General features: G+C 36.1%; 7 protein-coding genes across 10 annotated transcripts in view; 3 read left to right on the top strand and 4 right to left on the bottom strand.

Annotated features, from left to right (window-relative positions):
- Nucleotides 1–8,511, top strand: part of LOC129792517 (large proline-rich protein bag6-B) — a gene marked incomplete in the record, with an annotated part of 13,908 nt that extends 5,397 nt beyond the window's left edge. The window contains 5 exon segments of the mRNA XM_055831616.1: nt 1,945–2,191; nt 2,584–2,766; nt 3,197–3,756; nt 6,899–7,555; nt 7,628–8,511. Coding sequence (XP_055687591.1) covers nt 1,945–2,191; nt 2,584–2,766; nt 3,197–3,756; nt 6,899–7,555; nt 7,628–7,942 — 1,962 coding nt within the window.
- Nucleotides 8,512–17,987: 9,476 nt separating this feature from the next.
- On the top strand, nt 17,988–34,631 carry LOC129792520 (leucine-rich repeats and immunoglobulin-like domains protein 2). Of its 3 annotated transcripts, none has more exons than XM_055831622.1 (6): nt 17,988–18,753; nt 18,831–18,904; nt 27,073–28,090; nt 28,244–28,442; nt 29,718–31,136; nt 31,350–34,631. In XM_055831622.1, exons 1-5 carry the CDS (start codon nt 18,523–18,525, stop codon nt 30,317–30,319), a joined length of 2,124 nt encoding a protein of 707 aa, XP_055687597.1. In that variant the 5' UTR covers nt 17,988–18,522; the 3' UTR covers nt 30,320–31,136; nt 31,350–34,631. The 3 variants fall into 3 exon arrangements, with proteins under 3 accessions (XP_055687597.1, XP_055687598.1, XP_055687596.1); XM_055831623.1 differs by having other exon boundaries at nt 18,053–18,753; nt 29,718–30,413; XM_055831621.1 differs by having other exon boundaries at nt 18,053–18,753; nt 29,718–30,413; nt 31,613–34,631.
- On the bottom strand, nt 31,580–44,050 carry LOC129792519 (protein zer-1 homolog). Of its 2 annotated transcripts, none has more exons than XM_055831620.1 (11): nt 43,894–44,050; nt 43,307–43,716; nt 42,820–43,197; nt 40,262–40,484; nt 39,954–40,175; nt 39,371–39,573; nt 39,115–39,286; nt 37,542–37,703; nt 37,297–37,458; nt 36,812–37,207; nt 31,580–35,099 (listed from the first exon to the last, which is right to left on the bottom strand). In XM_055831620.1, exons 2-11 carry the CDS (start codon nt 43,483–43,485, stop codon nt 34,938–34,940), a joined length of 2,259 nt encoding a protein of 752 aa, XP_055687595.1. In that variant the 5' UTR covers nt 43,486–43,716; nt 43,894–44,050; the 3' UTR covers nt 31,580–34,937. The 2 variants fall into 2 exon arrangements, with proteins under 2 accessions (XP_055687595.1, XP_055687594.1); XM_055831619.1 differs by having other exon boundaries at nt 43,307–43,720; nt 43,894–44,044.
- Nucleotides 44,051–45,622: 1,572 nt separating this feature from the next.
- On the bottom strand, nt 45,623–46,873 carry LOC129792525 (enoyl-CoA delta isomerase 2). The gene is made up of 2 exons (XM_055831631.1): nt 46,384–46,873; nt 45,623–46,239 (listed from the first exon to the last, which is right to left on the bottom strand). The coding sequence occupies exons 1-2, from the start codon at nt 46,750–46,752 to the stop codon at nt 45,844–45,846; spliced, it is 765 nt and encodes a 254-aa protein (XP_055687606.1). The 5' UTR covers nt 46,753–46,873; the 3' UTR covers nt 45,623–45,843.
- An 8,285-nt stretch (nt 46,874–55,158) lies between these two features.
- LOC129792527 (MIP18 family protein galla-2) lies at nt 55,159–55,864 on the top strand. The gene is made up of 2 exons (XM_055831635.1): nt 55,159–55,367; nt 55,436–55,864. Exons 1-2 carry the CDS (start codon nt 55,253–55,255, stop codon nt 55,777–55,779), a joined length of 459 nt encoding a protein of 152 aa, XP_055687610.1. The 5' UTR covers nt 55,159–55,252; the 3' UTR covers nt 55,780–55,864.
- LOC129792521 (mitochondrial inner membrane protein OXA1L) lies at nt 55,813–57,361 on the bottom strand. Its single transcript, XM_055831624.1, has 3 exons — nt 57,214–57,361; nt 56,089–57,136; nt 55,813–56,022 (listed from the first exon to the last, which is right to left on the bottom strand). Exons 1-3 carry the CDS (start codon nt 57,277–57,279, stop codon nt 55,865–55,867), a joined length of 1,272 nt encoding a protein of 423 aa, XP_055687599.1. The 5' UTR covers nt 57,280–57,361; the 3' UTR covers nt 55,813–55,864.
- A 4,422-nt stretch (nt 57,362–61,783) lies between these two features.
- The window catches only part of LOC129792516 (uncharacterized), a 119,258-nt gene continuing 110,449 nt past the window's right edge, over nt 61,784–70,592 (bottom strand). The window contains exons 4-9 of the mRNA XM_055831615.1: nt 69,771–70,045; nt 67,781–67,957; nt 65,482–67,514; nt 63,152–63,731; nt 62,929–63,064; nt 61,784–62,845 (exon numbers count right to left, since the gene is read on the bottom strand). Of these exons, the coding sequence (XP_055687590.1) occupies nt 62,472–62,845; nt 62,929–63,064; nt 63,152–63,731; nt 65,482–67,514; nt 67,781–67,957; nt 69,771–70,045 (3,575 nt within the window). The 3' untranslated portion in view covers nt 61,784–62,471. The remainder of the gene's footprint in view (nt 62,846–62,928; nt 63,065–63,151; nt 63,732–65,481; nt 67,515–67,780; nt 67,958–69,770; nt 70,046–70,592) is intronic.

Consider the following 70,592-nt stretch of genomic DNA (forward strand, 5'->3'; position numbering starts at 1 on the left):
AAAGAAAGAATTGTGTGTTTTTTGTCATGGTAGGAAAATTAATTTAGAATTTTCTTTTTAACTGTAGTGATTTTCTCCTTTTCTTGTTCCTTTAGTTGCTATTTGCCAGACTCACTGTATGTTCAGTTTAGTATATTGACGTTTTCCAAGAGAAACATTTGCAAATTGTAAGTTGGCTTTGTTCGACTTGAATTATTATTTTTGAAGCAAAACATTTTTGTAATTATTTTCTTAATAAAAACTCACAGCCACTGAAGATGATGCGATGAGCATCGAAAGCTCTGGACCTATTGCCTTTTAATGTCTTGGATTAATTGAGCAAAGTTTAACGACGCTTCCGGGTGAACGCAAGTTCAAAAATTTCAAAAATGAATCATTGAAGTTTAAAATTACCAATTGAAATTTAAAATGCGAAGACTAAAAATTAACGTTCATTTAGCCTCCTAATTCAAACACTATAATTTAAAAATTCAGGTAATTAAATTTAATCTTAAATCACTGCAATTATTCATTCAAAAAGAATTTTCTTCGAATTTCGGAATCCGAAATCAAAATTAAATTTTATACTTTTTCAATCAGGCACTAAAAATTGTCTTCATCAAATTAAAATTTCATGCTTAGCCATTGAAATATGTATTAAATTCAGATGCTAAAATTTAAAAATCATACATTAAACTAAAGGATTTTGAAATTGTTAATCAGTTGCTGAAATTTTACTTTAATCACTGACATTTTGTATTGGGAACTTAAAATTTTACATAAGAACTTTGAATTTCGTTAATTAGTTGCTGAAATTTTTCTGCAATCACTGAAATATTTTGAAAAATCCCTGAAATTTTTAATAAATTGAAATTTAAAATACTGTTACGAAAATTTCCCCTGGCGACCCGAACCGACAACGAGTAAGAACTCAAGTTTGTCCTCTTGTAGTGATTTATTGATTTCAATTTCTTTCCTCTACACGTTCCTCCTCGCGCTTCTTCGTCTTCTTTCCCCGCTTCGGGTTCCTGCTGCTTCCCAATGCTTCCGACTTACGCTCGGCTCGGCTCCGCCCGACAAGGGCTCTCGCTCGGCCTCCTAGCTCACGGGCTTTCGCTCGGCCTCCACTCGGCTCCGGCTCGGCTCCGCCCGACAAGGGCTTTCGCTCGGCCTCCGCTCGGTTCCGGCTCGGCTCCGCCCGGAAAAACTGGGGCTTTCGCCCTATTTGGGGTTTTATAATTGTGCCCACTCGGAGGGGCTCGGATTGTACGGCTCCGTGGGCCGGTCTAGCGTTGGGCGTGCTAGAGGGAATTGGTGCTTGGTTGCCTGGCTTACGCAGATGTGCTCTGCTGCAATGCTCACACCAGAATCGTCCCATCGCTGTAACACAGCGGTATTTATAGCCGCGGATGCCGGTTCGGCTGTCGCTCGGTACTCCTCGTGTCGCTCGCCGGCGACGTGAGCCGAAACATTCCCGAGCGCAACACCGCCGGTATTGTTCGCGTCACTATCGGCAATATTCGTGCCACCGGGCCGCGATGTATGCCGAAAGACTCCCGAATGCCGCGCTGGTGGGTAAATTCTCGTGCGTAACAATAAAGTTTCCCATGGGGCGTTGGTAAATAAATTCCTGAGCGTAACAATACACTCACTGAAATTTTGCACTACAGACTTGAAATATTGAATTAAGATCATGAAATTTTTATACTTTTACTGAAATATTGCTTTTAAATATTGAAATTTTACATTTAGTTCCCTCAATCTAGAATTCTGAGACCTAATACTGATTTCTGCGTAATTTTAAAATAAAACTTAATTAGAAAACTAAAATTTTAAGAATGAAATAATGAAAATTTGAGATTTTTCTAAAACAATTTTATTTATTCAATTGATTACATAAAAACAAATCACAAGAAAATGTAGTTCAAGAGCATTTTGCATAATCTTTTGTAGTTTCCCATACAGGCTAATTTGGCCAATGTTACACGTCCAAATGGCAATAACAACGAGACAGCAGCAGCTACTGGGGTTGCTGTTCCTCAGAATACCGGCCAAGGGGAGAATAATAACGCCTCCACTATGCAGCAGCAGCAGCAGGAAGGTGATCAGCAGCGAGGCAACAACGATGGCCCACAGGCTGCTGCTCCATTGAGACCAGGTGGTGCCCCACAGTCAGCAGAGGCAGCAACAGACGACGGTCGCATGCCCAGAGGTATACCCCGCAACATTTTCTCTTTATTCTTACCAATAGCCAATCGAACAGCATTTCGCGCCGAAAATGGTGTGCCAGGTTAGATTTAATTTCCTCTTATTTCTTTTCTTTTTTCTCTCTTTTATATTTTTCTTTAAATAATTTACTTGTTAATTGTATTTAAGGCAAATAATTCGGAATTAGTTGCTTAACATTCTGCCTATAATTTTGTTTTTATCCTACAAAAGGCTTTATTGTTGCGCTGTGGCTTCTTTTATGCTGACAAAAACCTGGCACTAAAATTTAAGAAAAAAAAAAAAGAAAGCGATAGATTTGGGATTTATTTTGACTTTTTTTAGGAATTAAAAAAAAGGAAATAAGTTTTATTTTTTATCTGTGTGTGCGGATTTCAGCATCAGGAAATCAAGAACTCCAAATTGCTCGAATCATCCAGGCGGTCGTTAATACGGCCCCCGTGGATGCTGACCTCCAAGTTGAGATAAATCCACCCCAAAGTTCAGCATCGACAAGCAATCAACCGAGTACAGCAACAACAACTGCAGCAACATCTTCCAATGCAACTCTAACGCCAAATGGTGAGTCTTTGTTCATTGAAAAATATTTCATTTCCTCGTTTTTTTTTTTATTTTTCTCCATTAAATTGAATGTTTTTGGCCTCGTCAAATATTTATAAATTTTTAAATGAATAAGAATTTATTTTGGAAATTCTATTTTTGGATTTTTGTGATAAGCCCAAAGAGCGATGCTTGTTGTTATTTTTGACTTTCTCTCATTTGAAGTGAGAAAATCATGAAAGAAAAAAAACTCACACGATTGATTTTTTTTGTGGTCAGTTGAACACTCTTCAGTTTTTTTTTTCATTATCTCCTCTCTCGACATAAGATTGATTTATTGGGCAATGTTATATTTTTTTTTGCCCTCATATGCCAAGGATCTCGTGTTGTTTTCTTTGAATGCATTAAGAGATGTAGAAAAAAAAAAGAAAGAAATTCATTTCTTTCACAGAATGGACCATAAATGTTCATTTGGGGGACATTGGGTTGGGGAATGTGATTGGTGGTGGATTGAATCAGGTGCCGCGTGTCACGACGGTCACATTGCCAACAACATCAACGCAAACACGCTCAACGGCACGCCAGCAGATGCACACGGCCAACATCCCGGCAGCACAGATGCGCAACTTCCGTCCGGCTTCGGGGAATTTATTCTCCGTCTTCGATCGCTTCCTGCCGTGCAATAGTCACCATATTTGGGATCGCAACGGTCCACAGGGTGCTGAACAGCGTGCCCGTGCTAATCAAGCTACGCAGGCACAGAATCAGGCAACACAGAGCGGTGGGATTGAAGTCACGCAGGCAGATGCGCCGCATGTCGGGCATATTGGTCAGACACTACCATCCGCTGCACTTCGTGCAATCCGGCAGATGGATTCAACCACATTCGCTGATTTACTTGATCCACCCCTAAATCCCGACATGATAAATGAAATTTATCCATATCTCCAGGCTTTTGTGCATGATACCTTCTTCAATGGGACAACTGTGTCGGAGGAGAGTACAGCACAGGTGAGTTGATTAAATTAACATTTATTTGAGAAACAAAATATGGATCCTTTGAATTTTCCTTAACCCTTTAAGGTCCACGCCTAAACTACTGGGCCGATTTTGGAAATTTTGCTATTTTCCAACTCTTTGGGCCTAATTATATGAATTTCAGTCGAAAAAAAATTTTTCAACACTCTGTGTCCGAGGCCGGTAATGTTACCCCCAAGACGCCTCGGAAGCACCCTGGGATGAACTACAATGAGATTCAGACCGACCAGAAGTGGTTTGGTCAGGATTTTCAGTTTCATCCCAGGTGAAGGTTCCTCTAATCACACACATTTCCCCGACCAATTAAAGGAAATCGACCAATTTTTCCCAAGTTTGATGCAAAAAATCGACTATAAAGGAATTAATTGGACGAATCAAAAAAATATGTCTTGAAAGATTGATCCTTTAGCTTTATACTGGCGAAGAAAGCATCCAAAAATATTAACTAGAAGTATCCTTAAAAAATCATTTCCGTTTTGGGTCAGGGTATGACCCAAAAAACGTTAAAGGGTTAAGACCCTTGAATTTTAAAATTAAAGCCATGAAACTTGCTCAAATTGAAGTTAACCCTTTGACGTTACAAAAATATCCTAAGTAGCGATCAATGGGTGAAATTGACTGTCTTAAGATCGCTTAGAGATATTATAAATTTTCTTAAAAAAAAACTTGTTATTTTTTTGGTTTCCTTAAGAATTTCTCAAGTTTTCCTAAGCAAAACCTAAGATTACTTGATTTTCCTTAAAAATTTATCAGGTTTCAAAAAAAAACTTTTTTTAAGGAATATATTAAATTTCTTAAAGTCTGGTTCAAATTCATATTTTTTCAAGATTTTTCCTGATAGTTTTCGAGCATTCTAATTTGAAAAAATCCTCGAAAAACATGCATTTTGCCCGATTAAACCTGACTTAAGGAATCTTAAGTTTCGCTTAAGGATACTTTGAAAATATTACTTTTTTATTTCTTTTGAAAAAAAATTGAAAAATCTTGAAAAAAAAGAAATTTCAGGATCCCAAAATCGAAAATTTTAGCGATTTTTGAAATCTGGTCAATCTGTTCCTGAGCTAATTTGGCTCGTTTTGACCCCCAAAAACCCCCTCCTCGCTTGCCTGACTTGAGTCATTCGTAGATCCAAATGTGAAACATTATAAGATTCTTCAAAATTTCAATAATTTATTTGAAAAAAAAACTCCTAATGAAATTGAAATAAATAAATAAAATCAATGAATTTAATTGTTTTTCCAAGTCATAAATGCATTAAATTCATGATGAAGAGGCCAAAGAAGACGTTTCAGAATAGAATAGAATACATTTCGAGATAAAAAAGCACATGTTTCATTCATTTCTATGTTTCACGCGGACGTGAAATGGTTGAAATACCGTTGAAAACGTCTTGACCTCAACTACTTATATATTTCAAAATTTAAAGAAATTGATGCTATGTTTTGAAATATTCAAGTTTAAAAGTTTCGGAACATTTGTTTGTGACATTAGTGCCTTTTGGGGTCATTTCTCATATTTTCAATGTTTTAAACATTTGTAGGTTTTCACAAAACCTTTAATCTGTATTTAATTTGATCAAAATCGGATTTGTAGAGCCTGAGATAAGACATGTCTACTTTGGAACGCCATGATCTTCAAAATGGCTCCCAAAACACTAGTTTGTACAGAAAAAAAATTTATTTGTTGATTGTTTATGGAAAATCAAGGGGTGTTTCGGAACTTCGGATTATTGGATTATTCGCCAAAAAGATCTCAAAACTCATTCATTTTCACTCTAAAACTAACAAAACAGAAATTTGATCGTCATAGATAAATTTTTAATCGTCACGGATAATATTTTAACGTCCGGATGCATTTTTAAACGCCACGGATAAATTTTTTAGCGTCACGGATACATTTTTTAGCGTCACGGATAAATTTTTAATCGTCACGGATAATATTTTAACGTCCGGATGCATTTTTAAACGCCACGGATAAATTTTTTAGCGTCACGGATACATTTTTTAGCGTCACGGATAAATTTTTAATCGTCACGGATAATATTTTAACGTCCGGATGCATTTTTAAACGCCACGGATAAATTTTTTGGCGTCACGGATACATTTTTTAGCGTCACGGACAAATTTTTAATCGTCACGGATAATATTTTAACGTCCGGATGCATTTTTAAACGCCACGGATAAATTTTTTGGCGTCACGGATACATTTTTTAGCGTCACGGACAAATTTTTAATCGTCACGGATAATATTTTAACGTCCGGATGCATTTTTTAACGCCACGGATAAATTTTTTGGCGTCACGGATACATTTTTTAGCGTCACGGATAAATTTTTAATCGTCACGGATAATATTTTAACGTCCGGATGCATTTTTAAACGCCACGGATAAATTTTTTAGCGTCACGGATACATTTTTTAGCGTCACGGACAAATTTTTAATCGTCACGGATAATATTTTAACGTCCGGATGCATTTTTTAACGCCACGGATAAATTTTTTAGCGTCACGGATACATTTTTTAGCGTCACGGATAAATTTTTAATCGTCACGGATAATATTTTAACGTCCGGATGCATTTTTAAACGCCACGGATAAATTTTTTGGCGTCACGGATACATTTTTAATCGTCACGGAAACATTTTTTATCGTCACGGATACATTTTTTGGCGTCACGGATACATTTGGAGTTTGACTCGAATTTTTTTTATTTATTGTAAAACACCTACAGGGTCGATTTTGGTGAAAATTGTTGTATAAATCTTCGTCAAAAAACAAAGAAAATTTACAAAATGATTTTATACAAAACCTACAAAACATATTAATTTTCTTTGAGTTAAAGAGCAAACTTGAAAAACTTGTGCAGCATTTTAACCGGTATTTGGTTCAAATTCCTCGGTTATCCCTCTACTTATATCGTCCTCTGTGGTTTTAGTCCGATTTGTTGATTTTATATTTCATTCGATATACACAAAAGCAATGTCTGAAAGAAACAAAACTATAACTAATAACCTATTCCTAAACTACTGCAATGTTATACCCACATAATTTATCCTGCAAGTACAAAATAATTTATTTAAACCAATTAAGTTATGAATTACTTCTTTCATTTTTCCAGGCTGTTGATGTCTTTTTGAGATTCGTAGAGTACATCCTGGATATTCTTCCGCGGTCAGATGACTCAGACTACGACGCTAGGGCGTCAATTGAGAATCTCCTGCGAAGTACACTTCCACGGGCATTTGAGATAATCCTTTCGGAATATTCTGCGGATTTTGGGGGTCGTTTTTTGAGATTTTTCCGACATTTCTGCGAAAATTTCTGCCGGATTCTCCTTTTGTGCTTTAGCCAAGCTCGATCCAGGCGATTTGTGGAAGAAATGAGATATTGGCCCCTGCCCAATGTGGAACGCATACAGGTGTTCCGTGATCAACTTTTTCGGGAGATTCAACGGATTATTGAGCAAATGCGTGATGTGGGGACGCATGATGAGCGTAGGGAGATGCGTGAGCAGGTTCAACCATATCTTGTGATACGTGGACGAGCACCCCCGGCTGAAAGGTCATGTGTGGGGCAACAGAGGGCACAAGAGCAACCACCAGAGGAACCAATGGAAACGGATGAGGTGATTATTGAGGAGCCGAGTCAAAGTCAATCTTCGATGAGTGTCGATGCTGAGCCTCCGGTGGAAATTGAACCACAACCATGGCATAGACATTTCCCATCTGATTGGATTCCCATTATAACGCAAGATGTGCAAAAGCAGCGAAGACAGGTTTGTTTCAAAGGTTTTTTTTCTCTTGTTTATTAAGTGAGTAGAAGTTAAAGAGATGTTTGTGTTAAACAGCCTGAACAGCAAGCCTTTTCCGATGCCTACCTAATGGGAATGTCGTCAAAGAGGCGTAAACTGATTGCCAGCGCAAAACCCCCAGCTGATGTTCAGGAGGTTCTGAGTGAGGGCGTAAGGCAGGCTATCAAAGCAACAGGCCTCACGTGCGCCAGCCAAACATCCGTTGATGATGTTTCGCGTGCAATTGCAACAGACTCAAATGTTCAATCATCGTATCAAGATGAAATGAAGCAGAGACTACAGAATCAGGCTGAAAAGCATCCGGACTACAAGAGAGATCGTTTCCCATATAGTTACAAATATTTCAAATAATCCCTTTTTGACGAAAAAAAAAAAGGATTTAAGCGGGGAAAGGGATTTGTTGGGCTATATACTAAAAAGAAATCCTTAAAATTGACTAAAAAAAAACACAAAAAGATATGACACGTGAGCATGACTGGATGAAGTTGAAAGAATGAATGAACATACAGTATAATCAATCATATTAAACTGTAATAACAATATTTTCTTGTTATGCTTTTTCCATGTATAAGTTTTCTTTAAAAAAAAACCTTTTTTTTATTATTTCCCATCTTGTCCTAAAGAATTTAATATTTGTTGCATTTCACCCCTTTTCCCCTACATATTGCTTATTAAAATATGATATTAAACAATTTTTTTTGTTTGTTTGGGTCATGAGAGATCGTTGATAGTGAGTTATAAAGAGAAAAGAAGACTTGTCCAAGTCAAAGAAAGTAAATAATTTTGCAAAACTAAATTATTTTGAGTTGAAAAATAATTAGGAATAATGATGGAGGTGTAAGAGGAAAGGAAATGTAGATGTGAGAGCAAAGATAAACATTTTAAATTTTATGAAATAAAATATTCTTTTAGCTCCCTCATTTTTTGTTTCATTTGTTTTGTTTCATCGTTGTTTCGAGAAAGAAGATAGGGGAAGATAGAAGATAGATTTTCTTTTATCAACCCACAGCCTCTAAAGATGATCCGAGATTTAGGTCGAAAGCTTTGAGGAATTAAAGAATCCGGAAGAAAAATCATAATTTGCAAAGGTTTCTTTTATCCATCGTTGTCGCAAGCTTCTAATACATTGATGGAATGTTTTTTTGTTTAATCGGCGTTTCAATTTCATTATTAACATTTTGAAGTTTTGACTGTTATGTTCGCCATATTGGACGCTCTGCTGAAACGTTTGAAATCTAACATTATTCTCTTTATTCAAACAACAAAACCAAATAAATCCGCCTAAACGTCTTATAGCTCCCGAATTTATAACTTTTCAGCTGAATTTTCTACGCAACATTGTTTTGGGGAGTAATAAAGAGCAGAAAATGCAAATTTGGAGTGAGTTTTGTGAGAGTGAAGAGAAGCAGAAAATGCCGGACAAAAGGAGGGTATGTATATAAAATTGTATTTTAATATTAATTGATTATCTCCTCCTCAAGAGAGTGTGTGACAATACATAAACCACTTTAGGCCTGAATAAACCGGCCTCTTGAAAATACCACAAAATTGAATTTTGGTATCGTCATCTCTTGGCAGAGTGTGAAGTATGTGAGGGGCAAAACACAGGGCGCCAAAGGTCGAAGTGTGGTGACGGAAGAGTGATAATGCGTGACCGGGGAGTGATACAAAAACACCCATGAAAATTACAATATGTTATGCTACAGCTCCAACGGCCACACACACAGCACTCTTGTTGGCACAAAAGGGTTGCTCTTGAACCCATCTCCGGGAGGGGTGCCACCGATGCTTGTGTTAAACCCATTTTGTTTACCCTCTCGACCCTCTTGAAATTCTTGAATTGGGATGTGGAGATGAAAAAACAATATACCTATCTCATAAATGCAATGTGTGAAGACATTGATAAGGAAATTGTGTTTTCTCAGCATTTCCTTGCTTATCGTGATTCCGATATTTTTAGATTTCATTGCGAGCCTTTGAAACTTACGGGCTGTGATTCTTCCTTCAGAGGTCAGTCAGTCAGTCAGTCAGTCAGAGTGGTGAAAATCTGGTAGAAAATTCACCACTGCACTGACTGACCTCTGAAGGAAGATTCCGAAGAATCACAGCCCGTAAGTCAAACTCACCAGTACATTTTTTGGAAGGTGTTTCTTCATTATTTTCATTTGTCGCTTTGTGATCCCGCTTACGGTTTTGAAACGCTTTCAGCTCTGATTCGCAATTTTGGTCCAGCTGAGTTTCGGTGCAACAGCATGAGGCGTTGGATTTTGGCAAAGCCGTTTTACGAAGAACGGATTTGCCGCCATGGCACAAAATATCCTTATCATAAAAGTGGTCTTGGCAGAAAATCACTTTTTTCGCATCTTGCTTAATTAGCTGTGTTTCTTTCAGACACAGCTTTTGTGTACCGAGCAAAATCGAAAGTCGTCAGATCGGGCTCAAACTTGGGATGAGCACGAATTAGGGTCCCCACATTCCAAAAAACGTATGCGCCAAAAAATTTTTTTTCCGGCCGGCCGTCCGGCCGTCCGGAATCAATCGCTAAATTGCGAGAGAACGGTGATAGATAGAGACTTGCGGTAAACGGCAAAGTTTAAATATCGACTGGAAGACATCCGATTATGATGTCAAATTTTACCCCCCACCACCCCGTCCGCCATTTTGAATAACCTCAAAATTTTGTTTTCGCTATATCTCAGCCCCTGTAATAGCTAAAAATCTGAAATTTTTATATGTTGTAGGGGCCATCAAGACCTTTCCAACGATACCTCATTTTCGAAAATCGGTCAAGCCGTTTAGTCAATATGGCCGCCACAATTTTTCATCGAAAATCGACCATAACTCGAAAACGGCTAGACCGATTTTGATCAACCCGGGGTCAAATGAAAGATCTCAACAAACCCTACAACTCTCTAGAACATCTGAAGTTTCAAAAGTGACCGCAAGAGGGCCAAAAATCAAAACCAAAATTTTCGATGAGTTTTCGATGAATATCTCGAAAACGCCATTATCGATTTGCTTCATTTTTTGATATGTTATAGCTGACCATATTATCTAGCTCCATGCCAAAAATCAAGAAAATCTATGTCGCCGTTCTCGAGATATAGCCTTCTAAAGTTGGCATGTCATATCTCGGGTTCTACCAGTCCGATTTCGATCAACTCAAGCGCAAATGAAAGGTTTCGTGAAGCCCTACAAATGTCTAGAACATTGCAAGTTCGAGAAATGACCGCGAGAGGCGCTAAAGTCAAAAACAAAGTTTTCGAAAATTTCGAACTCGAATATTTCGAAAATGCCATTATCGATTTACTTCATATTTTTATATATTATAGTTGAGGTTAAGACCTTTCCAACGATAGCTCAAACTCGAAAATCTATGGAGCCATTCCCGAGATATAGCCTTCTAAAGATTTCTTAGGGTATGACTTTTCAACTTTTCCCGACTTTGCGCGTATTTAAACAAATTCGCGTTCTAGTTTGCTCTCACAAAATTGGTACACTGAAAGAAACACAGCTCTCGTAAGCTTGGTCAGCTTACCAGTACATATTTTTGTTGCCCGAATGATGAATCCATAGCCCACGTCTTCTATTACTTGACAAACAAAAATTCTTTTTACAGAGGTGATCCAAGTGTGGTAACATTAAATTCAGGAATAAAAGGTTCTAAATTCAAACATAGAAAGTACTAAATTCAAGCCTTGAAAGTACTAAATTCATGACTAAAAGTTCTAAATTCAAGAGTAAAATTGTTTTCGCTTTAGCAAGAAAATTATCTGAACGAAATATTCGAATTATTTGCCAATATTCGGATAATTCGTCAAAAAAATCAAAATATTCGACAGATAAACACCCCTTAGCGTATTTTTACAAATAAAGTATTTCAGCATTATATAAATTCCAGGAATAACTTTTTACTTAAAACAACTTTTCGAGGATTTTTTTATTAAATAAAATATGGTGGCAAAAAAAAAACAAATAAGGAAGAAAGAGATTGGGAGAAGGAGTGAGAAAATCTTATGTGTGCCTCCATTATCATCTTCACAAGTTCATGCTCATCATTGGAAAATCGTGATCATTCTTTCGAATAATTTGCACTCCTCCATGTTAGAGCTTTTACTATGTACTTACATATTCTTTGAAACATTTTATAAAAGCTCAAATTAACTTTTGCTCAAATATTTAATTAAATCTTCTCAAAATAGAACGAATAATCATTTATTTAGTGTCCTAATCTCATTGCATTTCTCTCTATGAATATTTCAGAATTTCATTGCTAAATAAAGCATTTTGATTACATACTGATAGCAAAGAGATTTGATTTAATTTTTCAATATAAATTGAAACCTTCTCGTTCGTCGAGTCGGCAAATTAAGCGGCGCCAAGAGTTAGAAGAATATTTATATTGTCGTTGAAAATGTCAGCAAACACATTTCGCAAATGACTTCTCAATTGAGAAAATAAATCTCTCATTTTGCACAAATTGAGTTCAATGTTTCATTTGTTGGAAAATACACACAAAAAGGAAGAAAAAAAAGGGAATATTTTGCAATAAATCAATTTTGTTGGAAGCCGGAGAGAGTACCAACAGTGTGTCATCTTTTGTTGGCTTCCACCAATTTAGTAATGTTTGCCATGTTTTCTGCTTATTTCATTTGCTAAATTTTGATTTGTGGACCTCTTTTTGATAATTTTTTTTAACTTTATTTTGGTCATTTTATGTGAAATGACGTAACATAGTAAGAAAGAGTAAAGGATAAAGGGATCGATTGTAGCAAAAATTAGCTAAGATTTTATTTAGAAATGCAGACAATGACGTCACCAATGAAACATCAGCACGAATGTTTCACGATTTGAACGAAAAAAATAATGATGACGTTATTATATGAAATACTTATCCAAAATGCCTTCAACTAGAAGCAATCTAGATTTTAGATATGCGGCAAGACGATGGAAAAGATGACTTATCCCTTTCGCGTCCATCAAATCATACGTAGATACAAACGTGAAACATTTTATTTTCTCAAATTTCACTTAATTTAATTGTTTTCCAACTTATAAAAACGTCATTTTTATGTAAATTAGGCCAAAACTGATGTTCTGACTAAGAAATATTTTTTGAGAACATCCACAGATTAAATATCGTGAAAAAAGCAGCGCATGTTTCAATGTTTCTATGTTTCACGTAAACGCCAAAGGGTTAATGAAAATTTGTAATGAAAATCTCTAACAATTCTCTCTCAATGTTTTAAATTTTTTCCGATACAATAACCAATAAACATTTTCTAATTCACTCTGAAACATAGTTTAAAATTTAAGTTTCTGTTGGCAGTTTCAACAATGACGTCATTAGCTGCATTTTTGAGAAAATCTTTGCCGTCTTTTATCAAGTAATTCCAGAGGAAAACAGCAAGTTTCTTTAGCGATTTCTCATTCTTTTTTGAACCTTTAAAAAATAAAGTGAATCCCAATTAGTCCTTGAAGGAGAAATTTTTCCTTATATCAGTGACTAAACTCCTTTCGGCGTTTTTCATTAATTATTATTTATTCTACTTAACGATATTAGGTACAAAAAATAATATTTTTTTCGAATAAAATCGGTCATTTCACATACAAATGAAACAATCCAATAATTCTCGTAGAGGCGCCAGGAGTTTAACTTTTTTTTCGGGTGGATTTGTACCATAAATCAGCGTGAGAGAGTGATGTGCGTGAAGCACGACAAAAAAGCGCATTCTTCACATTGCACAAAATTTTCACTCATAAATAATTAAAATACCTCCACCATGGCATCATCTCATGTCGCGTGATCCGAGTGCCAAAATCCGTTTGTGTCCTCCCCGTGGAGACTGCTGGGCCCACGAAAAAAAGGCGAGAGAGTTAAAAGATTTATTGGGATTCTCAGAGATTGTCCCGTGACTTGGGTGCTATGGCGTGACACTGGCATTCCTCTACTGATGAGGCGCCAGGCGTCTCTTTTTTCAACATTTGCCCGTGGGACCTCCTTGTGGCATCAAAATGGAAATCCTCCTCCAATCCCAAATGCATCCAGCGAATTTTTTTTTGCAAGAAAAAAAATGAAATAATTCACTTTAAACTGCTTGAGGAATTTATCATGCGTCGTCAGAGGGAAATTTATGATTAATTTTGAGAGATTTTTGTTAATTCACTCTTCTGGCACCCCAGAAGGAAAGTCAGAAGTTTGTCTAAATAAAAGTTTAGCAAAAAAAAAAGAAAACTTTTTCATGTTAACCCCTTCGCGTCAAAGAAATATTAAAAGAAATGGTCTTATCTTGGGTAAAACGTCTTCTTTGGCCTCTTTTGTGTGAAATTAATGTATTTAAATCTTGGAAAACAATTAAAATCATGATTTGGGAAAATTATTCACTTTTGGGCCTTTGTATGACCCATACATCATGAAAGGGTTAAATCTCTACAAGTTCTCCCTCTTGGTTCAAAGGATTTTCCATGAAAAAAAAATTAGAAAATTCGCAAAAATCTCTCCTCGAGATAAATCTCAAAAATTTATTTACCAAAAAGTCGAAAAGGCAAATTAATTATTAATCTCAATTAGTCTTTCATTAAAATTTCTCCCTCTCACTGAGGAATGTGATTGATTATATAGTATGTGAATGGGGATTGATTGGAGAGAATTTATTGAGCGTGTGGCTGTTTAAAGTGTGTTGAAGTCAATTTGAGACGTCAATTGGAAAAGCCAAAACAATCCAATCGAATCACATGATATTCCACAGGGAAAGAATTCCCCCGCAACCCCCGCGCACTACAATCCACCCAAATTATCATTCCATCTTCCACTTTATCAGCCATATTTTCCTCCAACTTTTTTTTTTTCATTCACGCACTTCACAAAATTTTTGTGAATGAATTTTTTCCACTCTTTTACGTCATTGCCTCCACCATCACAGCCGAGCTATTTCAGAGCCAATATACACCACAAAACTATAATGCCAGAGGCTGCGACCATAATACAACATTGAAAAGGAATCAAACGCAGAGAGGATATATGTATATTCTTCAAGTGATTCCAAGAGAGTCAGAATGAAAATTTATTCATTGCGAAGAAGAAACAAATTACCTTCAATTTTAGCGGCACTTGAAATTCTTCACATTCCACATTTCATGCATCTGGGAAAATTCTGCGAAAATAGCCGCAATGGGTTCATCTGCACTTTCCCATCGTAAAATGCTCTTGATTCAACCCCGCAGCATTCCTTCCATCATTTCTTTGCTTTTCTCCTCTCGCTCCTTTTTCTTGCCAATCATTCAGCCAATTTGTTGGATAATAATTTTTCTTTGAGATACCTTAATTTTTCTTTAAAAATTTCCTTTGAAAATTTATCTCAAGGCTTCGTCGAAGCTTTAAAATATTTTTCAAAACTAGGGGAGACCGGGGTAAAAATAGTCAATTTGCATAAATCCTTATCTGCAGGATTCCCCAAGGACAAGAAAATTTCCTCGATAGGTCATTCTTATAGGAAATTTCCTGGCCTACAACTTTGTCTCAGACCACTTTTCTCTATCTCCCCGGGAAATATGAGTTTTCGAGCTTTTCCTAAACCCTTCCGCTTCTGACTATTTTTAAACGCGGCGGGTAAATATAGTCACCAGTTGGCTAAATAAAGTCGGTCGAATTTTCCGACATTTCCAAAGATTTTCCAACTGAGAGATTGATAGTAGTTGATAGCTAAACTTCTCACCTTTTGATCCGCGACAAGGAATTTCACTTTTATACGCACTAAAACAGAGAATTTTGCGATTTTCTCAAACACTTCATTTTGCAACAAATGAATAAAAAATATGCCAAAAATGTCGATCTCCCATATGATTTACATGGGATGACTAGATCTACCCCAAGGGGTATGTTTTGATTCAAAAAATTGTAGAGAAAAATCATTAAAAGTTATTGAAGAATACACCTTGGCAATGTTTTCTGTAGTAACCCAGCTAGTGAGAAAAATTATCAGATTGGAAAATTGCTGAAGGAAAACTTCGGAAAACGCGTTTTTCTCAATACGCAAAAGTTTGGGAAATGGGCCAAAAATCTATTTTCATTTTTAACTCCTAAAGTACTGATCGGATAACCTCCAAATTACTGTCAAAAATTATAGGTTGGTAAGGCTTTGCACCCTAATTTTTTCCGATTTTTCCGATTTATATTTTGGGAGAAATTGGCATTTGAAAATTCCAAAATGACTATTTTTACCCCGGTCTCCCCTATACCTATTCTTTAAAATTTATGGGCTTGAAATAACGCGAAATTTTTTTTTATTTTTAAAAATTTGGAAAACACAATAAGTGATTGTTGAAAAAACTAAAAATAATCAGAAAACATTTTTTAAAAAAATCTTATATTAACCCTTTCGCGTCCAACACGATATTTATTTTATAAACAATCTCAGAGGACATTTTTCATGCAAAACTTCTTCTTGGACTCCTGCAAGAATTTCATATATTTCTAACTAAGAAAAATAATTGAATTCATAAAAAGTTGGGAAAAAGGGGAAAAATATGTTTGAGTCTACGTATGAGCCAAAAAACGCGAAAGGGTTAAATTTTCGGGTTTTTTTGTGATTTTTCTTTTTTTTTTAATGAGATAACAAAAGCTCAGCAAAGATTAATTTTAACCCTTTCGCATCCATTTTGGATGCCATATGCTGAGCTATACGTGAAAGATTTAAGTTTCTCAAATTTTAATTATTTTTATAAGCTGTTAGTACGTTTTTCACATAAAAGAGACCATAGAAGACATTTTACAGAATTTTTGAAATCATTCTCATTTTTCCAAGTCACGTTTTTGATTCTAACTACGACAATTTTTGAGATATCCCCTTCAAATTAAAAGCAAATGAAAATGTTTGAGTTTTTTTTCTATATTTTCCTTTTTTATCGCATTGAAATATCTTTTCTCAGACAAAAGATATGGATGATCGAACATATTCATTTAATGCAAGCAAATTCAAATGTTTAAAACGGCTTTAAATAGGTTGAGCAAGCATCAAACGTTAAAATATCCATACAGCTTTTAAAAAAAACTGAGCCAAAAACGAACTTCAGAAGTTAGAAAAAAACGTATTTAACGTAAAGAAAGAAACGTCAAACGCCAAAAAATCGTCAAATAATATAAAAGATATACCTGTAGGACTAGAACAGAAACATCAAACTTTAAAAAATAAACGTGTAGTAATCACAATCATTATGAATTACCTACTAAAACTAAATAATTCCTTTTTGATCCACTTTTAACGTCTTTTAGCTCTTACGTAGACCCAAACGTGAAACATTAGATTTTCCGGAATTTTAATGAATTTTATTGTTTTTTTTACATATAAAAATGTCTTGAATTAACATAAATGAACCCATTCTAATTGAGAAATGTCCTCTACAAACGTCCATTAAATTAAAATCGTGAGGAATAATAGATCGAATGTTTCATGCGGACGCGAAATAAATAAATCTTTTAAATAAAATATTAAATAAAAATAAATAAATAAAAAACAATCTCAAACTCCCCCTTAATAAGATTTCTGGTTACACCCCTGATTAAAATTATCTATCTTATTTCTAAACCGATACTTAAAAGCCATGTTTTGGTACTCCCTACATACCGGATCTATTACTGAACAATATGGATGATTTCTTGAATTTTATTGGCCAATTTCTTTTCATGCCCCAGCTTTATTTAATACGCCTTTAATCAGCACACGGAACTTGGTTTTTTTGCATTTGGCAATTTGGCAAATTTTTTTTCTGCTAATGGGGAAAGATAAATTCCCCCGGATTCTCTTTTCTTTGAAAGAAATTGAATGACACGTGTGATCATCCACCATGGCAAACGGATCTAGGAGCTGGAACGAATGGGTTAAGAATCAAATTGAGAATCAATTTAATTTAATTTTTGCAATAAAATAATTGAGATTTCTCGTGGATTTTTTTCGGTGATTCGCGAGCTGTTTTTTTTTGGGGGGCGTGAGGGGAATGTGAGGGGTAGAAGAAGTTGTGGGCTGGTACCTGGCGCGTGCTGTGTTGCGGCCGGTCCAAATGCCCACACGAGGTGTGAAAAATATCCAAATGTGAGTCACATTGATTAAATTTATTTTATTTTGAGACCACAATCCCAAAGAGTTGTGATCATTTCCATTTTCAGGATGACGACGGTACGGTTGAATGTGAAGAATTCGTGGCGCGCGCGGAAGGATTTGTTGGTCTCTGTGCAGCTCAAGGGGGCACTCAAGTGGGCTTTTTGTGAGACATTTTGTGTTGCGTAAAAGGCTTCTGTGAAGCTTGAGCTGTCTCTCTCTCGCTCTCAATGCTTCGCAGCATGATATGGAGATGATGGTGGAGACTACTCTGGAACATCATTGAGAGCGCAGAGTAGCTGCGATGACGGAGTGGCCTCTCGAGTGTTTTGGGGGAATGCGATGGGAAGTCCAATGGGATTTAAATATCGCACAACTTCTCAGTCATCCCGTGGACATGTTGCGCTGTGGACGCACAAATCAGCATCTCTCGCTCCGGTTGTGATTGACGACCCTTCTTGTCTGATTAGTTCTTGAAAAGTATCCCCCATCAGCTGACGTTAACTCAGTTGAGGATACTTTAACAATCCATCTAAGTGTGGAAGTGATTTCCCAAAGCCCCTTCCACGTAGTAAATTTTTCCAGATCGTGTGGAAAAGTGCTTTTGTGCGGTGATTCCTCATTGAAAACGAAAAAAAAAGAAAAATCCCTCATACAGTTCAAATTTCTTATCACACTGAAAAAAAATACAATTAAAAGGAGATTTCTCTGAACAAGAGTGCAAGTGTTCTAAAAAATTTGTGAATTTCTCCCATCAGTGAATTTTCTCACAGTGAAAAAAAGATTTTTCTTTGAGTGCAAAGTGCCCGCAGAAGAAGGAGGTCCTCGTGATTCACGATGGCCACACTCCTGTACACGATCTTCGGCATAACGGCCGGAGCATCGCTTCATTGTGCTGTAAGACGGGAAATTTCACCCTGCACGTGTGCACCCCATGAGGCCTATCTCAATACGATTGAGGTGAATTGCGAACGTATGGAGACCTTCACGCAGGTCGTTGATGCCCTTCAGGATCGCTTCCAACCGGATATTGCAATTTGGCTGAGGATTACGTATTCGCAACTGGAGGTGAGTCACCCCTACGCCACCAGATCAACCCCCTCAAAACCATACCCTGCTCATAATTCCCCGCCTCTCCTTCGCAGGATTTGGAAGCAAGGACATTCCTGGAGATGAATATGAACGTGAAGCATCTACGACTCAACTTTGATAATCTCACGTAAGTGCAAAAGTCAATTTCCATACTCTCACAGTGCGCGATTCTTAAATGATTAAATTGGAAGTTTTCCACAAAGCACAATAAGGGAGCTATATAACACAAATTAGTGGTAAACAATTGAAATGGTGATTTTTTTGGCGCAAACAAATTAATTGCGAATATTTCTCTCTTCAATCTCTGTGAATTTGCAAATTGATAAGAGAGAGAGGCAAAGATTCTTCACGAAAAATTAGTTTTTAAAGAAAATGCAAATTAGATCCTATCTGTATCTTAGGAGGTCCTAAAATGGTGTAAAATGATATTAATATTTGTTAAATGATAACAAAATGCAGCATATTTGCAAAGATAGACAAACTTTTCCAAAAGATATCAGCATTTCCAGGCCCAACTGGGTCAACAATGAAGGAAAAGTTTTGTTAAAAAAATCACATTTAAGTGAGAAGTTAAATAAATGATAAAATTAAGCTCATTTTATGATTTGATTTAAATCACGTAAAGCGTGAGTTATCACATATTGAAGAATTAATCAATTGATTAGAAGATTACAAAAAAAAATGTTTTTCATGTTTGGGTTAGCATTTGACCCTAAAAGTCACGAAAGGGTTATTAATTAATCTTGATTTTGATAAAATAATTATATCTTATTTTAAAATTGTATTTAAAGAAAATCATTAAACGTTAGAGTTAACATCAAACATTATTGTCAAACTTTAAAAAAATAAAATTTGAAACGTTAAAAAAGAAATATCATACTCAACAAAAATTAATTTTTAATAAAGAAAATCTAATGTAATTTAAAAAATGAATTTCAAACGCTAAAAACATGCATCAAATGTTTTAAAATTAACACCAATTAAAAACTCAAAATTAGAACATTTTCATTTTTACAATGAGGGCACCAAATCTGACACATCAGCAATTCAGAGTTGTCTGGAAATTCCAAAATCAATTTTTTTCAAAAACCTCTGATTGTTGTAAATATTTTTCGCCATTTTATTACTTCCTCCCATTTTAGTTTTCCATCGTTCTTCGCCATGTTTGTGCGTATTTTGCGTAAAAATTGCGTCAAATGAATTGCAGAGAAAAAAATGTATTCAACTTTCTTATACTTGTCGCGTATTTTAGAGATTAGACGGATCATTTATCTCCTGATCATCTTTGTTTGTGACGATAAACTTCCTCTCTGAACGTTCTCATTTTCTTAGATTGGCGAATTTTTCTTCTTTTGCGAAAACTCTTGCATTGGAATATGTGATTGTGATGTTGAATGGAGTGATCAAGAAGATGTGTGTTGAAGTTTATACGAGCGTATGTAGAGAATGTCTCCTTTACAACTTCTAATCTCATTCGCGGGGAGCTGGTATGAATGGCAAAATGCAAATGGGGGCGCTCTGTATGCGACCAGGAGGGCACGGAAGCCCCGACAAGGAAAATCTGTGTGCGTGTGCAAATGGGGGGAATTTATATTGTTACAATTTTGTGATTTTTCTCCATCAACATCATCCCATTGACACGAACAGATGACTGCAGCGTGTTATTTTGCGCGATATAATCTCCTACATGGATGGCTGCGTGTTGAGAAGAAAATGGGGAGAGAAATGGCGCCAAAATTTCTTAACGCCTCTGATAGTTCCACATGATCTCTCTTGCTTATTCACTGATAAATCACATCTCTATTGCTGTTATTATTTACACTCAATCCAACAGTTTTAATTTCACTAAAAAATCATTTCAGAGACTTCTCTACTTGAGGCCTTTTTTTTTGAAGAAGAAAAAATAAGGTTTATTAATTTTTTATTCCTTCACATTTACTTGATGTGAAAAAAAATTGTTTTGCCCTGTGATGTAAGAGGGCCAAGCATTGATACCAAACCGACTTATCTCACTCACACCACTTTTCTCATAATCGTGCTGAACAGATTTTCAAGTTTCCCCATTAGTTTTCTTTTTTTTTCTTTTTCATTTCAATTTCGATCAAATCCAAAGTAGAAGAAAATTTTGTCAAATTAGCAAAAGTTGTCAAAATCGGGTCAATGGACTATAGAATAAAATGTGAAAGCTTCAAATTTCTTTCCTTATTGGTCGAATTTATCAGTTTATCAGAGACCACTTCAAATCTAAAAGAAACTGTGGATGAAGGTTTTTAAGAGAGATTTGAATTGACGCTGAAGATAAAGAAAAAACCACTAAATCTTAGGTCAGATTTAAATTTTTGAAGTCATAGTTTTTAAGGCAGGGCTTAAGTATTTTTAGAGTCACACTTTTAAAATTTTATTATTAGGATATTCCAATAACTTTCCTAAAAGCTTTTTTTCTTTTTCTTAATAAGTACCTACAGAGTTGTAATATATGCATAAACTCCTTTTTATAATTTCCTTTTATTATCTTCAAACTATGATTTAGCAAATTCTTTTTCGAAGTATTTTCATCATTCAATGATTCATTTTCAAATTAAATTTTTCAACCAAAAACGCCTAATCTCGACTACATAATTATGGTCGGCATTAATGAACAAGGGAATGGGGTATTTGGTAGTAATTAAAATGTCGTAAACAGATTTATTTAATTTCACTTTGAGTACTTCTTCGGGGTTTTTTTTCGTCTAACTCATTCATCATCTCATTCAGTCTCCATTGAAATGTCTCGCCGTTGAATTGGAAAAACTAATATTATGCTGTAATTTGCTTACTGGCATTGGTTATGGCATCTTATCAATTAGAATTGTGGCTCACATGTCTGTTTTTCCCTCTTCGTTTCGTCGTTGCAACCAATAAACAATTTGATCAACAAGTATCACAAAATTTATTTATCTCCGCGCTTAGTCGAATACAATGACTTATATGTATGTATGAATTGTATTTTATGCTTGATATTATGTACACACAATGTGTTCACAGAAGGAGCTTATTCAGAGCTTTTTTCTCTGCGTGCAAATTCAATTAAAAAAAATCAGAAAATGCGCAAAAAACATAAAGAATGGCCATTAACATTACAATGCAAATGCCTCTTAAATCATTGACACAATTAATTTCTATAACTTACACACCACTAAGGCGCTCAGTAAGAGCATTGAGTGCCTATAAAAGAATTTTAAGAACTCAAAAGGATCTTCTTCCTTTTGTCCTTCCGCTGTAAAGAGCATAGAAAAGGAATGAGTATACCTAATGTTTCAAAAGGGCCGCAAGAATTGGCTTCTTGTGAGAGTTCAAGTGTGAAAAAAGCACGTAAAAGACGTGTTAAATCATCCGGAAGCATCAATTTTTGTACCACATTCACCACCCACGCGCACTATTGTGTCTCTCGCTGTGTCTTGAGTGTTGGGAGAGACACCATAAAATGGGAAGAATCTGAGACTTTTATATCGCTATGATTTTGTCTGAGCCACACTCTGGCTAAATATATGGCAACACTTAATTATTATATCAAAATTAATTAAATAAATTTGACAGGGAAGGATGGCTTAAATGTGACCTTTTGCACTTGACGTACTTATGTTATTTTATTACTTTCATTTAGAAAGATTTTAGTGATTTTGACACCCATGTATTCCTTAAATTTACATAATCTCAAAATCATCCTAACTTTATATTTTAAAGGTTATTTTTGACTGTTTTTTAAATGGTTCAGAAAAAAAGTTTTAAACGCTTTCACACAAACAAGAAAAGGTAGCACTTTTCTGTCATAAGCGACGTTTTGACAAATTTTTTTCATTGTCTTCATCAGACTCTGATAATTTTTAATTATATTTAATTCAAATTTCAAAATCTATTCTTTAAACTTCCCCAGAGCGTGAAGAATACAAAAATAGTTATCTAAATGTCAGGTGAGTTTTTTCTGTGAATTTTGTATGTGCTTCAACTGGAGTCAAAGAGGAAAACTCAATCTTTCATCCATTTTCGGACTTATGGGAATTATGGCATCTTCCTCTATTAAATGAGAATTCCCTACAATGTAATTTCCTTGTAAATAAATTCACTAACACGATTCAATTAAATTTCGTTGCCCGGTGTCTCTGACCTTTAGTTGAATTACATTATGTTTAATATTGTGAGGTTTCTATTGTTGGCAGAATTGCCAAAATGTAAGCTAAAAGGCACACTACAACACATGGAGCTCCAAGGAAAAAGAAGTTAATGAGAAAAGTAAAGTAGTCGCGCAATCGAATGAACTTGATCGACTCAATTGTCTCACGACCCTTTGTGATGACCTTTGTCATCGTAGTTGGGATGTGAGACGCCTTCCAAGATTATTGGACAATAATTGATCTCTATTGAGTTATTGACGCGTTCCATCGTTTGCATCGAAACACGCGCTTGCCTCACATTTTCCATCATGATTCTCTCCCTCTCTCTCTCTTTGGATGCAACTTTTCAACTTCTTTTTCTTTTGAACTCTTTCCCTATTTTTTTTCTTTAATCAAAGAAAAGTGATTCATTTGATTGATTTTGATGAGAATTTTGCAAAAGCTCCTTAAGAGAAATATGTAAAGAAAAAAGCTTCATTGAGCGAAGTGAAAACTATCAATGAGAACCCCTTTGGAAATTCCGGGAAAACTTTCAAGTTTTGAATGATTTAATTAAATATGCAACAGACTGTGGGATGACACAGAGATTGTGTGATGCTTTATGATAAGAAACAGCCTATCAAATACATCCATAAACTTGCGAATGATGTGTTGAAAACCCCATTCGCGTGATTTTTAATCTTGATTCAACTAGTTTTCCAATAAAATTGTAAACATCGAAAACTCCACACACACTGTGCGGACTTTTGAATTTTTTTTGTAAAAAAGCAACAATAAAAAAATTGAAGAATTTTTCCAGCAATTTCTGGAACACGAGCAAAAATAATTCCCAAAATTCCTCCCATCTCCGTAAACACCGAGAAAATGGAACCCCAAACGAGATTAGGACCTCAAAACACAGTCTATGGCAGACTGATAAGATTTTTTCATTATGTACAATCACCAATACTCTTGTAGAAATGTGCGTGTTTAGACTTCTTTTGGTTTCCCAACAGTCACAGAGAGAGAGACCTAAAAAGGCCAAAAGAAAAAAAAAACGACATTTAAATAAGCGCCACAAATCCTACGAATTGTTGTAATATTTAAGATTGAGATTTTCAAATTTTTTTTGGGGGGGGTTGTGGTAGAATAAAAAAAAACTTATCGAGGAATTTTTTCTTGTGGTCCAACGAAAAAATTCAAGTATAATTGAATATAAATCCGCGAGATTTCACACTGACAGTATTTGTAAATAAATTGCCAAGATGAATTAATTACTTAATTTTTAACCTCTCTCAATGATAGTCACATCGTCTCTTTTTTTGTAACTTCATAATGTACGACAGTGGCTTATCGTGGAAAAATTTCAATTTCACACCAAAGTTCAAGCTCTCTTCTTGGCGAGGATTCACCTTCAGGATGTATTTTATACATTTTTCTCAAGAAAAAAAAATCATTTTAGTTATGTACAGTACAGGGTGATACGTTTATCTTTATAAGAATTTGTTATTAATTTCTCTTTACTTTACTCTTGACTTTTAGAATCAATATTTAAATATATATTTAGAAAAACAATTACATTTCATAATTTTTGATCAAATTAGGGATTAATAAGTTGAAAGTCTGAGGAGAAATTCACAGGACCATCCTCAACATAAATATGAATAAAATCTGCGTAAAGATGATAGAAACAGTTTACCAAATTAGAGGGAAGATCATTTATGAACATTGAGAATAGCAAAGGCCCTAAAATGGAGCCTTGATCAATGCCACTTATAAGCGTAAGCCTATGAGAAAGTTAGCTATATGTTATCTGAAAATTCTGATCTATGAAAGTATCTTTACATCTAATCTGATTGTTTGCTTTCGGTGTGCAACCCTTACAGGAGAATGTTTACGTGGCACGTTTCCTGATGTTTAGATCACCTGCGACATAAAGCGATCGTTCACTATACTGTCCCCAGCATCTCCAATTTTTTTTTTGAAAATTCAATTAGATTTATAATTAAAATTTATTTGGATTAGACTTTAGTACATAACTATAATGATCCACTTGGTAATAATGCTCATCCGACGGTTCTTGGATCAGTGCAAAATCCAGGTGATTGCGGCTGAAAGAGCCAGTTAACACCGCAGACGCCGCTCGTGCATGTTGCAGATTAACCTGCAGCACTTTCCATTTAGCAGCATGATTCATATTGAGGGGCTTTGGGGAGTCTTTTGACGCTCCCTGCCCAATATAGCTTTGCAAACACTCCTGGATCGATGCTCCGTCCTGAATACAAAAAATAATTTTTTGGTATTTTGTCATTCTCCTTTATATCCAATCACTGCAAGAGCCCTCTCCTTAAGGGGTTTGAGAAGTTTACCCCCACTGTGTTTTTTTTCGTAAACAAGATAAAAAGGAGAAACAAGGAGAAAACTTATAAACAAGAATTAAAAAATTAGAAAATCAGTCTTGCGGTCTGGAGAACATTCCATTTTGATCAGGAGATGGAGAATAAAGATTCAAAGATCAACAACATCCTTTTACCTCCTGATCAAAATGGAACATTCTCCAGATCATTCGATTTCCAAAGCAAAAGACTACAGGATGTCATAAATTTCGAAAAAAACTGTCGTAGGGAATTCGATCCTTTTGCTACTTGGGACAATGGTTTTTTGCCTGATGCGATTTTCTTTCAACTGATCTATGAAACGATTCGTCTATCCTCGTTGATAATTTTTAAAATTATTCCCACTTCATACTGGTTTTGAAAATTTTTCAACAGTCGGTGAATTGTTAAGCAGAAATTAGAAGAAATACCCCTTTCCATCAACGTTTCGCCAAATTTATTGGCATCATCAGGAGCGTCGTATCTTTGTCAATCTGCTGTGGGAAAAGGATTTCCCATATCGAAAACTAACTTCTGATTGAATTATCATAAAAAGCTCATCTTTAATTTCCATAAAAAGGCATGGAAATGTTCTACAGTGGGACCCCAGTACAACGACCACTCGGATGTACTCTTCACACTCATTATTTTCAATGCGCGAGAGTAGTTCAACCAAGCCGTCGTTGTACTGGGGTCCCACTGTAGATTCATATGGTCAATGCAAACGCATTAACCATACTACCTCTTGGAGTGGCACTCCCTGTACCATCGCCATTCTCTCTACATCACGCAAGAAAATCGCCGAATTAAGCCAATTGAGAAGTAAAATTACCTCGAAAAAATAGGGATTAAGCTAAATTTCACTATTCGATTAAGAAAACTTTCTATTTTTACGAAATTGCGATAAAACTCGAGCTCATTTCAGAAAATGCGTTTTAATATTTTTTTTTCTAAAATAAGCTCGTGTTTTATTGCAAATTTCGTAAAAAATAAAAAGGTTAATTATAATTTTCTAAATCTAATAATGCAAAAGTTAGCTTGATCCCTATTTTTTTCGAGGTTTGGAGTCATTTTCAATTAATTCTACTGGACTTAAGTTACTTCGAAGAAGCTTATCCATTAAAAGCTAATAATCCAGATATAAAATCTTTATCTGAAGTAAAATCGTCAATTTATTCACCTTTCTCTTGTTTGTACCCTTTCTATTCTGAAAAACAGATTTAATGATTATGTAGAATTTGTATTAGGGGTTGTTTTCGGAGGAGCAGTCAATGAAAAATCGATGTTTAATTTTGCGACGCGTTTCGGCAGCGTTTCTATTCTGTTACTCATTTGCCCCTAATCGAGTTAATTATTAATTTAAAAGTAAAAGAAAACTGTATATAAATTACTTAAAATTTTCCATCCTTGTGATTATTAATGAGAAAATTATTTTTCAATTCCTTTTTCCTTTTGACATTGATTGAAGATAATTTAATCAGGCATAAACTTAGCATTTTTAATTAATTTGTTAGTCATGTTTTGCGTTATATTCATTGATGAGTTGAGTATTCCTCCATCCTCATTTTCTCCTTTATCCCCACGTTATTGTGGACAAAAAAGGAAGAAATAGAAAATGTTATGAATGGCACAATCATATGAAAACTTCCATTTCAATCTCCCATCCATTCCGCGTAGATTCTTCTTCTTTTTTTCTTACATTGTGCCACATCTCAATTATCCGGGTAGGAAATTTTCCATGAGCGGGAATCCCAAATAAAAGAACTTTTCTCTTTCTCTCTCCCCACCAGGCACCTTCCGGAGTCCACATTCTACAACATGTCATGGACCTCACGGACGGAATTTCTCAGTTTGTCCGATAATAATTTGGAAGAGATGCCAGCGCATATTTTCAAGCATATGCCCATGATTGGGACGCTGGATGTGGCCAGGTGTCGAATACAACACATCCGGGAGGATGATCTGCAAGCGCTCAAGGTGCTGCGGTACCTGATGTTGGCATCGAATCAGATTAAGCGCATCGACACGGGCGCCTTCCCGCCCTCAATGGTGAATCTGCACATTGGGAAGAATAATCTGGCCACACTCAATGGGACACTGCGTCACTTAAGTGAATTGAAGTTATTGTTCATCAATTCAAACAATTTGACCACACTGGAGGACGAATTGCCACCAGCGTCTACCAGCTTCATTCTCGCCCAGAACAATCGAATCCCAGCATTGCCGCAAAGTATCCGGAATCTGCCCGTGGACTCCATTTACATGCACAACAATGAGTTGCGCACATTCGATGGGGTTCTTCGTACGGCAAAGCTCCTTCTGCGCTTGTATGTGGCAAATAATCACATTGAATACCTCGCAACGGATGAATTTAAGGAAGCCACCCGCCTGGAGGAGATGCAGCTCAGCTGCAACCATATTCGTGCCCTCAATGGTTCCCTGTTGCCATTGAAGAATCTCCGTTCGGCCAATTTCACCGTGAATGACCTCACGGAGTTTTCCTTGCGCGAAATTCGTGGCCTGACGAAGCTACGTACGCTGGATCTTTCCTACAATCGCATTGAGAAGCTCACGGGACGCATGGACAACCTCGTGGAGCCGGATTCGTTGATTGTGGAGTTGCGACTCGAATATAATTTACTGAGGTCGCTCGATGGCAATTTGATGGGGCTCAATCGCTTGAGAATTCTCAATTTGTCCAATAATCGCCTTCAGCACATCTCCCCGGATGACCTGATTGGCCTAGAGGAGCTCGAATACCTGGATGTGTCCTTCAATCAGCTCAGGACACTCGAGGAGACGTCCAAGGTAAAGGATTATTTGTATGTAGTGTAGATATTTGTAGGATTTAAGTTAAATTATTGCCAATGCGCATCCCCCGATCCCTCCCTTATAGCAGGAAATTTACCCACAAAACATCACCACCAATTGCGACTCATTGGCCGTTTCTTTTGTGTACAGACCTATTTGCCATCGCTCCAACACTTGAATGCCTCGTTCAATTTGCTCACGGAGATGAAGAATGATTTCCACGGCTTGCCAATTCTCTGTATGGCCGATCTCTCCAACAACAACATCAGCATCATCTCAAAGGACCTCGTGGCCAATACACGTTGCAGTAATCACGGAGTACCCAATAAATTGGAGATTCTCCTACAAGGTAAGGAGGAGTTTAATGAACCATTTTCCCCTAAATTCTAAGAATTTCCCGAATCTTTTGCATTTTTTTTTTCATTTAAGAAATGAGTAAAGTCTACATAAATAAAAGATTAAACATACTTGCAAGATAAAAAACTAATAAATTTCATAGTTTTATAATAAGAACATTAACCCTTTCAAGTTCTCGATCAATGTAGCGAGATGATTTAACTAAAAATAATTTTTATGGTTTCTTTTGAACAAAAATAAGATATAATTAGTGAATTTTTGACGGAATTTTTGCAGAAATTTCTTTAGGAGTAATTTTCTCCTTCCCCCTTATTGACGCCCCCGGAAGGAGAAAATTACTCCTAAAGAAATTTCTGCAAAAATAAGATATTTTTGGCATAAAATCCCAACACAAAAATTTTTGGGAATGTCCTTTTGTGGTCATAAAATGATCAAGGATTGTAAAGACATAGCCTTGTATGTACTAATTTTAACTCAATATTTAAAAAATATCAAGTCTTTGAAGCAGCATATGACCCAATGGACCTGAAAGGGTTAACTTAGTTCTCTAAACTTGGTTTTCAAACTTGATGCCTTAAATTAAGGGGTCTCTTGGGAAAGCTGTTGAAATTTACACATTTTTAACGTTTTTATTTTTCTTAGGATTTTCTTAAACATAGTTTTCCTATGTCGCTTACATTTGAAACCTAATTTTTGAAGAGTAAGAAAATCACTTTCCGCCATCTTGAAATGTTCCTCAAAACACAAAGGTAGGTTTTTCTCAGGATCTACTGGTTCGATTTTAATGGGGTAAAAAGCAAATTGAAGAGGAAATACTAATGCAGATTTTGATGTACCAGAATTTTGAATTTTCATTCTGGGGTTGAGAAAAGTGGAAAAATGTGACTTTTGTTCAGATATTTTTGACGTTTTTCCACTTTTCTCAGTCCCAAAAAGGAAATTCAAAATTCTGGTACATCAAAATCTGCATTGGTATTTCCTCTTTCATTTGCTTTTTACCCCATCGAAATCCATTCAGTAGATTCTGAGAAAAACCTACATTTGTGTTTTGAGGAAAATCACAAGATGGCGTCGCACATAAAATGGCGGAAAGTAATTTTCTTACTCTTCAATTATTATAGATCTTTAATGTGGTCAACGCCGGAAAACCACGTTTAAGAAAAACCCCAAAAAAATAACATTCAATTTCACCAGTTCTCAAAAGAGATTCCTCTTAAACAAAAATTTAGAAGATTACAATGTTAAAGATTAAAATCTTTCATTTTAGAAAACCCAGTTCTATGCAATGAATCCCTGACCGAGCTCGTGACAACAATGGAAGAGCAACAGGCTAGAATCTTGGGCGTAGCACATTGCATTGTACCGCAGGAGATTGCCCTGGACAACCCCATGATTCTACCGCCGTTGCCACTCTTGCCACAAATTGTACAGAAGCCCCTACCCATTGTGCCCAACTCCATTATGCAGTCACCCCCGTCAATTGTTCAGGTTATCGTCCCGAGCCCTGTCGTTGTGCCTGCTCCTGTGGCTCAGGCCCTTGTTAGCAGTACATCCACAGCTGCCACGACTACTGTGGCAGGCACATCCACCTCACGTCCTCCCGAGGTGACCACCGCAGAAAGTGTGGTGGTGATGAGTAGTGCAGCAACGGAGGCAGCTGTGGAGGTGCAGAGGACGACTGAGGTGGTGGCCACGACGACGGAACGAAGTTCAGCGTCAACGGCGCCAGATGGGCCGTCGACGGCGGTACCGCAGGTGATTGTGCAGGGATTGCACGAGATGACGCACCAGCTGCAGCCAGAGCCCGAGGAACCCCCTGAAACGCTACAGGACGAAGGAGCGCCCCCCGAGAGGTTACTCAGTGACTGAAGTGGACGCATCACATCGAACGATATCACACTAACACTTCCTTAGGAATTTTACACATCAAAGTTATGTCTCTCCGTACAAGACGGGTGATTTGGTGAGGGACTATTTGAGAGAATAGAGACGGAGAGCAGGATAGGACTTAGAGAATATCGAGCACTCCTCTATTCGCATTCAGAATTATCCACGATCAACGAATTCTTTTTTTTTTTCAATTCTAATGACAAGGAAAGGAAGGACAAAGGCTTGAAGAAGGCTTTTAGAGCCTTAGGGAAGTTATTACAGCATTAAATACTTACCTTAATTCTGACAATGAGTTAATTCATCAGTATCTGTTCTTTCTTTTTGACCAACTCAAATGAAATTCTTTAAAAAAAATTCAATCTGTTTCACATTTCCTTCACTTAATTACTCCAGTTCTTTTGACAATTTAAATTCCGTCTTTTATCTAAGTAAACTATTTTAATTGGTTAAAGAATCTTTCAACTGAATAACTTTTGCTCTTTTGGCTGTTTAATTTTGTTATTTTAACCAATTAGCTTCTGTTATTTTGAATGTTTTGTACCTTTAATCAAAGAACTTCAATCTTTTGACTGATTAAACAAAATTTTTAGCTGGTTTTTCGTTAACTAAATTCTGTCAAATCAGCTTTAAAAAGTCTACTAAAGTTTCTTTCGTCTGATCATTTTTGCTATTTTAACCAAAATTTTATAAAAAGTGTTAAGAATTCGACAAAATAATTTAAATTTTGACAGTTACTTACCTAGAGCTACCTTGAAAGTCTTATTTTTTATATTCAAAATTTTTCTATTGAGGGATGGTCACGTTATTTTGGAAACTCGGGCGAACAAAATCAATAAAAAAACTGTTCTTTTCAGTGTTAAATCTTAATACCAAATATTAGCAATCGTGGCGCTAGTTGTCAAAATGTATACAAAGTGATGTGTCACGTGGTACGGTGACGTCATTGAGCACACAGTAAAAAGGCATTTTAGCTCGATAGAGTTTCCAAAATAACGTGACCATCCCTTAGTTAAAATCGTTTTTAGAAAAAACCAAAAATCAGTAAAAAAAAAATTATTACTTCCTTGAGATTCGAACCCACGATTTTGTGCTTGAAAGACGACCCATCTAAGCCACTACACAAAATAATTTTCTACTTTGAAGTACAAAAACAAACAGCAACGTTGAAATGAAAAACTCTGATTGCGAATAGAGGCAGAGAGGAGTCGAGAGGAGAAAAAAAGAAGAAGAAAAAATCTATTTAAATGTGTTAAATTTTTAATCTTATTTTAGTTGCAAGTACTCCCTTTTTTTATACATTCTATATAAATTTTCTCTCACATAACAGAAGAAAAAGAGATTTCTTAATTTTTTTTTGTTTTGTATTTGTAACTTTGTAGATTTTATATTTTATCCCTTTAATTTTTTTTTGCTGAATCTCTCATTCACGCGTATTTTCCTCGATTTCCATCCTAAAAAAGTTTTATTTCCTTCCAATAAAAATTTTTCTTTGATTTTTTTTTGTAAGTAAACTGCAATAAATCACGAAGAAGAAATGAATGGAGATATATTTTGTTAAATATATGTATGTATAGTACAAGATCAGAGAGAAGAGTTAAAATGAAATTTCAAAAAAAAATTCCCACTTTTTTCCTAAATATTTTGTTAGAACCTTTGAAAAAAAATTAATTTTTTTTAGCATAGTGTGGGAAGATTTTTGACGAGAATAAAAATTGTTAGAAAAAAAGTAAAATTTTAAAACAAAATAATATCTGTAGAGCAGAATAAAATATTTTTGTGTGTTTGTGAACAAAAGGTAAAAAATAAATAAATAGGAATCTTAGAAAATTAGAGAAACAAAAATGAAGAAAAAAATCGTAGAAACTGTCAATAAGAGTATTTAAAAATGAAGTCAATAATAAAAAGATATTTTAAACACAAACTAGATAAAAAAAATGTTTTTCTTTTCTATCTCCAAACTTTCCTTAATTCTTCATTCAATGCAATTTTTATGAATTTTTCTTTAATTTTCTTTTTCATTTGAATATCCCTCGCGCATGAAACTTAATACTAAATTTATATTCCTTTTGTATTTCTTTCATTCCTCACATTTTCTTTTTTATTCTCTGTAACACGAAAATTACATAAAGCAAAGTTTCTTCACCTAATTTATATGCCTCACGAAAAAAATATACCACAGCAGGAGTTATTTATACGTTTTTTTTCTTTATCATTTTTTTTATAATTTAATTTTATTATCAAGTTTTCACAAAAACTTGTCAACTTCTACGTCATATAACTTCTTAATAATAATGTCTTAAAATGTAATTTTTATGTACACTGATAAAACAAAAAAAAACCTTCGCATTCCTCTTGAGAAAGATTTCTCTAAAAGAAAATTTTCCCACAGGGTGTCCCAGGAAAAGTGCAAAAATTAAATAAAAATAAAAATATTGCTTTCTTTTTTTTAACAACAAAAATTATAAAAGATAAAAAAGTATTGTGAAGCGGGAATACCAGAAATGGACATAATGGTCCCCTTGGTATCCTTATTCTTTTTCATTAAGACTCGTAGTAAGGTGTTATCGGGATGTGTCCACATGAGGGCACTTTTACAGATGAAAATGTATCAGTTTCTCAATAAAAAATCACAAAAGTTGATGTTTTAATGTAACAAACTTAAATAAAAGAAATGTCTTCGTAGACAAATTGTGAACAAGCCATTCCAAGCAGTTTTTACTTACTACGCGGTGGCAAGGAAATTAGAGCATGATTTTACCGGCGAATAACTTTTGATTGCATAAACTCAAAAAGTTTTATTTGTTTTTTTATTTCAGAATAAAAATAAATATTTAGAAGCGTTTTTTATGACAAATATACTGCTTTTCATGTCAAATTAACCCTCCATATACGTGACCAAAACACTTACGCGGATTACTATTGGCTAAGTTGACCGATCCCATACAATTTTTCGCAAAAAAGCAAATTCTTTCGGTCAAATGAGCTTTAATAGACTCCTTGGTACTCCCTAAGAAGTCTTTTGTTCATTTTAGAACACAAAAATAAATTTTTCAATGGATTTTTTGATGATTTTTTCAATAATTTTTTTGAGGTTAGAATCTTCTAGAGACAAAGAGTGACAATGGAAGAAAACTGGAATAAATTTGACCGTTACACCAATTTTTGAATTCCCTCTTCTTACATTTTTGTTAATAACTTTTTTTTGGTGGTCGGATTGACCTCAAATTTTTACACAATCTTTTCAGATAACCAAGGAACTTATTTCCAGAAGCTTACTTCTATTCCTCTAAGAACTAAGGCGCAATTAATCGAAATCATCGAAATATAACTCTGGGGTCGATCACCTACCCCTCATAGTATATGGAGGGTTAACGCTGAATTGTCCATGATGGCAATATCTCATTTTATTCAAAAATATTCTTAGAATGCTTGAATATTTGATCGCATAAAGTCAGGAAAGGCCTCTTTAATTCAAATTTAGTCAAATATTTAATTGTTTAATGATCTTTGGATCATTTTAATGGATTTTGAGAAACTCAACAGACATGAAATCCAGTATATTTCATCATTTTCCATAAAAAAGATAAATTTTATATTTTTTTTGCTCTAGCGGCTACAATTTTTATGATATCGACTTGAAATAAAAAGGAAATAAAACACTTTGACTTTACACATCTTTTGGCGGCAGAAGTTTTCAGATATCTCACGCCAATCAAGAGTTATTCGCCGGTAAAATCATGCCTTAATTTCCTAGCCACATTGTAAAATTTACATTAAAAAATTGTCAGTTGACGCCTTAAAACGTCTTATAATCTTTAATCGAATAGGAGAATTAAATATTCAATTTTTTTCACAAAATATCTTAATTTAAAATAAAAATATCCATCAAAAACAATTTCAAAATTAATTTCTGCACTTTTTATGGGACACCCTACTTCATACCTAAATGTTATATCTTATTCCAATTAAATCTCTGTTTTTCTTGTACAGCACATCAGCCTTCGAGGAAAAATTCACAGAGTGAAAAAACTCAACGTTTTTACAGAATAATTTTTTTTTTTTGGGATAATTTGCCAAAAACAAAAATTAATATTAACAAGATTAGAGAATAAAATAATTTCAAATTGAAGGCAATATATCCCTTCAAGCTGCCAATTTAACAAGATAAAAAATAAACTTCATTGATTTTCACACCCACACATGCAAAAAAAATTGCCTCTTTGAGTCATTTTTCAAAAAATATTCTCACAGGAAAGCTCATTGATTTTCAATCTTTCTCATTAAAATTTTTTTTTAAAGAAAAAATCAACTTTTCCTTCAAAAAATTTATCTTTTTGTGGAAAAGAAGAAATATTTTGTTCTTTTTTTAAACAGGGAGAGTAGTTGTAGAGGAGTAGGTAATTAAAAGGGGCGGAAGGAGAAGAGAAAAAAAGAAGAGTAACTTACATAGCGCCTTCCTCACGTGGTATAGGTATTATATATATATCAACTAAAAACGACCTCCCTTCATGTGTGTCTATATGTACAAAGGACCGTCTCACTAAACCGTCTGAGTGTCGCCCGCGTGGGGGCCGGCAATGGCCCAGATGAGTGCGTTTCATCCGTCGAGTGTCATCTGGTTATTCTGAGCACAATGATCCAGAACCATGCGCGCCAGCTCCTTTATCCGCGTATAGGGCTTCCTGTGCGTTATCAGTTCGTACAGCAACTCAATCCCATGTTCAGCCTCCACAAGGCGACAGTACTTTGCTGGATAAACCTGAAATTCATCCGGATAGATGTTTGACAAAAGTTTCTCAAGTTTCATGCAACTTTTCAATGCAACTGAATCCATTAGTTGGTGTTCCACTTCGTGGCCAACACTAAGTAATACTGTAATCGCCGGAAAAACCGACCACCTCAGATCGGACTCAAACTTAGTATGAGCACGTCTTACAGACAACCCACATTACGAAAATGGTGGTGGAAAAATTTTGATCCTGCCGTTCGCCCAAAATTTTGCCTTATAACTTGATAACGGTAATAGATAGACTTCGGGTTTGAAGTCTTTAGGGATATCCTTTTGTGATCATAAGATGATCAGGAATTATAAAGACATATTTTAAGATTTTTTAAGTTTTCTTAAAATTCCCTAAGTTCTTAAAATTTCTTAAGAAAAATTTAATATTTTTAAGATCTATTCAGCGAAACTTAAGATTTCTTAAGTAAATTGAGTTTTTGTATATTTTTTATGTTTTTTTTTTAGGAATTTCAATGACCGAAGCCGATCTGAAAAAAAATCGTCGAAAAGTGTGCGTTTAGCCCGATTTAACCTGACTGAAGAAATCCTAAGTTTCACTTTAAAAAACTTGAAAATCTTAAATTTTTCTAATGGGTTCTTAAGTTTTGTTTAAAGGATTCTTAAGAAATCTTAAGAAAACTTAAGTATTTCTTAAGAAAATTTAAATCTGTCTGACTAGTGAATTTCACTCATTAGTCTTGTACTAATTTGGACTCAATATTCATTACAAAATGAAACATTTCCAAAATCGAGTGTTTGGGTCAGTGTATGACCCAATGGACCTTAAAGGGTTAAACTACCGTCAACCAATTCCCTTATAGCTAGAGATCTGAAATTTTAGTATGTTGTAGAGCTCAGTGACGTTTTCATTAACAAATCATACTTGAAAATCGGTAAAGCCGTTTAGCAAATATGACGGCCTAAAGCAAAAAGTGTTTTTTCGATAAACTCGAGAACGGCCTGACCGATTTTGACTAACTCAAGCTCAAATGAAAGGCTTCGTGAAGCTCTACAAATGTTTAGAACATTCCAAGTTCCAAAAATTGCCACAAGAGGTGCTAAAAACAAAAACAAAAATTGCCTAACTTTAAGGGGCAATATCTCCGAACATCTGTTACAGATTTCCTTTAAATTTAGATATGTTGTAGCTAAGCTCATAATCTTTCACCATGCAAAAAATGAAGAAATTATATGTCGTCATTTAGAAGATAAAGCCACTTAAAAAATTCTTGAAATTGAAAAGTTCTAAGAGCCATATCTCCTGAACTACTTGTCCGACTTTGCTCAACTTAGTATCAAATTAAAGGTTTTGCAATCCTCTACAACTTTCTAAAACATTAGAAATCTCTAGAACTATTTAATGAGTACATAAAACGCCAAAAACTGTTTTGAAAAAACAAAGAGCCGCCATTTTGTGTTCTGGAGGTGACCTTGAAAATTATTGAAATTTATGTCAATTTATAGCCTGTTTTAATACCTTTCCAAAACTACTCAAGAAATTTCTGTAGGTGTTATAGAATCACAGATATGACCATCTTTATCCATCAAATTGCCAAATTTCACAAAAAAAAATTTTGCTCACAAATCGCATTACAACGCATAAACAAACTTCTACGCGTTGTGGGACACCAACTCTTATAATTGGACGCATTATAATTTACTATAATAATGGATTGTGGTGTAAGACTCACCTTTGTCAAATTGGCCAATGCCCAAATGGCCCAGTGCTGACACTCTGGAATATCGTAGCATCGAACAAGCCCGAAGATTGGTTCAAAGCTGCGGTAATTGATATTCCTCTCCGTGTGCAGATCCCACCTTTCTATGGCATTCACCATGCGACTCAGCACCTCCCGTCGCGACGGCGTCTCAATGCTCCACGCCTCGGCACCGTCTGAGGCAATGTGAGCCAACACCCCGGCTGCATTGTAGCTCACCTCAATGCCATCACTACTTGAATCCAGAAGATTTGCAAACACCGTAATGAACTCAGATGTCATCAGACGATGCCGAAGGACATTCACTTCAGCCACATTCCCCAGTAGACCCATCATATTCCTCAGCAGCTCATCCTTTTCCGGAAAGCACTAAAGAGTAAAAAAATTAATCTTTCTGTGAACTCTCCTTCTACTTTAAATTACAACGATAGAAAAATTCAAAAGAAAAAGAAACTCACTCTGAGACAGCCAAGAAAATATTCCATTCCGTTCCCATCGAGAAATCTCTTGCAATTTATTGCTGTTTCATCAGTAACATTCCACATTGTGGACCATGCTACCTCCATCACGTCATCAAAGACATTCCGCGTGAGTCTATCATTGATTAAACTGAGCATCGTCTACAAATCCCCAAAAAAAATCACATTTTAATCTCACTCAAAAAATCACGAAAATAAAAATTCTTTGAAAAATGAGAATTTACCGAGATTGCTCCTAAATCCCCGAGAAAGAGCTTCTGTCGCCCATCAACCTGACACGCTAGAGAGTTTAGCAAGTAAATGGCTATCCTCTGGACAAAGCCCTCTTGCTCCGTATCTGAGACACCGTGCAGGAGAATCCTCACGAGGCGTTCATATTCAAATAACTAAATTAAAAAAAAATCATTCGTTTTTTTTTTAATATTTTTCAATCAATTTTCTTGGGTAGTAAGATTAATTTTCTAGTTGAAAAAAATCAGGGGTGTAGCCAGCGAGGGTGTCTGAAATCCTTTTGAGAGTTCAGGTAGTTCATGTTTTACCTTCAGAATCATACAAAGTTATTTAAAGGCTACCTAATAAATACATAAAATAAAGTTTAAAGATTTTCTAACGTTATAAGAAACGTTGAAAGCTCAAAAAGAAGTTTGAAGTGCCAATAAATAGTAAAATTGTAATGACAGAAGGTGAAAAAACGTCAATTGTTAGAACAGAAACGTCAAAGTTTATTATGAAAAATTGTCAAAAACTGCAATTTACTTTTAAAATAAACGTCAAACATTAACGAAAAACTCAATCGTCAGAAAAAAAACTACAAAGAGTTAAAAAGAAACGTCAAACACTAAAATTCAACAATCTGTGAAAAAGTTCTCATTCATTTGCTAAAAGAAACGTCAAACGTTAAAAATAAACTTCAAACATTGATATTCAACAAAATGTCAAAAGCTTTTCATACAGCTGTTTAAAAAAAATCTTCAAACTTTAGAATTGCACAAATTACCAAAAGCTGCGTTCTCACAAATAACAAAACAAACGTCAACGTTTGAAATAAAATAAAATTGTCAAAAAACTAGAATTAAATTGTTAAAACAAATGCCTAATAATAACTAAAGAATAAAAAAATATTTGAAACAAAATTGTCAATTGTCAGAAAGAAACGTCGAACGTTAGTATACTGTCAAAAGATTCTAATTCAGCTGTTATAAAAGGCCCCAGACGTTAAAAAAGAAACTTCGAACGTCAGTATTCATTAAACTATCAAAAGTTTGTTAAATAAACGTAACAAATTAAAAAAGAGAAATGTCAAATAATGTTACAATTTAACAAACTGTCAAAAGCTTATTATACAGCTGTTTGAAAAACCTTCAAACGTTAGAATTCAACAAACTGTTACACGGCTGTTAAATTTAAAAAAAATAGCGTCAAACGCTGAAAAAACTTCAAACGTTAAAATTCAATAAATAATTTTAAAACTTTTCTTACGGCTATCTAAAAAAATGTCAAATATTTAAATTCAACAAACTGTCAACAGTTTCTTAAAATTATGTCAAAAAACAACAAACGTCAATGAAAAACCTTCAAACGTTAGAATTCAACAAACTGTCAAAAATTAAAAATCTCAAATGTCATTCTTATTTCAATTTTCATAAAATTTGACTCCTAAATCGTTATTTGTGATCCCTTTTTTTGATTTTTTTTACATTATAAAAATAGAATCCAAAAAACTTTCCCCTTTTAATAGATTTCTGACTCCACCCCTGTGGGAAAAAAACTTAAATATAAAAGTTTTTAAGAACATACCACATCGTTGGGGATTGTGAATTGACATAGAGTGAGGCAGCCATTTCTCATCATTGTATCATCGGACAAGTGGGCCGACATCCCATTTAGGAGTGTTCTGATGATGTGATTCTTCAGCGGTGTCCCGAATTTACTCTTATCTCGTCCCTTGACGATGTAAAAGAGTGTTGCGCTGAAGAATTTATTGCAAAAAGAATCGATTAGTTTGCTTAGAAAATATTTCTTCTTTAATCTCAATTAGGAAGCATGTACTGACCTTCCTGATATTTGCATATGTTTAACACGCAAATGCCTATCCATTGCATTGAGAACAACATCAAGGGCTCTATGAATGGATCTGCATGTTTCAAAGCGAAGCAAATGGTACAGGTCATTGAGTACTTTGGTGAGTAAATTCGGGCGATCCTGGTACACGACGGCTGACGTGAGGATCTGTTCCTCATTCGCCTCGCCAGATATCTTTAAAAACAAAATTACATAAAATTATACATAAAGAAAACGCCCTGAAAGGGTGAAAAAAAAAAGTCAAAAGGGTTGGAATTTAGCTCATAAACATTCCACAGAATCTGGAGGAAGTGAACAAAAACAACAACAAAAATAAATAAATGTGTCGAGAGCATAAATTGGCCTATTGATAAAACAATGTCTGGCAGGAAAAACTTTTACATAAATCGCTCTCTTTCAGCACATTCTCCTCACATTTGGGCCTTCACTCAACCACCCACACGCTTCCACCTCAACACTATTGCGTGATTTTTTCTCTCACTCACTCCATGTGAGCTAAATTGAAAACATAAAAAGCAACATTTTGAAAAGAAAAAAGAAAAAAACTTCCTCACCGTAATGGCTGGAATATCATGCCTACGGCAAGCTGAATGGGCGGTATTGTAGAGTCCCAAGAACTGAAGGGGCCTACTTGCCCGACTAACGAGTCCTGGGATGTCGGAACTCTTCACCTTTTCCTTCGCCTCAAATTGCGCCACTCCAGTCCCTGCCAAATTTGTCCCAGAGATATCCAAGTGCGTCAAAAGGGGTAGATTCTCCACTAAATTAGCCAAAACCTGCAGTTAAAAGTACCACCCAATGTCAGCGAAGACTCTCCCGGAAAAGTTTTAAACAACAAAATAAGAGAGCAACAACAACGTACAATATTGGGGTCCTTGTAGATGCCATAGCCCGTGGGATTAGACACGGAAATATCGAGTGTGTGGAGCTTTTTGAATTTGCACAACGTCCTGAATTCCTTCTCCAATGGCCATACGTTGAAGAGTATGAGGGTGGATAAGTTAGGAAGACTAACTAATGCCTCTAAGCTAAATTCGGCGAAAATACACGATGTCAGATCTAAATATGAAAGCTCCTTGAGGTGGCTGAAAATTAAAAAATATATTTTTAAAATAATTTTTTATATTTTTCAAAAATTTTGATTTTATTAAAAAAAATTGAAATGATTTTCTTATACAAATTTAAAAATTAAAAAAAAAGGTCTGTTAGGAGGCAAAAGAACGTTTCGAAGAAAACTTATTCCATTCATCAGATATTAATAAAAAAAATCTGATTAAGAAGTTTAGGAGTTGAATATCCTATAATTATACCAACAAAAAGAGTTGAGTAAACTTAACTTAACGCTTTTTTTACATAAAGATTGTTTAAAAAAGAAAGCTTTATTTTTAAGGTTGTCAAGTTTTCTTTTCCAAAACAATTTTCTAAATTTCCTTTTTTTTTTCTTCCAAAATTATTTCAAAAAATTTTCATTAAAATTGGGCAAGTAGATTTTCTTACAATAAATGAAAATGTGAGTCAAGGTTGCTTGAAAAAGTACGGCGTCATTCTTCAACACATAAATATGCATTGGGTCCCATTTTGCGACCAAGAACTCCTTGAAATTTGGATATTTCAGTAGAATTTTCAAATATTTCAAGTTGATTTCTAGGATTCTTTGAACTTTCAAGAATTTGTACTGAAATTTCAATGATTTCAAGAATTTTATGGTCAAAGAACACGACGCATTAATTTCAATCCCTTTTTAAAATTTTTTTTCTTAAAGAAAATTAATGAATTTCTTTTCCTGAATATTATATTTAAAAAGAAAACGAAGGAACAAAGCAAATTACTTATTTAATTTTGTAGGAGATTATTCAATTTAGATTAAAACCAATTTATTGAATCTCTTAACTCTTGATTAAAATTGAATAATTTTCGCTTGAAGACTTTAAGAAAACAAGGGGTTGATTCTGATAAAAAAATTTTAATTTCTATTCTAACAAATAAACAGTTAGTGTAAGACTTTGGTAGCTGATTTTTAAAATCATTCTTTGTTCCAGAAAACATTCAGAAAGATCTTTAAATATCCTAGGAATAGTAATATTCCTCCAAAAACATATTAAAGAAACAAATAAAAATGTCCAAATCCTACAAAATTTTTCCCAGACTACCAAAAATCTTTAAAATTGATAAATTGTTAAAAAAAAAAGGTTTATATCTACCCCAAAATTAAAAATTGATGTAACTTTGTCATTTTTTTGCCTTGTATCCCACCGCTGCCACCAATTGTCATAGTGGACCCTCCTCGGGATTCACGGCAAAACGTTCTGTCATAACTTAAGATTAATTTAAATGCTGCTAAAATTCAGGGCTAATATTTCTCCCACGCGCAATATATCATAAATGCTTCAAATATCAGAAATGGAATAAATAGATAAAAAAGACGTTTCGTGGAGTACTTGTCATTTCTTCAGGTTGTAAATAAAAATTTAATTTACATATAAAGGAGTTGAAAAACTAGTTTTTGTTTAGTTTATATTTAACTTTCATAAATTTTTTTAAAAAAATTTTTCTTTCGAGCTTAAAAATCCTTAATTTTTAAAAATTTTGCTTATTTTTTTAATTTACTCGTATACTTCAGGTAACCTACACTTTAAACTGAGATATTTATATTATATTTTCATATTTGTTTTAAAACGTGAAGTCAAAACAATGATTTCATTCAAGATTCCTCTTTCTGTCATAGGCAAGGTCCCTGAGGTCAACTTGAACATAGAAAAAACATATAAAACATTCACATAACTCACTTTAATCAATCAATGATAATAAAAAATAAATAAAAAAATTTAGAAGAAATAATTTCTCTTGTAAAATTTTAAGAAGAAAATCAAGAATAAAAACTGATCTTTATATCCAACTCTTTCAGGTTATTTGTAAGCCAAAAAAGTACCACAATGACGTAATTTTTCGCAATTTCAGACAAATAATTTCCCAGGTTATCCCATTGAGAAAATAAAGTTTCTTTGGGACATTTCTTATTCATTTCTTCAACTGTTTCCTCGAATAATTTCATGACCCACATTGAGTTGAATAAACTCCTGTCAATATTGACTCTTTACAATCACAAGACCAATGTCTCAGAAATCTTTAAGGAGTGATTCACACACTACTCGGATGATCCTACAGCATCTCCTTCTTATCATTCAAAGTTTGATGTTTTAAAAAAAATAATTTTAAGTGTTTGACTCGCTCAACTGTTGGAAAAATCACCTCAAAGTTCAAACAGCAAAAAAAGCAAATAAAATAAAAATCTTTCTCCGGAAGATGTTCCCAGTTCACGGTCAGATTGTTATCAAAGAAATATCACAGAGCACATGGCCTGATGTCGAGTTAGAGACTAAAATACTACACAAGAAAAATATGTGGTGGTGAGAGGTTTACCTGAATTGCAGCGATGGCTGAAGAACGACAGCATTGAGCGTGAGTCGACGAAGATGTGGCAGGTTGAGTTGAAAATCTATTGGTGTCTTCTCATTTGGTTCACTAAACTTGAGCATATCCACATATTTGCCCAGCTCCAGTGATTTCAGCTGCGAACTATGCTCGATGAGTGTTCGCCAGGAATTTGTCGTGACACTGTCACAGTACCACATCGAGAGGGAGACAAGATTGTGGCGCAAGAGAATCTCCATGCCCTCATCTGTTATTGTGGAATTCCGAAGCGACACATACTTGAGGGGCGTTCGCGTTGTATCCCGGAAGATGTATATGAAGTGATTATTGATGTCCTGGTTGCAGTCTTGGTAGTACTTCAGTAATCTGTTGAGAGACAATGACACACACACACACACGCGAATTAATAAAAGAAGGATTTGGAGACTTCCAGGCGCCCTGGGGGGCCTATCTCACGTGGAATTTATGTACTTACCTATCACAAATTTCATTTGGTATGTAAACCCCCTCATTGAGCTCCAGATTGTGGTCAAATTTATTCTCATCGCACACCACGGAGAGATTCTCAGAGAGAAATTTGAAGACAATTTCGAGGAGGCTGGGCAGGTCCTCGTCCAGAATATTATTCTCCTTGAGGCGAACACGTCCACTCATTTTCACCCCAAAAACCAAAAGAACCTCACAAGATGATGATACCCGCAGTACCCAGCAGGAGAGAGATGCTCAAAGCTCCCAAGATATCACGGAGAAAATTCAAAAGCAGGATCTCTCGCACTTTTGTCTTCCCGAATCACATTGGCTGCCTACCCAGTCGCCTCATGGCCATTCGTGGGTAAGATTGCATCAATCGCACAAACTTCTCTCAACAAAAAATCAAATCACGGACTGTCTTTCACGGGAGCACAGAGGGGAAGGCCCACCAGAGCGATAAGGCAAAGAAGAGAAAGAAGGGCGCACAGTCAGCAGAATAAGGATTTCAAGTGCAAATCTATTAATAGTGCCATAGACCCCAAATCCACTGGATTCCCACAATGTTTCCGGTCAGACGGCAAGGGCACTCACCACTGCACACTTTTTATGCACAACTGCGGGGGCAGAGTCCTGCGAAAGGGGAGAAAATCACGAAAATAGAGCAAATTTTCGCAGTATTTTCAACAAATTCAACTAATATTTTGACACTTTTGACAGTTGCTGTCACGACAACTCAGCTGGTCCACTGAAAGCACACAAAATTTCACCCAAAACATTCAAAATTTCAAAACATTGTAAAATTACCGGTTTTGAAAGTTACATGAAAATTTCACATCTCTTGCAAATCAATGAAAGATTCGCAGGATTAATGCTGAAAGCTTTGGGAAATGTAATATTTGTCTGGAAAGATTTTTTTATTTACAATTTAACCCTTTCGTGCCATCAAGAAACATTGAAATATTCGATCTTAAAATCGCGATATTTATTCTGTGGATATCAGTAAAACAATTAAATTTGCTAAGATTCGAGAAAGAAGAATGTTTAACGTTTGAGCCCATTGAGTCAACCAACATGATTCAAAGAACGCGAATGTTAACTCTTTAACCCTTTGAGTACCATATTTTACATAATTGAACATATTTTCTTACTTAGTTAATTTATATAAAATAATAATCTATCACAATAAATGCGAGCATGTCTCGATGGTTCCTAAACATTTTAGAGCTCACAGAAAGATCAGTTATTAAAAAAAAAATGGAAAAAAGAACTACAAAAAAGCAGAATAATTTATTAACTTCTTCATAAGAAAATCTTTCATTTTAGGAGACAATCGGGGATACGCATAACCTTGTAAGAAACAAAAATAAGAATAAGAAATCGCTATATTTTCACATATTCGCCTGGTATGGGATGAGACTTAACTTAAAAAAAAGCTGTGTCAGAAAGAAACACAGCTAATACCTTGTCAAAAAACAGCGACAAAGCAATAATAGTTGTGTGAGATATTTCTTCTTTATAGGTTGTTTATTTTATCTGCAGATTTTATATCATGAACTTTTCATCAAGTCCTTAGTTCAGTTTTTTTCTCAGGAGTCAACTTCATCACACGTGAGTTTATAGTTTTGTTGAACGAAACAGAGAAGTCTATTAAACCGATCATAACATTATCGGTCAACACAGCTTATACCCGTGTTTCATACTTTGCTTGAGCTTTGAGGATAGATTTCTTTGCAATATTTGATTGTGTTTGTATCTTTCTCCTTTAATTGAAGTTGTAAGCTTCCACAAATTCCTCTGTTCTTTCAGAAGATGCTTAGTCTCACAATCAAAAATATGCAGATTATAGATGTGTGAATCGAAACAGCAGTCGAACCTACCTATCTCATCAAGGAGTTATAATATCTCATTTTTTTTTAGTCTCGACTGCTGTTCCGATTCACACATTCATCGCAATAACAATAATTTAAGTGTTACTATTGCTGTTATTCCCTGTCCATAAAAATGATCGATTCATGGAAATTTTGTTATTCCAGATGCATCATTGTTGCGTGCATTTAGAAGATTTCGAGCAAATTCTTTGATGATCTTCAATATCGGAAGCAATTTCAAACAGAATATAAATGAATTAAAAATTGGCATATTGTTCTCGAACCATAAAACTGTGACATCTGCTGAATCACAATAATCGCTTTGTGCTTTTCTGATGAGAGCTAAAACCGTGTTCAGTTTTCCAGAGGGATTTCTTTTTTTTTCAGATCATTATACTCATCTTTATTCTGATTGTGTGAATAATCACCTTACAAGAAATGAATTAATAAACTTTTTAAAATTATAAACTTTTTTCTTTTATTGGTAAAAATAACCCATGTCCATGAATAATATCTTATTTTTCACAATCGTCCAGATTTTTTATCCTTTAACATTGTACTCTTAGTACAATATCCTCACTTCTTCAAAAATTCTTGTATCCGGAAGGAACTCCTTTACTCCCATACGCTTTTAACACCATCACCCGTAATTATTTTCTTCAATATCCTTAATTTATAGAGAAGATTTTACTTTTTTCTGCATGAATTCCATTGCAGCTTGAATACATTCTTCCGATGTAATCCTTTCTCCAAGGGCTTCATTTTCAACAATATTAGCCGCCTCTAACTCTTCAGTCTCAAACCTTTTAATTAAACTTTTTGTTGTCATAATGGATTTGTAGGGTAGTTTGGCAAAACCCTCAATTCTTGGCCATATTTTTGTATTCAAATCCTTCATGGAGAACACCTCAGAGACAAAATTAAACTGAAGAGCTTCCTGGGCTGTTAGCTTATGGTTCAACAGGAGCATTTCATTTGCTTTACTTTTTCCCAAAATCCTTGGGAATGTCACAGATGAACACCCCTCAGCACACAGGCCGAGAGATGTGAATGGAGTGTAGAAGTAAGCCTGGAATATAAAAAAAAACATGTTAATAAAGTTATTTTATTGAGGGTTTACAAAAACAAGGATGAAGTTGCAACTTTGTTGTGTTTTTGCTACAAGAGTATTGAGACGTCACAACTTCAGCCCCACGTCCCTGAATTATCTTACATCTTTCTCCGCGTAGATTACATCGCAAAGAGCAGCAGTTGTTGCTGATATTCCAATGCAAGGTCCATTGACAACTGCAATTAAAAGCTTGGAGAATGTGTAGAAAGCTTTGACTAGATTAGTGAGAATTGCCTTTCTCTCTTCCTCCGGTACTGGATCGGAAAATGCACCAGCTATATCATTGCCTGAGCTGTAGAAGTTTCCTGCTCCGGTTATAGCTAAGACGGTTACAGTGTCATCCTTGTCAGCATCCAGAAGGGCTTTTGTAAGATCCAAGTAACCTTGTCTGTTCAGAGCGTTTCTCTTTTTGATGTTATTTATGGTGAGGATACGTAGCCTTCCTCGATTTTCAATTTGAATCACAGACATTTAGAAGAATCTTCGTACTTACTTGGGGTAATGATAAAGAATGAGAATATTATGAGTTTCTGATAGATAATAAGAGCGGTCAAAGTGATAAAGTAATTACCCCACTAACGCAGAGATTCGTACTGTGAAATATCGGAGATATTGCATATGATTTTCATAGGACATATCGTAGGAAAATCTCTGTTATTACCTTAACCCTTTGAGGATTTTGCTGGCCACCGCACCGTGGCCAATTCAATATTATTTAAATCGTCACAGAATTAAATCTCTTAAACATATCATGATAATTTCTACATCTGTGTGTAAGAAAGTTTAATTACTTCAAGATCGTTGAAAGAAAACTCGGAAAAATATTTTCTTTTGGGAGAAAATGAAGATCAAGTTTTTGAGGTTAGAAACCTCGATCCTAAAAGTGTTAACACTTGACCAATTTAACCAACAGACGAGCCAGATAACGCGAAAAATTGTTTTTAGTCAAAAAGACAAAATTTGAGGGAAAAATCAAAAATTTTCCATTTTTCCAATGGATTGGGAGTGATCCCAAAAATCATTTCTTTTCGCTCTAAAACGTACAGAAGAGTCAGAAAACGCGAAAAACTGTTTTTGGTCAAAAAGATAAAATTTGAGAGAAAAATTTAAAATTTTCCTTTTTTTCATATTGTGTTTAAATATTGGGTTGTCCAATATACATATATCCGGATTTCTAATCTAACATTTTTACCATTACATTCAATGGGTGTGAATGAGACAGAAAATTAAAATTGCACTTTTATGTGAATATCTTAGGTTAGAAATCCGTGTAAATATTGGACAAACCAATATTTACTTTAAAATTGTTTTCTTCCTTATTTTTCATTCAGTAAATTAACCCTTTAACGTCCAACGTGAAACATAAAAACATTGAAACATGCGCTCTTTTATCGCGATTTTTATTCTATGAATTTTTTTAGAGGACTTTTCTCACTCAGAACGTCTTCTTTGGCCCCTGTTCGAAGAACATGTTAGATTTCTTTTTAATATTCTTATATACCTTTTAGTGCAATAAAATTGCAATACTTTATATACTTTTAGTGCAATAAAACTGCAATATTCTTATACCTTTTAATGCAATAAAATTGTAATACTTTTAAACATATATTTGTGCAATACAATTGTATGAAATATAAATAATAATTCGGCTGAAGTAGGCCGAAATGTAGCCGAAAAGGTTTGTGTCTCGGCTAAGTTGCGTGAAACATAAAACATGAAACAAATCGCATGAAACATGAAATAAATCGCATGAAACATGAAATAAATCGCATGAAACATGAAAAATTGCATGAAACATGAAATATGAAACATAAAAAATCCAAAATTAACTTAAAAAAATCATAAAAATTTTAATAATACAAGTTCAATTATGATGAATAATTAACTCCCAGCCGAAAAGGTTTGAGTCTCGGCTAAGTTGAACATGGGAATTTTTTGTAATATTGAAAATTTTTTTTTAATTATTTATGAACATATAGAATTAAAATATTCTGTAAATGATCCTAAGAATTATGGGATGTTCATGTGTGGTATACAACTTCTATGGAACATGTGAATTTACCTAAAAATAAAAAAAAGCAAATGCTTATTCTTTTTTTTAATTCTGTGGTCCTCCAACCCTTTCGGCGGGAATTCCGATCATGTGGGTTGAAAGGTCATAGATTGAGCTAGAATTTGTGCCTAGTGAGATGCGTCAACAAATTCGCATTTTCCTAAAAATGACCTCTGAAGATGATACTCATGAGTTGTATGGGATACACGAAATATTCCAGTACTGTAATGTTTCTTCAATTCTGTGACTCTCCACCCCTTTCGACGGTAATTTCTATTATGGCGTTCAAAAGGTCATAGATTGAGCTATAATTTGTGCCTAGTGAGATGTGTCAACAAATTCGCAGTTTTCCATTTAAGCCTTCCATTACCATTAAGGGTAGGTGATTGACTCTAGATTTTTTTTTTTTTTGTTATCGGGCAATTATTTTGATATGTGTAGATGTAATCTTTTGTAAATAAGTTCCTTGATTATCTGATGGGTTTGTGTAGAAATTTTAGGTCGATCTGATAATCAGAAAAAAGTTATTAACAAAAATGTAAGAAGAGGGAATTCAAAAATTTGTGTGCGCCGTGGAAAGTAGTGTCGGAAATACTCTAGTGGCCAAATTACCCCACTCGAATTTTCTGGATAAAACCATTTCTACAGGAAAATCTATTTCAGATACCGGAAAATGGATGACACTATCGTGTTTTTGAGGGATCAATGGCCCTTAGCGACGTATAAAATAATTTTCAATCGTTAAAAATATATCAGGAAAGTCGAAGTCACAAATCGACGCTCCCGAAGATTATGAACCATACTCTTGTGTTAAAAATTGGATAATGGTTTATAATCTTCGGGCACGTCGAAATGGTCGAAACTATTGAGGAGATACCAAAAATGATTTTTCTCAAGTAAAAGAAAATCAAATGATCGGATAGTATAAACTGTGGAGAAATGGATACTCTAGCATTTACCATACTTGAGATATTGCCATTTATAATGACTGCCAAAATGGCCAAATTACCCCCGTCTTCCCCTATGGGGCCACTAGTGCACTGATTTTGATAAATATAGTATCGTTGGAAAGGTAATTTAATTCCCTTTCCAAATCTGGTAAATTTTTGAAAATCGGTCAAGTGGTTCGGTCGTGGTAGCCATTTTAGTGAAACATAGTGAAAAAATACATTTTTGATGTATATCTCAGCCTGTGGTTGACCGATTTGAACAAACTCGGATTCAAATGATAGCTAATCATGGGCTCTAACTTTTAAAAAAATTTCATGCCGATCGGTCACGTGGTTCTTTTTTAATGAGTTTTTATGTGATCCCCTTACGTTACAAATAGGGTACCCTAACTTCTTTCGTTTCCCAGTTTTTTTTTTTATAAGTTACACTTGGCTCAAATTTCATCAGAATTAAAAGTAGATATTATCATCTAACATTTTTTGTGAAACTATGCGCGATTAGTTGGAAAAAATAATTGAAAGTTGAAAACCGGCACTAGCCACTTCAATTATTTTTTCTAATCAGTAGTCTCTATACCAAATTTCATCGCGATCGGTCAAACGGTGTAGATTTGTATAGCTGTTCTCAGACACAAAATCCTTTAATTATTAAAGCTGAAAAGTCTGTTAAAGAAAGGATTTCGCGTTTGCACAGCTATACATTTTTTCACCGTTGGTTTGATTGCGATGAAATTTGGTACAGAGGCTACTGTCACCAGGCGATTGCTCCCAACAAATAAATTTTCCAAAAAATCTATATATGTATGTATAGATCCATTTTTTTGTCCCTCTAAAATTTTCGCGAAGCGTAGTAAATTCCCACCTAGCGGGGCGAGGTAAATTGGAGCGAAGCAACATTTACCTCGCTATCTAAAAAGTTACTGACAAGGGCACGTTACATTTTGTTCAGATTGGATAGAGTTCCTTTTCTCAGGAAAATTTCTTGAAAATATAAAATAAACTTTTGTGAAATATTAGGACCCGAATTTTATTAGAAATGTGTTTAAATAGTATTTAATTCAACGCTAATTTTAAATGCCTGCATCAAATATAGCAATTTTTAGTGAACAATAATTATTATTTAAATACGTTTCATAGTAAAACTCAGAATTTAATATTTCGTACAAATTCATCTTTTAATATTAATAGGTAAGTAAATTATGTTATACAATACCTTCTGGACAAAATATATTTTGCCCTTGTGAGTATTATGACTAATTTTGTCAAAAGTTATACTTTCCACCTAACTAAGCCTAGAATCTAATTGGTCCGTATTCTGAGCATTATTCTAATCTGAATTTTCCAAAAAAAAATCTCGAGCTTTTCTGTACAACACTGATAGTACAGTTTTTTTTAACTCTACATATTTAACAATATATATAAATAAATATATATATATATACCTAATTATATATACATATTTATATAATATTTTTTATGATTTAAAAGCAAAATTGTCTTCTTAAAAACGCTTCTCGTCATTTCCAGCCATATAAAAATCACGGCGGCTGCGACTAGATTTTGTGTAAGCTCCTACAGCAGCGGCATGAAAAAAGGGCGAGGAAGAGTTAAAAAAAAATTAATTGTTATTTAATTCTAAAGTTTATCAGACTTTTAGTGATATGTTTCTGGAATTTCCAAGAAATGTTCTGAACAGTGAAATTGGAAAGAGCAAAATATTCTTAAATATTCTCATTTTACAGGTCAAAATTCTAGCTATAGCTTTTCAGAAATTGAGAATGATCAATGAAATGTAAATCGTGGGTATAATCAAAAAAGAAAATGGGAAAATCCATTAAAATTAGAATTAAAAATCGAGTAAATTTGACCGTTAGACAAATTTTTGAATTCCCTCTTCTTACATTTTTGTTAATAACTTTTTTCTGATTATCAGATCGATCTAAAATTTCTACACAAACCCATCAGATAATCAAGGAACTTATTTACAAAAGATTACATCTACACATATCAAAATAATTGCCCGATAACAAAAAAATAAAAAAAAAATCTAGAGTCAATCACCTACCCTTAATGGTAATGGAAGGCTTAAATGGAAAACTGCGAATTTGTTGACACATCTCACTAGGCACAAATTATAGCTCAATCTATGACCTTTTGAACGCCATAATAGAAATTACCGTCGAAAGGGGTGGAGAGTCACAGAATTGAAGAAACATTACAGTACTGGAATATTTCGTGTATCCCATACAACTCATGAGTATCATCTTCAGAGGTCATTTTTAGGAAAATGCGAATTTGTTGACGCATCTCACTAGGCACAATTTCTAGGTCAATCTGTGACTTTTCAACCCCCATGATCGGAATTCCCGCCGAAAGGGTTGGAGGACCACAGAATTAATTATGCCGTACCCCTTAGTGTATTTCATACAAAATGCAAGAGCATCCTCGGAAGAGCTCTTTTGTGAGAAGATGCGAATTTGTTGACGCATCTCACTAGGCACAATTTCTAGGTCAATCTGTGACCTTTCAACCCCCATGATCGGAATTCCCGCCGAAAGGGTTGGAGGACCACATAATTAATTATGCCGTACCCCTTTACTGTTTTTCATACAAAATGCAAGAGCATCCTCGGAAGAGCTCTTTTGTGGGAAGATGCGAATTTGTTGACGCATCTCACTAGGCACAATTTCTAGGTCAATCTATGACCTTTTAACCCCCATGATCGAAATTCCCGCCGAAAGGGTTGGGGACCACAGAATTAATTATGCCGTACCCCTTAGTGTATTTCATACAAAATGCAAGAGCATCCTCGGAAGAGCTCTTTTGTGAGAAGATGCGAATTTGTTGACGCATCTCACTAGGCACAAATTCTAGCTCAATCTATGACCTTTCAACCCACATGATCGGAATTCCCGCCGAAAGGGTTGGAGGACCACATAATTAATTATGCCGTACCCCTTTACTGTTTTTCATACAAAATGCAAGAGCATCCTCGGAAGAGCTCTTTTGTGGGAAGATGCGAATTTGTTGACGCATCTCACTAGGCACAATTTCTAGGTCAATCTATGACCTTTTAACCCCCATGATCGAAATTCCCGCCGAAAGGGTTGCAGAGCCAAAAAATTAATTATGCCGTACCCCTTTACTGTTTTTCATACAAAATGCAAGAGCATCCTCGGAAGAGCTCTTTTGTGGGAAGATGCGAATTTGTTGACGCATCTCACTAGGCACAATTTCTAGGTCAATCTATGACCTTTTAACCCCCATGATCGAAATTCCCGCCGAAAGGGTTGGGGACCACAGAATTAATTATGCCGTACCCCTTAGTGTATTTCATACAAAATGCAAGAGCATCCTCGGAAGAGCTCTTTTGTGAGAAGATGCGAATTTGTTGACGCATCTCACTAGGCACAAATTCTAGCTCAATCTATGACCTTTCAACCCACATGATCGGAATTCCCGCCGAAAGGGTTGGAGGACCACATAATTAATTATGCCGTACCCCTTTACTGTTTTTCATACAAAATGCAAGAGCATCCTCGGAAGAGCTCTTTTGTGGGAAGATGCGAATTTGTTGACGCATCTCACTAGGCACAATTTCTAGGTCAATCTATGACCTTTTAACCCCCATGATCGAAATTCCCGCCGAAAGGGTTGCAGAGCCAAAAAATTAATTATGCCGTACCCCTTTACTGTTTTTCATACAAAATGCAAGAGCATCCTCGGAAGAGCTCTTTTGTGGGAAGATGCGAATTTGTTGACGCATCTCACTAGGCACAATTTCTAGGTCAATCTATGACCTTTTAACCCCCATGATCGAAATTCCCGCCGAAAGGGTTGGGGACCACAGAATTAATTATGCCGTACCCCTTAGTGTATTTCATACAAAATGCAAGAGCATCCTCGGAAGAGCTCTTTTGTGAGAAGATGCGAATTTGTTGACGCATCTCACTAGGCACAAATTCTAGCTCAATCTATGACCTTTCAACCCACATGATCGGAATTCCCGCCGAAAGGGTTGGAGGACCACATAATTAATTATGCCGTACCCCTTTACTGTTTTTCATACAAAATGCAAGAGCATCCTCGGAAGAGCTCTTTTGTGGGAAGATGCGAATTTGTTGACGCATCTCACTAGGCACAATTTCTAGGTCAATCTATGACCTTTTAACCCCCATGATCGAAATTCCCGCCGAAAGGGTTGCAGAGCCAAAAAATTAATTATGCCGTACCCCTTTACTGTTTTTCATACAAAATGCAAGAGCATCCTCGGAAGAGCTCTTTTGTGGGAAGATGCGAATTTGTTGACGCATCTCACTAGGCACAATTTCTAGGTCAATCTATGACCTTTTAACCCCCATGATCGAAATTCCCGCCGAAAGGGTTGCAGAGCCAAAAAATTAATTATGCCGTACCCCTTAGTGTATTTCATACAAAATGCAAGAGCATCCTCGGAAGAGCTCTTTTGTGGGAAGATGCGAATTTGTTGACGCATCTCACTAGGCACAATTTCTAGGTCAATCTATGACCTTTTAACCCCCATGATCGGAATTCCCGCCGAAAGGGTTGGAGGACCACAGAATTAATTATGCCGTACCCCTTTACTGTTTTTCATACAAAATGCAAGAGCATCCTCGGAAGAGCTCTTTTGTGAGAAGATGCGAATTTGTTGACGCATCTCACTAGGCACAATTTCTAGGTCAATCTATGACCTTTTAACCCCCATGATCGAAATTCCCGCCGAAAGGGTTGCAGAGCCAAAAAATTAATTATGCCGTACCCCTTAGTGTATTTCATACAAAATGCAAGAGCATCCTCGGAAGAGCTCTTTTGTGAGAAGATGCGAATTTGTTGACGCATCTCACTAGGCACAATTTCTAGCTCAATCTATGACCTTTCAACCCACATGATCGGAATTCCCGCCGAAAGGGTTGGAGGACCACAGAAATAAAAAGAATTTACCACCCAATATGCAAAAATTCATTATCAGACATATCGTCTAAAATTACAAAAAAAATCAGTTTATGAGCATAATATACATAAAATAATTAATAAAATAAAATTTTTATTCTTTTTAATTCATATTATGTGTAATGTTTCATATTTCATGTGTTTCATAAAACTTAGCCAAGACTCAATCCTTTTCGGCTGGGGCCTTCGGCCCACTTCAGCCCTGCTAAAATTATATCTTAACAAAACTAACACTAGTGATAAGTGGGGACGCACACCATTTAGCACTTAAGATTTAAATTCATATCAATAAAAACGTTAGGACATCCCCACCACGCGTCTGTGTGGAACGTAGTCACGATCGCCAAACGATCATGAAACGAAATACGTGATCGGCTCCCTTCCAGTCAGCGCGTGGTGGGGATTAGAGAGCAAAAAACCAATTGTTTGCGCTCGAAACGACGGACTTGACGAGCAACCAGCAAAGGGAGAACAAGTGGGCCTGCGAATACGGGCACCTTCTCTCTCCCCATCATCTCTTGTGAGTATAAACTTATTCGGACTTGGCCGCTAAACCAGCCATCCCGAATAAGATGCATTACTAACAATTTAATTAACAAATGATTTCGCGACCAATACAGTAAGCAAGTAATTGTAATAAAACTTAAATAATAAACTTTTCTTTTGGTTTAAATCAAGTCCCAAATTCTTTTCTTTATGTTCCTTTGTGAACAGCCCCATATGCGTGAATTTAATGCATTTGTAACATGGAAAATCAATTTTATTCATAAATAATTGAAAAAATAAAATGTTTCACGTTTGGGTCAGCGTATGACCCAAAAAACCTTAAAGGGTTAACCAATTTTTCAAATGATTTTGCAAAAGCTCAAATCATGAAATTTTTCAAAATTTCACAACCCTAATGAAAGTTATGAAATTTTAAAGTATAAAATGTTGTGACAACCAAATTGTTTCAATCACAAAGAGAAAATCAAAGGAAAAATCATTCATAAAGAGGATGGAAATTGAGAATACAAACCCTAATGTTTACCAGAAGTGTGGAGAGCGTGAGTGGGTATCCACGGATGAGGATGACAGTGTTAGTGATCCCTTCGATACGCGAGAAATCTTCGGTTTGTTGATCTTCCGACTCTCTCTCTTTGGAGGCTTTTCCTTCTGATGCATTCACATTTTCTTGCAGATCTCGTGCGTGTGATTAATGACCCGGAACATCCACTAACACTGGAGGAACTTCATGTTGTCCAGGAGGATCTCATTGCTGTTGACAATGACAAGAGTGAGATTAAGGTGAACTTCACACCGACAATCCCGCATTGCAGCATGGCCACCCTCATTGGACTCTCAATCCGCGTTAAGCTCCTCCGAGCGCTTCCGCCACGCTTCAAGGTCACCGTGGAGATCACTCCGGGAACGCACTCGTCGGAGCATGCGGTGAATAAGCAGCTGGCGGACAAGGAACGCGTAGCAGCTGCCCTGGAGAACACGCATCTCATTGAAGTGATCAATCAGTGCATTGCTGTGTAGGAAGGGGGCTTCCCGGAAGTGATCTGTCTGGGATTTTCTTGTTCTCTTACACTACAACTATAAATTTATTGATATTAAATTCCAACTATCGCTTTTTCGCCGCCACTGCATTGGGGGGTCGTGGCTTTGTGGGGTCGTATTTGTAGGTTTTCACAATTGGACCCTGTCCAGCACGTTGGAAGCTAATCTCATCGATCCTCTTGCGCTCCTCTAGTTCTCGTGTGATCTTCATGTTTGTCCATGCTGGAAGAAAAAGAAATTTTTTAGATTTTTCTGCTTTTTTATCGTTCCCGGAGGGAGTTTTCTTACAATCCTGGAGCCCCTTGACGAATCCCTTCTTCTTCATGGGCAAAACTTCCGCTTTGTGCGTCACAAGGGGATCAATGCGGAAGTAATTCCGCACCCGGGGAATCCGGAGGAAGCCAACCTGCACGAGGGAGATGAAGTTACTGCACGCCCAGTACGTGAGAATGGCAGCCGGGAAGTTGACGGTGAAGGGGAGGATGACGAGTGGGAGAGCCCGGAGCACATAGCGCATTGTCTGCATATTCTGGGAGGAGAGTTTTGCCGCATCAGTGCCCATTTCGATGGTCAGATACATTGTGGCACTCGTGAGGATGGGCAGGAGGTAGAAGGGATCACAAACAGTGAGATCTGTGAACCAGAAGAGTCCCCCTTCGCGCATTGACGCCACTGGAGCATTGGCCATTCCCCGAAGTCCCATGAAGAAGGAAATGAAGAGCGGAGCCTGAGCCAGGGGCACAATCATATTCTTCAGCGGATTCATCTCTTTGTCCTTCATAAATTGCATCATTTCCTGCGCATAGCGAGCAGATTCAATTTGATTCCCACTCTGCCTCGCCTCTGACATCTTCATCTGCAGCACCTGAAGCTGCGGCAGGTGATTGTTCATCTTTGCCGCATTGCGTTGTGCCACCAGCACCAGCGGAAAGATCAGTGTCCGCACCACAACTGTGCCAATGGCTATAACACCCCACCATGGGATATCCAGCCCAATATGCAGGTATTCCATGCATTGCTGTACCATCCCCACGGGGCTCCATCCCCCAAGGCCAATTGATTCAAAAGTTGGCTCTGCTCCCTCAGCCAGGACATCCACAGGCGCTACCGCAGGGGCAGCAGGGACTGCTGGTGCATCCGGAATTGCAGCAATTGATGGAATTTCCGGCATGACATCAGCAACTGTTGTCACCTTCCCCCCACTAGCATGCCGAAGTGCCATAACACTAGCTACCGGGATAGCTGGATGACGTCCCAGGGACCTTCGGTGCTCCTTCTGCCCCACAGATGCAGACAGGACATGATAACTCCTCGCCGGAAGGATTTTTCCATTAACCTGCATGGGAAAGAAGGAGGTTAGAAAATCCAAACTACCAGGATTAGGGGATTTCTGGATTATTTAGGATGTCCTACCTCGCGGAAAATGTGAGAGCAACAAATGCTGGAATTTTTGGCGTAAACTGAGCACCGCGACAGCATTTTCTTCAGCTGGAAAAGCACAATAAACACAGCTGTGTGGAAAAACAAAACAAGAGTTCGGTGCAGGAAAATTTCATGAAAAAATGCAAAATTTCAGAGAAGCCTAAAATTGAAATGTTTGAAATTTTAAACGGAAATTTGTATTGAAAAAATAAAAATTTAGATTTTTTCAATTTTTTGGTTTTTTTGCGTGTTCTTGGGGATTTTTTTTTCTTAACTCTTTAAGGATCGTTAGGATTCTAGCAGATATGATGGAACGAAGTAAAATAATTTTTTAATGAGTTTCTTGGAGCTGAAATAAGACATTTTCAACAAAAATCCCGACCTTAGAATTTTTGGTTTTTCGTCCTTCCCAGGTGTCCTTTTGTGTTCTTAAGCAGTTAACCCTTTCGTGTCCACAAATAAATGGAAACATTCGGTATTTTCTTCACGATGATTTTTCTATTGATACTCTTGAAGGATTTTTACCAGTCACGTATTTTACCAACTTAGAAATAATATTAACCCTTAGATAATCTGATATTTGTAACCTGGAACTTTGATCTTGAATTTCTCTAAAAAAGAAAATATTTTTCAAGGAATTTAAAGTACAGTGGGCCCCAGTACAACGACCACTCGGATGTACTCTTCACGTTTATTATTTTCAATGCGCGAGAGTATTTCATCCAAGTGGTCGTTGTACTGGGGCTCACTGAAATTGAATTTCCCTAGGTTTGTATGGGAATATTAAATTATTATTCAGTTTATTATTCATTTAACCCTTTAAAACTCATTGGCAGGCTGCCAAATGAGAAAACTCGTAAGTTAGAAAGGGAGAAGTGTATATAAATTGTAGGATTAACCCTTAGTTCTTTATATACATTCTTCCCTTTCTAACACGCGTTTTCCTTTTGTTTTGGACCTAGACTGAGTCCGAAAATCCCCTCAAGTGGCCATTTCCCATCCCAGATGCAATCCTTTTGTGCCTTCACAATACCCCTGGGTGTTCTTCGGGTCCGTCACTGACAAAACCACCTTTATTCAATAAGATTCAATAAGATTGATCGATCAATCAACGAGCGTGTGGAAGAATTCTCCCACACGTTCTTAGAGCATTAAGTGCAATTCTTTATAAAGTCTTCCTGGGTGTCGTTGAAGCTCCACATGATGACGCATCTCTCCTCCAGATGTACGCTCCCTCATCTGCGTTGCGTAGTCCTGGTAGCTCCTCCGTTGATCTGAAAAGAAAAAAACGCAAAAAATATCTAAGTTTGGGCCATTTTCAGCGATCAAGAAACTCTTGAAATCTTTGAAATTAGTACTGAAATTTCAAGATTTCCAGCGAATTTCAAGAGTTTCTTGGTCGCTGAATAAGGCCCTTTATTTAAGTAAATATTAGATAGAACATATGCTATTTAAATTGATGCTAAAATACTTAGAATTTTAGACTCCCCATTTTCAAAAAAAAATATATGTAACACTTTTCTATGTACAAAGTATTCATTGTTGTGCACCGTCGGATCCAAACTATAATATACTAACATAATATGTTAGAATAAACATGTATCTCCAATACTTTATTTACTTATGTTTCAGGAAAATCTCATCACTTGTATCAGAGGTTTCATGGAGGAAGGTTAGTGACGGGGCTGGCCCGAAGTTCGGCCCGTCCACGTCTTAATTGTAAAATAAGTACTTAAAAGTAAGAATTAGTGAAGTTCTCGCATTGCGTTCAGCGATTGCGGTTAGCCGGTTAGCAGCTTCCCTTAAAAGTTTCTGTTCACTACTGTAAAAACTGCTATACACAAAGGGCTTACACTGGTGCTCGGTGTTAGAATGGAGAAGGGCCCTCTTTAGCCCGCTGGATCCAATCAATGAAAATTTTTCAGTTTGAAATTGCTTGTCTATACAGACCTTAGCAAAATATATCGAAAATTTTCTGAAATGTATCCCGAACCGAATTTGAGCCGGAGTCGAACCAACGTCATATTGATATAGCAACCGCCAAAGGAAAAATGGAATTACTATGTGTGGATCCCCAACAGGTATAGTCCGTACATTTACACCTAATAAGAGCAAAGTGTGTACTGTGGAACTCCTTGAGCTGTTGGGTTGCTGTATATCCTCTATTTGGCAACACAGTAGCTTACAGAGTTGTACAATACACCCTAAAAAGGACTTTATGTATTTTATGCCTTTCAAAAGCAGGAAAAGGATATTAAAGCGAAAACGCTACTGAATATTTTATTTGAATTTCATTTAAAAAAAAACATTACATAAAGAGTTAATCTTGAATTACTATTTTGTTCAATAATTGCAGTAATTTTAATTTTATTTTTAATAATAAAAACGTTCAAACGAACTAAAAACATAAATCTGGATATATAAAAGACAGAGGAGATGCAGGTGAAACTCCAAATAACTTTTGTTTAAAAAATCAATGATAACACCAGGATCATCATCGCCGTTAGCACAATCCAATAGCACATTAAGAAATATATTCAGAAAAAAGGTTCAGGCTTGATCCTAAAGATGATTAAGATTGATCGATCAATCGACGGGCGTCTGGGAGAATTCTTCAATCGTTTATGAAGTCTTCCTGGGTGTCATTGAAGCTCCGCATGTTGACACATCTCTCCTCCAGTAGTGTTGTAAAAATTTAAAATAATATCTGAATTAATTGAAGTTCTGAAAAATAGAATGTTTGTGCCAACGAGCCAACATATGACCCAGAGTACGTGAAAAGGTTAAGCATATCGAGGGCTAGATTGTAAAAACGGTTAAATCGGCTAACTTTGTATGGGATCCGAACCGACTTAGCCGTTTTTTACAATGTAGCCCTTGATATTTATCTTTGCCTTTATGTTTTATCTTAAAATAAATATCATTATTGAGAAAAATGTTGTACATTTTGAATTATTATTTTTTAACCCTAATTTTGTTTAGATTTAAAGACTCTAAAGAGATGCAGATCAAAAAGTTTCTGTTCATATTCCCACTTCGCGAGGGACTTTTTGATGTACTCCTAGCTACGATTGAAGTCTGTCAAGACAATACTTTTGACTGGAGAGAATTTTTTTCGTCAGCACCAGCTACTTCCAAGGAAGGAAACAATTTGTGTAAGTTTTTTTTTATTGTTTAATTTATCACGATTGTTGATGTTACATGTTGTATTAGATCACTGTTAACATGACTTTGTTTTATTATTATTTTAAAATTCATTCGGCAATAGCCCGAAGACGAAACCAAAGATTTTCGAGAGTACCAGATTAATTATCAGATTAATAATAATAAAAAAAAAACAATTTTTCTTACCCATAGCCGCAAATCAATGGCCAAAACACCCTCAATAAGCAAACCTTGAAAAAAAAATATCTTCAAAATAATCTTGAAACCGTATGAATAACCTGAAATCATTGACTATCATTCAAAACACTTAACTTCTAGGAGCCGACGAAAAAAGGTTTTATAAAATATTTTTAATAAAACGTTCCTTTCCCAAAGTATACAAACCTTTTGAAAAAAATCCGTAAAAACCTTCAAATCTCAAACAAACATGCAAAATTCGTCAAAGACAAAGCTAAGAGTCCAAAGTAAAAAAAAAACATTTTTTTTCTATAAAATGACAAATATTTAATGTATTTTTTCATAATATACGAGGTAAATTGTCGCTTCGCTCCAATTTACCTCGCCCCGCTTCGCGGGGATTTGTTGCGCTTCGCGCAAATTTTATATAGAGAAAATAATTGAGATGAAAAAAGTCCAATAGAAAATGTATTCGTTGGTAACAATCGCCTGGTATCAGTAGTCTCTGTACCAAATTTCATCACGATCGGACCAACGGTGTAGAAATGCATAGCTGAACAGACACCATATTTTAGAGAGACCTTTCTTTATTATATAGATGGGCCACACAAAAAATCTCCAACAGATATTGCAAAGGGAAAAAGTGAATTTCACACAACATTTATGGCGCCGAATTCAAAAAGTAGTCAAAAAAGCGTGATTGTTATATGGGGGCTATGTGAAGGGGGGCTCTGGGGGGAAAATGAATGTCGTTGGTAAAAACCGCCTGGTATCAGGAGTCTCTGTACCAAATTTCATCACGATCGGACCAACGGTGTAGAAATGCATAGCTGAACAGACACCATATTTTAGAGAGACCTTTCTTTATTATATAGATGGGCCACACAAAAAATCTCCAACAGATATTGCAAAGGGAAAAAGTGAATTTCACACAACATTTATGGCGCCGAATTCAAAAAGTAGTCAAAAAAGCGTGATTTTTATATGGGGGCTATGTGAAGGGGGGCTCTGGGGGGAAAATGAATGCCGTTGGTAAAAACCGCCTGGTATCAGTAGTCTCTGTACCAAATTTCATCACGATCGGACCAACGGTGTAGAAATGCATAGCTGAACAGACACCATATTTTAGAGAGACCTTTCTTTATTATATAGATACTGACAAACAGGACAAAATTGGCTAATAAAAGAAGCTCATAGGGGCTTCCTCTCCTCTCATTAATTTGTTTTTTGTTTCGATCGTCACATTGTATACAGTTTTTAAGAAAATTCTTGGCTTTCAGTCTTTGTACGCGAAAACAGACATTTTTTCTCACCATTATTTTCTCACCTTCTGCATCTTTTTTTTTTGATTTTTATTGCATTTTTTTTTATTAACCCACTTTGTCATTTTTTCCTTTCTTTTATTTTATTTTTTTTACTACAAAAAACCTCTTGAATTTATTTTTCTCTCGTTTTTGCTTTTAAGATCACTTTTTCCTAATTTTTTTTTTTTTCATTTCATTTCATAACTCAAAATAATTTGCAATTAAAAATTGAAGAGAAAAAAAATTTGATTCTACATTTCACATTTGACCAATTTTAAAACAAACTAAAGTCATAAAATGTTGGTATATGAGTATGCATATTTTTTCACTAATTCTTGTTTTTTTTTTGTTTTAGAAAATATTCTCTCTTTCTCTCTCTCGCTCTCTCTTGCAAAGTGCTCGCTCTCTATTTCACAAATTTACACATTCTATATAAAATTGATTGTTTAAAAAAAAAGAGAAAATATATATTTTTTGTATTTTAATCTAGAGAAGTGGGGGAGGGAGGGTGAAAGTGCATTGACCAAGAAGATCCCATCGAGACGGAAAAGAAAATAATCGAACACACGGCGTGTCGACGAAGGATGTTAATTGTGGTTGTCCTCAGGAGGACGATACTTGATCTTCAGGCGGAGCCTCCACAACCACCATCACACCACCCCCTCCTTGTTGTTGTTGTTGTTGCTCTTCTCCCTCATCATCACCACCTTCCCCAAGTCCCGCCACAGTCTTTGAGTCCTCCTCCTCTTCATCCTGCGCTTCCTGTGTACCCTGCTCTGCCGCTACAAGGCGCTCCTGGAAGCCCTTATCGCTACGACCCTCCTTCACTTCATCCCAATACTGAAGGCTCTCCTGGAAGTGCCTCAGAGCGCCCCCACATGACTCACGCACATCCACATCGGAATCGCAAACAAGACGTCCAATCACCTCCTGGATGCGCGTCTTTTCCTCTTCCATCGAAGCCTTTGTGAAATGCGCTAAAACCAATGAAATTCAGTTAACAACAAAAGTTCGTTAGAAATATTCAAAAAGTGTTCCTAATTCAGCAAAAGAAACTCACGATGATTGAGAACAGTCTTGAAGAGGCATCGTCCAACAACGAGACGAACATTGGGAACTCGATCGGTGGACAGGATCAAAAGACGTGGAAGGATGTCTCGCACAAAGACCCTCATATCGATGAAATCCTCCTCAACCTTTGAGGAAAAAAAGTCAAATTAATATTACAAATTCTTCCTGAGAAGCAGTTCCAACTTAAAAAAAAAATCAGAGAAGGTACAAACCCATCGATGGACGAGGCGTACGAATGTTTGACGATTCCTCCAGTGACCGCTCTCACCACACTCCTCCGTGATTGCTTGGAGGAGATTCGCAAAGTCCCGCTCGTGGCATGTGCGTACCCTCACGACGAGCGCCTCAAGTGCCAACTCACGAACACGATGCACCTTATCCACGAGCATTGCCAGTGCGTACGCCGTGAGGTAGTTAACACACTCAACGGGCGCATCATTGCGATCGTACATTTGCATCAGTGACAACACAACATTAATGAAGCTCTCCCGCACGTGGTACTTTGTCTCATTTGCCCGATGAAAGTCCGCCAGGCAGATGGGAAGCTTCGCAATGACATCCACATGCCGTGTCTCATCCACCGTGGACAGGAAGTTGTGCACAATCTTCAGTGCTTCGCGACGGATACGTGTGACATTGTCGAAGAAGCGCAAATAGAGGGGTAAGAGGTGATTTGTTGCATTCTCACGTCCCACAATTAGGGCAATGTGATAGAAGGAATTGATCACCACATGACATGCCTTCTGGTTGGCGCACAATTTCTGCAGTGTACGATGCAGGAGATGCCAATTTCTGCGAGGGAAATTACATTTTTGTTTTAATTACTGTTGAAAGGCTTTCCCAAGTTATCGATTAAAAAACGATTAAACGATTAATCGTTGTGATTTTGCATTTGCCGTCCCTCTTCTTTTTCTTTTAAATGTCAAATTGTATTGCAAATTCAGTGGGGAAGAAGGGAAACAAATTGAATTAACTTTAAATACAGACTTAAGAAATAAAAGCTACGTTAATGAGGATATTAAAAATTCTATTATATCGATGATTGGGCCGTATTCAGCGACCAAGAAAATTTCAGTACAATTTTCAAAGATTTCAAGGATTTCTTGATCGCTGAAAAAGGACCCATTATCACTTAAAAACTTTCCTTTAACATGTTTGTCTGTTATTGATTCTGAATGGAGGAAGGTATTCTCTGATGAGACATTTTGTGATTTGGCAACGTTCATTGGGAAACCCGGAAGTAAAAATATTAACTTAACTCGTCGGGAATCGGGAATTCACTTTTGTTTTCAATTAAGTACAAACATTCAAAAAAAACAGGCATAGATATAATGGATCAAAAGAAAGAAAAATGCACAAAAATTCTGAATGATCAAATTATTAAAATTTTGGTAGAAGGGGGCAAGACGAACTGTACGCGCTTTTTATACGCGTCAAGAATAGTCAATCAAAATGACAGGAGGACCAGGAGCTCCCCCTGTCTCTTTATGAATTTAAGTCAGTCGTTCACCAGCTCTTGATCAGTCAGGGTGGCCGGAATTATTCTTGTGGCATTTTTTCTTTATTTAAATTAATTATAATCTTTGTAGAGAGAGTGAAGTAGTGAAATATATTTATTGATGAAGGGAATTGTTGGGAGTTTCCTTCCGGGTGCAGAGTGTCCATTGGAGACGGAATTAGGGCGTTGGATCCGAGGATTTTTTTGATCCTCCGGACCCGGATGTTCACTAATTATCTCACTATATAATTCCAGGTTGGACATAACTCAATCACGCACGCATTCACACATTACTCATTCACCATTCTTTCTATCTTCCACATATACAACACAAAGGTTGGAAAAAGCATTCATACACTCACGCACGCATCTCAATCACTCACCATTCATTCTCTGTTTCATGCACACCACACAAAGGTAACTAAACGCCCCAACACGAACGATTTATAGAATTCACAGCATCAGCTTGTGCTAAGTTCTTATTTAATGTTTTGTAATTTTTCCTTTTTGAGTTACTTTCCACCCTTTTAGGACCGTTAGGATTCCAGCGGAAATGAATAAGGTAAAAATAATAATTATTGGAGGTAACTTAAGGCTTAAATAAGACATTTTTGACAAAAATCCCGACAGAAATTTTCAGTTTTTCATCCTTCCTGATCTTCTGAGCCCTTAGAGATGTTTTCACAGGATCAGGAAGGATGACAAACGAGGCATTTCTTAAACGGATTTTTACCAAAAACGTCTTATTTGAACTCAAAGCAGCCTCCAAAATTAATTTTTATACATTTCATCTGCTGGATTGCTTACGGTCCTTAAGGATTAACCTATTAGAAACTCAATGTTGTATATGAAAAAGCATAGGAGGCGGCGCAAACATGTCTGCAAATAGTTGTCAAAACTTACGACGGGAAAGAATTGTAAGATTATTTAATGAAAGAGAATTTTATGACAAGTTAGCAAAGACAATTCAATGCTTATCACGTTAATTTTACTCTAAATAAGACAAGAGAGCCAAAACAAAAACAAGAAGAAGAATATACTTACTGTCTGCCCAATGTTAGGGCCACAGCCGGAAATGAATAGGCACAGGCAATTGACACATCAGTCTCATCGGAATTGGCCTTTGTGATGAAACTCTGAAGTAGATCGGGCGGAAGAATATCCTGTTTCAGGAGTGCTGGATCAATGTAGCCATCAGTCATGTGAGATCGTGTCTTCTCCAAATCCATCTCCCTATACCCCGAATCATCGGGACTTTCGGATAAATTGTGCATCGGTAGGGATGCCATGGATGTATCATCGAAGGCTGGCGAAGGCACGGAAGATCTTTCGGACTTATCGCTGCTACTTATGGAAATCTCATCAATTGTCACCGTCTCGGGGGCAATGTACCAAAAATTGTGCGAATTAAACTCCTTCGCATCATCCTCATCATCATCCGTGATCTTCATCTCACACAGACGCTCACAGCACCAATTCTCATTGGAATCCGTCGATGTTGACAGACACATTGCATTCGAACGCACAAGAAGTGTCTTCCGGACGCAAGCTTCCGAAATATTTTTGCGAAACATCACGGACTCCTCCGTGGAATCGAGTACAACGCAACTCTCACCACACGATGGGTTATCATTGAAGTCCGCCACGACATTCTCATTGCTATCCGCATCGGTTGTACCACGTGAGAGAACCTCCGCAAAGGTGGCACGTTTCCCAAAAGCAGCTGTTGGAAATGTCATTTCACTCGGAGCATTCTCAATGGAAGCTGTCTGCGGTGGTTCTGGGAAATCCTCCATTGTACTCTCTTTGGCCTCCTTCCACTCTTGTTCCACCTGTAGCTTCATCTTACGCTTGTTATTATTCTCAATTGCCTTGTTTACAATCTCAGTTAGTTCATCCGGTGTGTCACGCTTCAGTCGTCGTTGCATCCTTCGATCGCGCACCATTGGATCCATCCTTGCACGGACCTCTGCAGCCCTTTGGGAATCATCGGAAGTTGCACAACCAGCAGATTCAACATCTGTCGCCGCTTCTTGACACGAACTACCCGCCTGCATTGGTGCAATACTTGCAACAGGCGTTGATTCGGCTATTAGAAAATCTTGCACTTGTACATCCTCCTCTTTCTCATCATCCAAATCCGCTGGTGGTGGGTGCATTGGTTGATTTTCCGCTTCAAACCTTGCAGCCTTCCTTGCTTGCTTCCTCTCCGAATGCGCATCTGCCAGCTTCTGCCACAGCTGTGGTGCCTCCTCTTGTAGATCCCGCAGAAGTTCCTCCATCTCCGTACTCGATTCCTCATCACTATCATCATCATCCTCCTCCTCCTCTGGCAACAAGGGGTTCTTTGGAGGTGGAGCTGGAAGTGGAATTGGAAGATTTCTCCTTTGCTCACTTGGATCATCATCAGCACCCTGTTCATCCCTCGATGGACGATATGGGAAGAATTCCGAGAGATTTCCCTCCTCAAATTTTATTCTATCACTTATGATATTCTTAAAGTCCATTATCCAGCAATCAAAGCTCATATTGTTGAAAAAATCCTCCAGTTCACGTCGTCTGTGTGCCTCATCACTACCCGCAAGGTGCAACTTAACCGGAAGATTCGACAACCTAATGTACTTCTCCAGTACCCGACCACCCACATCGAGTGGATAGATAATCTCTTGGTAGCTGGCGTAGCGCTGTGAACCCACTGGGGCACTATATGAACGCCTATCCAGAGTCTCCGTAAACATTTCTTCGTAGCTGGCAAATTTTTCACGTTCAGACTCCTTCTGTAGGCAATCCTTGAAGTCCTCATCAGCCGGATTGGGAAGTGTGAGTTCCATCTTGGAATTTACGTGCACTGTAAGGATACGCGGTGCTGCAAATGTTGCCAAGTAAATTCCCAGCATATCACTTGCCACAAGGAAGACATAGCGATTGGGATCACGAAGGAATCTCTTTATAAGTGGCGCAACACGGTCATTCCTATCCCGTGGTGTGGAGAATAAACTAACTATTGGCAGGATTCTAGCACATTGCTGACGTACACGCCAGCTGGTATCTTTGGACAATTTCATGTAGATTGGCCACTGGAAATTGCAAAGAGAAAATCAGAGCTCTGCTGTAATATTACAGTAGTAGGAAGCTCTCGTGATGTAAGCAACGGTGAGGGCTATTTTTTTTTGTCATGAGACTGTATTAATCTTCCGAATAGAAAATTACGAGAACAGCCAACGTTAACCAGACATCATTGCTCAGGGAACAGTTTTCAAAGGATTATAAGGTAAAGGACAAAGCTAACCGGGACAACGAAAGCCTCCGACTTGAGATTTCCAAAAAAAAAAACAAAACCTACCAATCGGACTTCCGTCCATTCTGAACCAAGAATACGGCAAAACATCCCCAGAGTTCGGACAAGGGCCTGCCTCACGATGCACGGATGCGATGAACCTTTTGTCATTCGCAGAAATGTCGGCCATAGGTATTTTATTGTATTATTGCCGCCAATTATAGGTGCTAACGTGTACATAATCTAAAATAAGGAAATTCAATGTTTTAATTCAAAATACTCTTGGAGGTTATGTTAATGTTCTTTATTTTTTTAAACTTCAACAAGTTTTTATGTAAAAAATTGTAATGGGAAAATTTTATATCATAAAATGGTCAAATAAAACAAAAAATAATTTAAAGAGATTCAAAATGGTTTCCAGGTAAGCTTATGTTTCTAACCTCACTTTTTAAAAAGATTAACGATTGTTCTATGTTTAAACAATCGAAACATTTTCGATGTTTTCAGTGTCACATAACCTTTCTTTTTTTTTTTTCAAAACTAGTAATTGCTTTTAAATTTAAAATTTAAACTCCCCAAAACTGATCAAATCAGCGTGGTTAGAATACAATGCAACCCCTGGGTTAAAAGTTTGGATGTGATGAAAACAAATGCATGGCTTCTGCCAAATAACTTTCAATTTAAACTCCATAATCATAACAATAAACTTTGAGTTCGCAATAAAAAAACGGAAAAGAATGATTAAAAAAAAACAAATATCCAAGAACATTCATCAGCAATGGGGAATAGAGCAAAATTCACAAACAATCACCTATAATCCTTGCACATTGAACCGCTCTGAGACAAGGGACGAATTCATAGAATGTCTAAGCTCATCAAAGCTGGCTGTGATACGAATATCAAAAAAGCAACGCTTCACAGCCACTTTGAGAGTTCAGCCATTCTCAATTTTTCTTCGACACACACAAAATTCCATCATTTTCTGTTCAGTATGGTTTTTCCTCTTTTTTTTTCTCTCTCGCACAATCATCAACGGGAGGAAAAACAAGGAGCAAGAACATGGAGAAATAATACGATATGCCATAGAAGTTGAACTGACCAAAATCGAATCGCTCTTCAAAGCTGGCTGTGATATGAATACATAAAAAACAAACATTTCACAGCCACTTTGAGAGGCGATCCAATTGGAATTTTCATCGACGTACATTCCTCCAGCGCGATGGGGTCACAAACTGTGCAGTAATGACTCAAAAGAATTTCTTCTTCTTCCGCCCGTTGCTAATTCGTACCCAATCAAACTCGTCAAAATGGCTGTGATATGAACATTCTAATTGCAACATAGACCCAACCATTTTGACGTTTCGATCGGACGAGCCGTTCTGTTCTGTCAAGAATAACATCGAAAAAACATAGAAAACTTAAAATTAGACACTTCATATACTTACCTTAAAGCAGATTCCCCTTGAAGTTAATTATTTTCATCCAAGCTCATCAAAATGGCTGTGATATGAGTGAAAACATATTCAGCAACCATTTTGTGAGCTAGGTCAAAAATTAAGTCAAAACATTTCCATGTCAACACTGTATTAATTTTCAAATAAGAAAAATCATCAGATCCGTGAGATTAATCTCCGTAATCTTGATCACTATCAAATTACTTTTGCAAAGATCAATCTTTAAGTCTGATCTCTCATCTTCTTTCTACAAATTCCACAATTAATTATTCATATAGCGTTCACAATGAGTTTAAAAAACATTTTTCGATGTTGTTATTTTTCCACACACCACACCACCATTTTGCCTGAAGATCATTGAGATGTGAATTGCTCATCAAAGCTGGCTGTGATAGATTGCATAAATTAACACTAAAACAGCCAATTTTGATGCCAAACCACATACCAAGTACTTTTTTGCATAAACCTTCTGTCACCATCTTCACATCATTGAAAATCACATTTTTCAGCATAAATCACATAAGAAATTTTCATTGAAAAAAAATGTATTTTGAAAAAAAGAAAAAAAGATGGCGGATGAATGTTTTGAGATTAACGCTTACCTGAAGTAGCTGAAATTCCTCAGTGCTGTCTGATTCAATGAGCTTCTTAATGATGTCAATAAAGTCATTTTGACAGAAGGCCGGTGATGTTTGTAGTTCAAGCAGTAAACTAATTGCCATCGATCGGACACACTCATACGGACTACTGGTGTAACGTAGAACAATCTCAAGGAGGGCATTGAACAGATCACTCTGCATTTTGCTACATCCCAGCTTTTCAACTTTTTCCACCACATTTCGGATATCCTTAATGAAGAACGTTTGATCTTGTTTATCTGTGAGGAAGAAGAAAAAATTTTTATTAGAAGAATGTCTAAAAATTCTTAATGAGTTCAAAAAAACTAAAGATTTATTTTAGGAGGATGGAAAATGTGATTTTATTGCTTAATAAGGGCCAGAAAGTTTAATAAAAATTTTGGTTTTGCCAATTTTTAAGGTTTTTTTTTTGGTTTTGATATTTGTATGATAATTTTTATTAGGTTTTGGTAATTTTAGGTGACTTTTCTTCCGTTTTAACAGTCCTAGATTTTTTTTTCGTTTTTTGACTGTACCAAGCTTTCCAGGGTAATTTTCTTTGGTCTGAAAAGTACTTAAGTTTTTATTTTTATCTGGTTCTAACAGATCTTTCGGTTTTAACAATTCTGAGTTGGTTTTCTTATGTTTCAAGAGATCTAGGTTAGTTTTTTTTCGGTTTTAACAGTTCTAAGTTCAATTCAATTTAAGGTAAATTTTTTCTGTTAACAAAGTTTTACGTCTGTTTAGATAAATTCTAAGATAGTTTTTTTTCGATTTGAATTACTTTTGATTTGATTGTTTCTTTAA

This window comes from Lutzomyia longipalpis, chromosome 3 (assembly GCF_024334085.1).
Source record: "Lutzomyia longipalpis isolate SR_M1_2022 chromosome 3, ASM2433408v1".
NCBI classification, from domain to species: Eukaryota; Metazoa; Arthropoda; class Insecta; order Diptera; family Psychodidae; genus Lutzomyia; species Lutzomyia longipalpis.

Bases quoted from the DNA above. Each gene is read 5' to 3' on its own strand.
- LOC129792519 (XM_055831620.1), bottom strand. From the start codon at position 43,485: ATGAGTGGACGTGTTCGCCTCAAGGAGAATAATATTCTGGACGAGGAC. The intron at 43,198-43,306 runs GTAAGTACATAA...GTCTCTCAACAG, and splicing joins CCAAATGAAATTTGTGATAG to ATTACTGAAGTACTACCAAG. The intron at 35,100-36,811 runs GTGAGTCTTACA...GATGAATTTCAG, and splicing joins CATTGGCCAATTTGACAAAG to GTTTATCCAGCAAAGTACTG.
- LOC129792527 (XM_055831635.1), top strand. From the start codon at position 55,253: ATGGAAATTGAGAATACAAACCCTAATGTTTACCAGAAGTGTGGAGAG. The intron at 55,368-55,435 runs GTTTGTTGATCT...ATTTTCTTGCAG, and splicing joins CGATACGCGAGAAATCTTCG to ATCTCGTGCGTGTGATTAAT.
- LOC129792521 (XM_055831624.1), bottom strand. From the start codon at position 57,279: ATGCTGTCGCGGTGCTCAGTTTACGCCAAAAATTCCAGCATTTGTTGC. The intron at 57,137-57,213 runs GTAGGACATCCT...TTTCCCATGCAG, and splicing joins GCTCTCACATTTTCCGCGAG to GTTAATGGAAAAATCCTTCC. The intron at 56,023-56,088 runs GTAAGAAAACTC...TTTTTCTTCCAG, and splicing joins CGTCAAGGGGCTCCAGGATT to CATGGACAAACATGAAGATC.
- LOC129792520 (XM_055831622.1), top strand. From the start codon at position 18,523: ATGGCCACACTCCTGTACACGATCTTCGGCATAACGGCCGGAGCATCG. The intron at 28,091-28,243 runs GTAAAGGATTAT...TTTTGTGTACAG, and splicing joins CACTCGAGGAGACGTCCAAG to ACCTATTTGCCATCGCTCCA. The intron at 28,443-29,717 runs GTAAGGAGGAGT...CTTTCATTTTAG, and splicing joins ATTGGAGATTCTCCTACAAG to AAAACCCAGTTCTATGCAAT.
- LOC129792525 (XM_055831631.1), bottom strand. From the start codon at position 46,752: ATGTCTGTGATTCAAATTGAAAATCGAGGAAGGCTACGTATCCTCACC. The intron at 46,240-46,383 runs GTAAGATAATTC...TTTATATTCCAG, and splicing joins TAATCTACGCGGAGAAAGAT to GCTTACTTCTACACTCCATT.